General features: G+C 40.6%; 3 protein-coding genes across 3 annotated transcripts; 1 reads left to right on the top strand and 2 right to left on the bottom strand.

The window, feature by feature from the left end:
* Positions 1 to 7,127: 7,127 nt before the first annotated feature.
* LOC308150733 (beta-1,4 N-acetylgalactosaminyltransferase 1-like) lies at positions 7,128 to 16,167 on the bottom strand (the record flags this gene model as incomplete). Its single annotated transcript, XM_080523533.1, has 8 exons — positions 7,128 to 7,315; positions 7,571 to 7,805; positions 8,429 to 8,572; positions 11,263 to 11,444; positions 14,124 to 14,210; positions 14,882 to 15,059; positions 15,760 to 15,838; positions 16,028 to 16,167. The coding sequence occupies 8 exons, from the start codon at positions 16,165 to 16,167 to the stop codon at positions 7,128 to 7,130; spliced, it is 1,233 nt and encodes a 410-aa protein (XP_080379659.1).
* Positions 16,168 to 29,340: 13,173 nt separating this feature from the next.
* LOC308150735 (beta-1,4 N-acetylgalactosaminyltransferase 2-like) lies at positions 29,341 to 50,811 on the top strand (the record flags this gene model as incomplete). The annotated part of the gene is made up of 10 exons (XM_080523535.1): positions 29,341 to 29,349; positions 30,285 to 30,832; positions 44,683 to 44,826; positions 44,960 to 45,038; positions 45,606 to 45,783; positions 46,288 to 46,374; positions 48,528 to 48,709; positions 49,488 to 49,631; positions 50,014 to 50,242; positions 50,624 to 50,811. The coding sequence occupies 10 exons, from the start codon at positions 29,341 to 29,343 to the stop codon at positions 50,809 to 50,811; spliced, it is 1,788 nt and encodes a 595-aa protein (XP_080379661.1).
* Positions 50,812 to 50,879: 68 nt separating this feature from the next.
* LOC308150736 (CMP-N-acetylneuraminate-beta-galactosamide-alpha-2,3-sialyltransferase 1-like) lies at positions 50,880 to 58,800 on the bottom strand (the record flags this gene model as incomplete). The annotated part of the gene is made up of 7 exons (XM_080523536.1): positions 50,880 to 50,923; positions 54,063 to 54,141; positions 54,927 to 55,046; positions 55,435 to 55,480; positions 55,680 to 55,862; positions 58,286 to 58,473; positions 58,687 to 58,800. The coding sequence occupies 7 exons, from the start codon at positions 58,798 to 58,800 to the stop codon at positions 50,880 to 50,882; spliced, it is 774 nt and encodes a 257-aa protein (XP_080379662.1).
* Positions 58,801 to 62,111: the final 3,311 nt, after the last annotated feature.

Below are 62,111 nucleotides of genomic sequence, written 5' to 3' on the forward strand. Positions count from 1 at the left end.
AGCTGCACAACAGCGGAGAGAAATGCGCTACAGAGAGTCGTGAGAACAGCACAGAAGATCACCGGCACCCCCCTCCCCTCTCTGGAAGAGCTGTACAACACACGCTGTCTCAGGAAGGCCTCCAAGATCTCCAGGGACCATGTACATGTACATTTCAAGCCTGCAAACTGTGACACTTTAAATAAATGTGAAATAATACTATTGTGCAATATGACAACCCTAGTCGTCTATCTGTACAGTATAGTACAGTGGATAGTGTACATAGCCTTTATTTATGTAAACCAGCTCCTTCCCTTCTTGTGATTTTTTTTTAAAAAGTGTTTTTTTTCCATTTCCTAACACCAGGGGAGCCACCCCTCCTAAATTTCGTTGTTTGGTACCTGTACTGTAGCAATGACAATAAAGTCCATTCATTCATTCATTCATTCATCATTCATTCATCACCCAGTTATGTGGGAACCAATGGGAGCTGAGCTGTGTGTGAGTGTGGCTGCTGTGTGTGTGTGTGTGTGTGTGTGTGTGTGTGTGTGTGTGTGTGTGTGTGTGTGTGTGTGAAAGTGTTGGACCACGTAATAATGAGCAGTCTCTTCCAATGTGGAGGTCCTGGGCAGTAGAACATCAATGTTGTTACCAGAGAGTATTAGTGCAATATAACAATGTTTGTAGTCTAGAGGAAACAGGAACTATTTATACTATTTGAAGGGAACAGGAACTGGAAATACTATTTTATTTACTGTCCCAGTGTCTAGGTGTCATCATTCTCCTCTGAGGTAGCGACACACAGGCATGCAACATCTGGGGCCTCATTTATAGAAAGTACTCAGATCAAATGTTGATCTTACCCGTGTCGTACGTAGAAAACCACGTCCACGTAGTGATTTATACAATTTCAACTTGAGTCAATTTGACCGTGGAAACGATCGTAGCTCTACGTCGAGTATTGACCTTGCGTACGCACATTACCTACTGGTTATGCGAAGTTATTACAGGCATGTGAGCCGCACTGCCTATACTGTAATTCATGCGAAGTGAACGTGACTCGTAATAAAATTAACGATGCTGTTATCAGCCGAGAAAATGAGTTAATTCAAGATTTAAAGGGAACTGATGTTTATGATTGTATTTCAGTCTTCCTATATATTCCTCCGGAGCTGTCAAGGCAACGCCATCTCCCCTTCAACATGCCTAATGCGCTAAATTATACTGGATTTTTCTCTGGTGTCTGGGAGTGAGCAGCCATATTTTCTTACAGTATAAGCATTTGCTGGTTAGTTGTCATCAGCACTCAAGTTGAGGGGGGATGAGGGGGGATGAGGGGGGATGGCATCCCCCCTGAAATAAAAACGGTCAAAATCATCCCCCTTCTAAAACTGCCATCCCCCCTTTCCATCCCATATGTCATTTTGTCAATGAACGTGGTATCACTGCTATTTCAACATTTAGTTGTGCGCATATTGAGTAAAATACTGTGGGTGAGGGGGGGGGCACGCACTGACAATTTTACCAAGTCACTGACACTGAAGTCACTGACGCTGTGGGGATGCTAAAATTGTCCTCCTCATATGATAAAATCCACCACCCCCCCTGATTTTCTTTTACAACTTGAGTACTGGTTGACATGATCAAACGTTACAAATGCAGAAGCCACCCTTCTCTGCCCTCTCCCGCTCACGTGGCTTAATTCAGCCGCTATAATTGAGCCTCTATCACAGGGCGTAAATACAAAGCTCATTCTCAAGTATATTTGGTATTTATAGACTTTAGTACGTACGCAATTTTAAACGAGCACAGCTCGTTTTATAAATAATGCTTACGTCCGTTTAGAAAAATTTGCTTACGTGCAAGTCAAAGATGACGTTCAAGTACTTTTTTTTATAAATGAGGCCCCAGGTGCCAGAGGGCTCCACAAGGAGCTGAACTGCATTGTTTGCCCATCAATCTTGATGATGTAATGTGTGGTTAGTTTCCTTTTACTCTTTGATGTGTCTTTTCATGCAACAGAGCCTGCATAACAGGAACATTCTTGTAAGTAAGAGAGAGATTTTACGTTTAGGTTGTGTGCTGCAACAGAATGACCACATCAAATCCGTAACATAATTACTGAAATTGAATTGGCTACATTCACGTTTGTTTGTTTGTTTGTTTGTTTGTTTGTTTGTTTGCAATACAAGGATCGGAATAATCTGCCGGTCCCATAGCCACTGTCGTAATTGATTTAATCTAATCTACCCCAACCAATCATGTCCCACAACTCCTCCCGTCAGTGCTTGTCTATACCACACATTGTTCATTCTGAGCCACTCCTCGCAGTCGTGAGATTCATTCTCCATGGCCGAGTTTCAGTCATCCAGATTCAGAATTAAATTTAATTGTCATTGGCAGAGGACAAGTACAGAGTCAACGAAACGCATTCGGCATCCAGCCAGATGCAAGTGCAATAATGCAAACGCCATAAAGATATACAGATATACCACTTTAGTTAGGCCTATTCCTTTTCACTATTCCAGTGAATATAAATCCGATATATCAAAAGAGTTTGGCATCTCTTAGTTCTAATATTAACTCAATCGAGTACCGAAAATGGGTTTATTAAAGTTATTTTTGTGGGATTTGAACTGTTTTTTTGTTGTTGTTTTTTTCTAGTGTAGTTTTAGCAATATGAATAGCATTGCAGCCACATAAGGTAGATATCCAAAATTAACTGACATAACAATTCTTCGCTTTGAACAACTTTGCTACCATACAAACAGTTATGCTAACAAACTTCAGGCTGCACTCTGGACTAATCACTGTTTCAGTATCATACTGCAACGCCTGATGATGACAAGCAGACCATACATAACCAGAAACCCTAAGACCCCTTTCCCTCCAATACTATCTGCCCCTCATATGAGTTGTGCTCGTATTAATAAATAAATAATAAATAATAAGAATACATTTGCATTTATTTATCGTCATTCATGCCAATCAGAATGACGTCATATTGACTAAACACATTTATGACAGGTCATCAATTCAAACGAGCTCAACTTTCTACTAGGCTGTAGTCTACTAGACACACCAACAGTTAAGACCGCATATATGGCCACATATACATCGACACAGTTTGTCACAGCACCTTTATTGAGCAAGACATCACAGATGATGGTGGGCGTATTGTATTTTGCCCCAAATTCCTGACTGATCAGTCGATACAGCTGCCATACCACGACCTGACCAGCAGATAGCATCGTGGAGCTGCTGTATCGACTGCATCGATAGAGCGACACTTTTTCCGACACAATTGTGTTGAATGTGTCAATGCGTCGGAAAGCTTCGTTTGAAAGCGCAGTAATATTGTTCACAGTTGGATTGTGGAGAACTAATCTAAAAGCCACAGGTGTGCTGCATCAACCACCTACAGCCTCCTTCCTTTCTGCTGTCCATATTCTGCTTGTTGTGTTGCAGGATGGCAGTGGGGAGAGGAGACCTGATTTGAAACACTATATTTATTTTTTATTTATTTTTTACACTTGGCTGTTGGCTCTTGTAAAAGAGATGTTTAATCTCAATGAGTTTTAAATGAAATAATAATAAAAAATGGTATCATGTTGCATGTATCAAGATTCAAGAGAGTGACAGAAATTCTCCTTCGCCAGGCATTATCAAGTGTATGTATCAAGAATACATTTCCACATTAAAAACACACATAAGTCACACATAATACATTAATACATACAATAAAAACAGACAGACAAGGCAGTGTTTATCAAATGTAGTGCCTATTTAAAAAGTCCAGTCATATTCCATTTCATCATATTGTCAATATTGATCATATTGTACTCTGTGCAGCACGCGAATTTGCGAAACCTAGGATGGTAGGGGAAGGCAGGGCAATACCGCTACCTGATTGGTTGGCGAAGCACTCGTGATGAGCCCCCTCATTGGCTGGCGAGTCTACCATCTAATTAGCCAGACTCCTTGCTATAAGCTAGCAATATTGGGCTAACGTGTGAACGGGTTGAAATGCGTGTGTCTCACGCCCAGAGAAGTTAGAAGTCATAAGGAAACATGTTTATTGACTGGGCAACACAGTGTAAATACAGTACTAGCCTGACCTTGGTCATGTGAACCAGCTTCATAAAATAAACCAGAAACACTCATTCTGCAGTCTGCACGTTTTATTCTGATATTAACCAGCTTGTTAACATTCAATTTGTCACATTGTATACCCACAAACCATATTACTGCATAAGCAACCACACAGGGGAAATACAGTATCAAAGGAGCAGTAATGTCACAAAAATACATTTCAGAACTTTAGACTTGAACTCTCTTAGATTATATTCAAGCCGATCTTCAGCTACTGGCAAACATTTCCACGTTCAGCTGAGGAACTTGGCTGAACTGTCAATGACATCTGGACACAAGTGGACAGAGGTGGTCAGTGGAACACTTTTTTGGAGACGCATAATACAAGTTTAAACAGCAATGTTTCTCGCTGTCCACTTGCAATCTAATCTCAAAAACACATTCTAAGTGTAACAGGCTCATTGTTCCCCACCCTTCTAACATGTCTAACATTTTAAATGTTGTATCAATTAAGGTAGACTACTGAAGGAGAAGTGAGAGAGGGAAAAGACGAGCGAGAGAGGGAAAAGAGGCAGCCATGAAAATTAAGTGGTGTCATTTTTGTGGAAAGCAGGATGACTTGGGGATACCGGAGCATCTTGAGGTTAGGCTTAGTTTGGACGGTTAAGTTTAGGCACAGGTATCGAATGGTTAGGGTTAGGTGTCCGTTGTGTTGATCGGATCTAGCCTCTACCCATATCAACAGCCATTTTACAGTCCAAACACAGGTGTAACTGATCAAATGAACTATGGTCCAGACGGTTTATTTAGTGGGTGTATGTCTGTTCCAGCCATTTCAGTGAGCCAGCATGTGGGCCCTGCCCCACTCAAATTTTAAAGGGGACCTATTATGCAAAATGCACTTTTACAGTTATGTACCTACATATTTGTCTTTGTTGGGCCTACTAACACACAAACTAGGAAATAAAACTATCCTTAGATTTTTTGGTAATCTGAATATTTAGAAAACAAGCCTTCCAAACAATCACATTTTAAAGTGTGATATTGTGATGGTTGATTTACTAACCTTACATTTAATGTGTTTAAACAGCAACTTGTCCCTGAGGGGTACTGGCATAATATCTGCTCATATACTCCACTGGAGCGGGGGGAGGTTTCACGGCCTCTTTAAAGCTCCAACTCAGCACCAGGGAGGAGGTAGAGACATACTATGGTTTGTGGGTATACAATGTGACAAATTGAATGTTAACAAGCTGGTTAATATCAGAATAAAACGTGCAGACTGCAGAATGAGTGTTTCTGGTTTATTTTATGAAGCTGGTTCACATGACCAAGGTCATGCTAGTACTGTATTTACACTGTGTTGCCCAGTCAATAAACATGTTTCCTTATGACTTCTAACATCTCTGGGCGTGAGACACACACATTTCAACCCGTTCACACGCCGCATTTCAGCTATATTATATTATTATATTATATATTATATATATATATATTTATTTATATTATATATATATTATATATATATATATATATATATATATATATATATAATATTATTATTATTATATATATATATATTATATATATATTATATATATATATATATATATATATATATATATATTATTATATTATATTATTATAGCAATATTGCTAGCTTAGCATTATAACGTTTACGTTAGCCCAATATTGCTAGCTTATAGCAAGGAGTCTGGCTAATTCGATGGTAGACTCGCCAGCCAATGAGGGGGCTCATCACGAGTGCTTCGCCAACCAATCAGGTAGCGGTATTGCCCTACCTTCCCCTACCATCCTAGGTTTCGCAAATTCGCGTACAGCACTACTGATTCTACTGGAGTACGACCGGTTCCGCGGTACGACTACCATGTGACCAGACGCCCCCGATTTCCGGGGGCAGCCCCCGGTTTGGATGACCTGTCCCCGGCAACAAACTGTCCCCGGAAAAGTCCCCGTTTCAAGCATTTCATATTTTTTTTATTTTTTTTTTATCTTGGCTTGTATTGTCACCAAACCTGCTGCCAAGGGTCCTACACATGGGGTCCTCCACCCCTTTATAACGTCAATGTATGCATATTACCCGTTAATGGACGATCGTTACATTCAATAGAAAGCATTTCAGCCCCGATTGTTCCCCATTAACGAGTTAATATTTAACACCTGACCTATGCTCTGTGCTGCAGTCCTGGAATTGGAATAGTTCAATCTAATCAGACTAGTGGAGAAGAGCTTATGGGGTGCCCTGGTGGCTATTATTATTAATAAGATAATACAATGAAATATATGCAGTGGGTGTATAAAGTTGTTTTAAATTATTAATAAAAATACAATATACAGAATTTTGACAACATCATTAGTCTTATGTTAGGCTTAAACATTATGTTAGGCTTAAAGTATGAGTAGGGTAGTGGAGATAAAAATGGGCATAAAAAGCACAATAGTGTGTACAAATTCACCAGAATGCAGGAAATTAAGTGTTAAATCCTCTTAAATCCAGACCCCCCGCTTGGTTGATGGTTGGCTCGTCAACCTGAACAGTTCTAAGAATTACTTTTAATACCACTTACAGTACACTGACACTAATGTTGAGAGGCACATTCCAGTTGTTACACTTGAGTATTCTTGCTTGAATGTGTATACATTGGTCAAAATAAGGTCAAAATAAATGAAACAGCAATTGTCCCCGTTTCTGTATTTCATCATGATAAAATGTATACATTTTTCCTAAAAAGTTGGAAATGTCCCCAGATTGCATCTGAGAAATCTGGTCACCTTAGACTACCATCACTTTATTACTTTATTCTAGTTTATTATTACTTACTTTATTTACTTTATTCTATTATTGGGATTTTGTATCCTGCTGCAATGCCAATATTGAAGGACGTAAGCCAAAGCATTTTACTCTTGTTTACCTGTACATTGGATTCTGCTGACGTGGACAGAACTATATCATGTTTGGGCAGTAAAACAAAAAGAAAAAAGAGAAATTCCTCATACCACTTATGAATATATTTCCTGGGACACTAGACTTATATCTATCCATAACGAATACATTTCAGATGGTTCTTGAAGAAGTGAAGGCCCAGTTTGAATTTTTCATCATCCTTATTTTGGTGACGGAAGGTAGAGTACAGCTTGTTTCCTGCGTTCTTGGGCTGATGTGCGATGTTGACATGACTACAGGTGGCCACCAGGAGGCTGCCCAGGCCGTCCATGAAGAACTCTGAAACAGAGGGAGGGAGGGAGGGATGAGGAGAAAGAAGAAGGATGGATGAGTATACTAATTGATAATTCCCAATAACTGAATAATACCTGAAGCATTCATAATTGGGTTAAAACAACAACTTGTTCAGGGTCATCCAAAAATGTATTTTATTTATTTAAAAAGGGAGGCCTGCTGTTGCTTATGTAATAGATAATGAGGATAAACAAATAAATATGATATTATATAATATTATAATATATAATCATATTTCACCCGAGTGTGCCACTCTCTTCAGCAGGGGGTCGAAGCCAATTCTCCTTATAGCGTCTGTGCGACCCAGGAGGAAGTTGACCACCCCATCGGTGAAAGAGCATTGTGGGAAACCAGGAAGGCTTTGGAAATCGATGCCTGACTTCCTATTCAGACAGCCGCCATCTCCCCCGTCGCCTTCCTCGTAGACCAGGGAGAAGTGTTGCCGAGAAGTGCCGCTGCCCACGGCCGCGCCCACCTGCTCACAAACAGAGAGAGGTAACAGATTGAGTTGGTGAAAAGGTCAATGCTTGCTAGACAGACTGGGTTTGAATCCAGGTTTAGTTTTTTTTTGTCATGGTATTGTTGTAAAAACCATTACCATTTTTGTTGAAAACAATAAGTGTCTCATGTTTGCATGTTTGTTTTAAGCACCAGTAAGACCAGTAACACCAGTCAAGACCAGTAGAGACCAGTAAAGACCAGTAGAGTCCAGTAAAGACCAGTAACACCAGTCAAGACCAGTAGAGACCAGTAGAGACAAGTAAAGACCAGTAAAGACCAGTAGAGACCAGTAAAGACCAGTAACACCAGTCAAGACCAGTAAAGACCAGTAACACCAGTAAAGACCAGTAAAGACCAGTAGAGACCAATAAGGACAGATAAAGACCGGTAGAGACCAGTAAAGACCAGTAAAGGCTATTAAAGACCTGTAGAGTCCAGTAGGGACCAGTAGAGTCCTGTAAAGACCAGGAGAGACCAGTAAAGACCAGGAGAGTCCAGTAAAGACCAGTAGAGTCCAGTAAAGACTAGTAGATTCCAGTAAAGACCAGTAACACCAGTAAAGACCAGTAAAGACCAGTAAAGACCAGTTCTTCTCACCACGTCCAGTTCAGGCATCGCCTCCATCACCTCCACCAGACTCTCGATCTTGGTCTGCGCTGTAAACAGGAAGTCATCATCCACCCACAGCAGGTACTTTGTGGTTACCTGGGAGACGCCCAGGGTCCTGCCAGCGAACCAGCCCTGAAGACAAAAGCCAAACAGTTTATATAAATATAATAATAATAATAATAATAATAATAATAATAATAATAATAATAATAACAACCTGGTTTTATATAGCGCCTTTCTCAAACCCAAGGACGCTTTACAGATTGCACTGACAGAAAGTCAGACAGACAGAACAGAAAAATCCCCCAAAGAAAACAAAAAGATAGTGACAGAGACAAAACTAGACTAGGGGCCAAAGGCCTTGGTGAACAGATCCGTTTTGAGGGCTGATTTGAAGGTGTCCAGGGTAGGGGCATTGCGGATCTGTAGTATTATTATAATGCTAATACTAAATAGTATTATTAGGGGACTAATACTACCTAATATTGGCCAAATGGGGGTGCTATAGTGTTAGAAATGGCCAACTTTGTCCTAGTGCTGTGTCAATGCCATGTACTGTAATACCATGTAAGCACACCAGAGACACCAGGAAACAGTTTACATAAATAGTTATTATCATTATTGTAATACCAATAATAATTTGGATTTTTAGGGGACTAATACTACCTAATATTGGCCTAATGGGGGTGCTATAGCAAGTTTTAGAAATTGCCTTTCTTTGAAAGGCCTATGTTCTAGTATTACATACTATATTATACATATACCATGTAAGCATAGATACTTTTACTTGTGAATTTTGGGTTAATATGAATGTGGATTCTGCAGACTATTTTTAATAGTAAATTAATAAGTGGAATTGACCTCAACCGTCATAGAGGTAGGCTGCAGGATTTGACGATGAGCCACAAGAGAGACAGAATTTGCTCATCGGACTCCCTGCTTGTCCAGGCTCTCAGTCCCTTCTCATTTGATCCAGAGGTATGATCTTGTATTCTTAATTACATATCATTGTGAGGCTAGTTGCCACTACAATGTACTTTTCCACCACTACGTATTAGTAGGCTGGTGTGCAACAATGCTGGTTCCCACCGCTGAGGTACAGTGGATGGTGGATTGATGTGGTGCATGCAACTGACAAAGGTAACACGGTAATAATATACAGTATTGTAGGATTGCCCTTAAGGTCCTTAAGGCATCCGAGGTAATTTTTCATATTTGTGGTGTCTTCATGGATGTGTGCTCTGCTCTTATAGGTCGGCCAGAACACTAGCTGCTGTTTTGCCTTTAATCACTGAATCCCAGTTTTGCCTCTAATCTTTTAGTGTAGTAGCTTAAACTTGTTCCCTTTTAATATATTTATAGTTCTGTCACACCAAATGGTACCTGCGTATGCTAACCTTGTGCTCCCTAGCTTATTAGGTTTTTAGATCTCTGTGTAAAGCGCCATTCTGTTGTGAGGGTTAAAGTGTTTAGGTCCTACCCATCACCAATTGTATGCGTGAGCGTGATGATCTTAGTTGCACTGGGTGATTACCCCTTTTTGCACTGTTTGCTTGCTGTGTTTCAGAGTATGTATACGTGTGATGTGGTTAGTTGCACAAGTGGATAGCCCCCAGCTTGTATAGCTAGTATACCTCCCCCCAGTTGGCCGTAGCCCAGTATTTGAGTTTATTGTAATAAAGTAGTTAGCATTTTGCCAAGTGTTTGCTGGAACCCAGTTACTGTACGTCAAAGCCAACCACTCCAATGGCATTCTATATTTTGTGTCAATGTGTCATTGTCTTGCTAAGGTTGGTCCCCCAACCGCACCCTCCTGTTACTCAGGTAAAGGTACCATATAATTTAATATATGGGTCATAAAAAACTGGTCTTTGGGGATGGTTTCACCACAACTCCAACATCATTCTAACAATGAGGACACTGTTTTGATAGAATTGCCACAGCAATGTACCAGCTTGTAAAAAAAATCGCATTGGAATAAGGAGTCTGCTAAATGCCAAACATTTTAATGTAAATGTTTTTTGGGAGTTGTTGGATAGAATAGACGTTGTTGAAATAGACTGTCATTGTGGTCAACATCCACTTGAAAAATGCTCTATGCTTCTAACTGCTAAAACAGTTTTGAAAAGTTGAATACTGTTTCAAGTTGATTATTATCAACAGGGTCTCAACACTATAAATGAAGAAGACATTTTGTCAAGCAACTAAGAACACGAATACTACTACTAATTATTATTATTATTAGGGGTCTAAGATGTGACCACTACCCCCAAATGTAATATTATCCTGATTGCCCTAATGGGGGTGCTACAACAAGTGTTAGAAATGGCCAACTTTGAAAGGCTATATATCCCACATCCTATAACATAGAGTCACCGAATTTGGTCCATAGGTCCCTCATGATGAACAAAAAGGACCATCAAGATCTACCATTTAGTGAAAAAAACAAAGGCTTTTACAGATATTGACCTATCTGCGCCAAACTTGGTATGTAGTATCAATAGAGTGATGTGCGTTCCATTTTGTTTACTATTTGAATAAACAACATGGTCGCTCTTAATTATGAATTGTCCAGGGGGGCGTGGCCTCTCACATAAATTGTGAATTAGGCCCTGTTAATTGCTGCTTGCAGATTGCATTATTATTATTATTATTATTATTATTATATATATTATTATTGTTATGATTGTGTGTTACTTCTGAAACTAACAATTAAACAATTAACACAGTTTTTTCCACATCTTATCTGTGATGTTGTGTTGTGTTCAATGAAACACTCAAATAAACGATTAAACAACAAACTACATTACTGTGGTTTGTACCTGTGCCGGGGGCATGATGTACTGCTCTATATTGGATCCGTTGACTTTCTGAGGCTTCAGGCTGTCGTCAGCGATGATGATCTTCATGTCTGGGTAGAAGGTCCTGATGCTGCTGATGAGGCGTTGGAGCTCGCTGTACCGCAGGAACGTCTTGGTCACGATGGTCACCTGGGAGTTGACGTCTACAGGGACAGATTATCACTCTGGTTAGATGCTGTAGTGATGTCTACAGGGACAGATTATCACTCTGGTTAGACGCTGTAGTGATGTCTACAGGGACAGATTATCACTCTGGTTAGACGCTGTAGTGACGTCTACAGGGACAGATTATCACTCTGGTTAGACGCTGTAGTGATGTCTACAGGGACAGATTATCACTCTGGTTAGATGCTGTAGTGACGTCTACAGGGACAGATTATCACTCTGGTTAGACGCTGTAGTGACGTCTACAGGGACAGATTATCACTCTGGTTAGACGCTGTAGTGATGTCTACAGGGACAGATTATCACTCTGGTTAGATGCTGTAGTGATGTCTACAGGGACAGATTATCACTCTGGTTAGATGCTGTAGTGATGTCTACAGGGACAGATTATCACTCTGGTTAGACGCTGTAGTGATGTCTACAGAGACAGATTATCACTCTGGTTAGATGCTGTAGTGATGTCTACAGGGACAGATTATCACTCTGGTTAGACGCTGTAGTGATGTCTACAGGGACAGATTATCACTCTGGTTAGATGCTGTAGTGATGTCTACAGGGACAGATTATCACTGTGGTTAGATGCTGTAGTGATGTCTACAGGGACAGATTATCACTCTGGTTAGATGCTGTAGTGACGTCTACAGGGACAGATTATCACTCTGGTTAGACGCTGTAGTGATGTCTACAGGGACAGATTATCACTGTGGTTAGATGCTGTAGTGATGTCTACAGGGACAGATTATCACTCTGGTTAGATGCTGTAGTGACGTCTACAGGGACAGATTATCACTCTGGTTAGATGCTGTAGTGATGTCTACAGGGACAGATTATCATTCTGGTTAGATGCTGTAGTGACGTCTACAGGGACAGATTATCACTCTGGTTAGACGCTGTAGTGACGTCTACAGGGACAGATTATAACTCTGGTTAGATGCTGTAGTGATGTCTACAGGGACAGATTATCATTCTGGTTAGACGCTGTAGTGACGTCTACAGGGACAGATTATCACTCTGGTTAGATGCTGTAGTGACGTCTACAGGGACAGATTATCACTCTGGTTAGATGCTGTAGTGACGTCTACAGGGACAGATTATCACTCTGGTTAGACGCTGTAGTGATGTCTACAGGGACAGATTATCACTCTGGTTAGACGCTGTAGTGATGTCAAACACATCACATTGGAAGGTGGAGATCCTGTTTGATTTAAAGGTAGATATTTTGCCAATAGTTTGTTTTGTCCTCCCTTCAATCCTATCATGTGGTAACAGGTTACAATTAGGATACAGGTCTGTTGAAATTGTTGTTGTGACTGTCCAGGAACATTTTGTCTTAAATAAAACAAAACACATTTTGTTCACCAAAAAAAAGCTGCCAGTAATCCTATATTTGTGTTAATTTACTTAGCAAAAATTACATTGCATACAGAGCTCTTGGTAAAAGCAGTCACACCAAGATACAAAGACTGAAACAAAATCAACATGTCTAGTACACACTGTGATGGAAAAAGACTGCATCAATAGTTTGCAAATTCAGCTAGGATACTGTAATTAAGTTCAGCTAAGATACTGTATTTAAGTTCAGCTAAGATACTGTACTCAAGCGGTCCATTTAGTGATATGGCCCGCTTAGGGGAGGGGGTGGCATCTACATATGATTCAGAGTTCAGTGGGGCAGATGGGAGGAGGTGATAATATGGAGGCTCAGGCTGGGTGTTAAGTCCACATGTGTTCTTGTTGTGTTTCCTTCCACTTCTATGTTCTCCTCTGTCATTCTCCATCCAGGTGTTGTCAATTGGCCAATCATTCCCTCATTCATCATCCCTCTCCTGTCCAATCAGAAGGCTGCTCATCATCCAATCAGAGGGCTGCCTGTCTGTTTAAATGTTCCTCATTGTGTCTCCTTGTTAGTTGACTGTTTGGTTGTGTTTTGTTTGTTAGTTTGTCAACTCTTAGTTTCTTAGGTTGTTTGTGTTATTTTGTGCGTATCTTTTCAATGTAGTTGTTTGTTTAGAGTAAGATTAAGTTTGGTTGTTTGTTTATTTGATTTAGTATTTGACTACAGTTTTTCTATTTGTATTGTCACACACTAGCCATAGGAAACAGGCGTAGGTGAGATACCCTTGGGTATACATTACATCACGTAGGCTCATCTATGTTAAATACATTAGGCAAAGGAGCGGCTGTCATTATGTAGAATTGTAATCACTGGTAGGGTCTCACTTTATTATTTTGTTTCTTTGGGTTGACACCGCTCATAGTCTACCTGTTGTCCTATGGCTTGTGTTTTTGTACACCACCATTTGTTTATTAAATCATTGCACTTTAGTTCGTTCGTGTTGTGCCTTTCTTTAGTTATTTTCCCTCCCACATCTAAGTGGCAACTTACTTACACCCTTTATGTTACGGCTCCCCCCTACACCCCCTAGACGTAGAGCCATAAGATCTGGGGTTCGTAACACTGGGGCACATGGGGTTAAACATCAATGACACCTTGAGAATAATTGGGAAACATCTGACTGGAGAGTGTGATCATTGCTAACAGAGGGAGACAGTTGAACATGTTTTTTGCTTTTGTTTTGCTTCCTTAGAGGGACAGGTCCTTGCGTACCGGGTGGCAAAGGTAACAGCCCCTTCTATCCACCAGTAAAACAATCTACCTTTTCCCATGTCATATAAAACAGGAATCGATGGTCGCTGGATGACTATGGGGAAGACTGCCTCGTGCTGTTCATATGTGAAGTGAGCTGGGGAGAGGAGAGGAGAGATGAGAAGTCTAATCATGTACAGAAGGATATATTTTAAGTACATTCAAACAGGCCCCTTGTTTCTTTTTACATTTACATTCATTTAGCAGACGCTCTTACCCAGAGTGACTAAAACAACAAAGTGCATTTGTCTAGCCTAGGAAGTGAAACAACTACATATCACAATCATCAGCAGTATGACCTTCTATAGGAAACAACTACATATCACAATCATCAGCAGTATGACCTTCTATAGGAAACAACTACATATCACAATCATCAGCAGTATGACCTTCTATAGGAAACAACTACATATCACAATCATCACCAGTATGACCTTCTATGACCTTCTGATGCCAGTAGCAGATTCATATACAGGTCCGGTATAACCCAGGTTCTAAACCAGGTTCTAACCCAGATCTAACCTAGTTCTATCCTAGGTCTAACCTAGTTCTAGCCCAGTTCTAATCTTGATCTAACCTATATTTAACCCAGATCTTACCCAGGACTATATAACCCACTTCTAACCTAGTTCTAACCCAGGTTTAACCCAGTTCTAACATAGTTATAACCTAGGTCTTACCCAGGACTATACTAATTCTAACCCAGTTCTAACCCAGTTCTAACCCAGGTCTAACTCAGATCTAACCCAGTTCTAACCCAGGTCTTACCCAGGTCTCCGGTGTGTATGTGATACACAGTGCTGGTGTAGGTGAGTCGTTCCAGGAGGTTGTTGAGGTCAGCGAGGCTGGGGGACTGGAGAGTGATCCGACCCTGACCCTGACCCTCCACCTGGCCAGGCTCAGGGGCCTCTACAGCCAGGACACCGCTGGACACACGAACACTCACCTGCAGGTACAGAACAGGGCTCACACCATAGACCGCTTATATTCCCTGGATGTGACCCACCATAGACATCTTATATTCCCTGGATGAGACCCACCATAGACACCTTATATTCCCTGGATGAGACCCACCATAGACATCTTATATTCCCTGGATGAGACCCACCATAGACATCTTATACTTCCTGGATGAGACCCACCATAGACAGTAATAGTGAAGCACTGTACTATAAGGGTCAATCATAGACATAATTTCAGTAAAAGCATTTATGTATCATTCATTCATTCAATGTATTTTCAGTATCCATGTTGAAAAACCTTTACTGAAAACAGGTTTTAAGATTCCGAACCATCACCAACTAACGTTTTGTTTTTACACCCGGTAGCGACGATTGACGAAGACCCTTGAAGCCCCTTGAGTTTCCACCCACCTGGTAATTTGTTGTTGTTGTTGTTGTTGTTGCATGCAGAGCTAAACCTGAAATGATGTTGAAAATAAAGTTACCTGAATAACAAGTTTGTTCATTTCCTTTGAAGGAAATGCCATTGATAACTAGTTTAGGAAGTAACGATGACTAGTTGTGTGTGTGTGTGTGTGTGTGTGTGTGTGTGTGTGTGTGTGTGTATATGTGTGTGTGTGTGTGTGTGTGTGTGTGTGTGTGTGTGTGTGTGAGACCTGGTATGAGGCTCTTCTGGAGAGGGACCACAGTGTATCCCTGGATGGGGTACTGTAAAGGGGAGTTAGACGGAGCGAAGAGCAGCCTGTTCAGACTGGACTTGGTCCTACAAGAGACAGACATGGTATATTTGGTATATTTTAATTCAAATATTTGTACACAACCACAACCACAACCACAACCACACACACACACACACACACACACACACACACACACACACACACCATAATAAATGCCATCCTGCGCTCATAACAAGTCTCTACAGTTACACTATAAATGCCATCTCTCCCACCTGAGGAGGTGTTTCCTGTACTCCTCTGCTCTCCGTTGGACGAGGTCCTCATACTGGTCTTTGGGAAGGTGATCTCTCAGTATGTACGAGCCTGCTGGACAGGAGCACGGTGACGGTGGTGTGGAGCTGGTGGATGGCATGGCGCTGGAAATACACAGGAATGAGCTAAACAGCATGACATACAGTGCCCTACATAAGTATTGGAAAGAGTTTATTTTTAGATCTATACTCCAACAGTTTGGATTTGAAATCAAACAATTACTATGAGGTTAAAGTAAAAAAAAAAAAAGATCTGCGCAAGATTTATAATTATAGCATACCACCTCGTTTGTGAACCTTGGCCATGCCAAAACTCAGAGGCTAACCAACAGCTACTTCCCTCAGGCGATCAGGCTCATAAACAAGCCTACTGTAGACTATTGACATATATATATATATGTATACGGACTACCTAAACCACAGCCACTTTACTACTTGTCATGTATTGTGTAAATTGTACTAATACTCATGTAATGTGACGTAACAATAAAACTTGATGATATTATGTAATTACTGATTAATTATATTACTGCTGACAGTAGCATAATGAGTGTACAGAAATATATTTTCAGCTCAACTACCAGCAAATGCCTCCAAATTCATTGGTAGGTGCTTCATCATACAGTAAGTATGATGTACAGAGGTAAAAGAAGACACAATGCTTCCTCTTTCCAGTACTTATGAAGGGCACTGTAGGTTTACCGTCACAGTATACAGTAGCTACTAAAGTAGTACTACGCTTTGCTCATTAACTCCTCTATATGCATATATAAGAACTATACACTCTTTAAAGGAAACAGGTTCTAGAAATAAAATGAGATTTAATGACAGGGTTTTTCCACAGGGAGAGCCAAACCCTTAGGATGGTAAGGATTATGTAAACACACTCATATTGACGTCATCCACCTGAGACGATGAGTAACTGATGTGTCCCCCTCTGTCTTCCTCTGGTGGAACTCCTGATTTAGGTAATACATCCAGTAGTACATCATCCCCAGTGGTGAGAGAAGACACAGGAGAAGGACCACCTGCCTGCAGCGTCGATCCATCTGTTGGGAACGAAAGCAATCGTTTTCAGCTAACTTCAATCATTAGGCTACTGTAATGCTGTAGAGTAGACTTAGTCTGATACAGGCTAAAGACGCAGTTTCTTTGCTCAACCCTTTAGGTATTTAGCATTCTTCATTCACCAGATGTACCCGATCGATGGATAGGCCTACATTGTGTTGCAGCATCCTTTGAAGTTTAAAGGCCGTGGTCAAATAATAGTAGGTAGGCCTATGCCTACTCAAGTATTTATTTATAGTACATGGATTTCCACATCCCTTTCACCCAAAACATAATAATATTTATTATTTAATTATTTATTAATACTATAAACATATGAGCTATGTTGAACACAATGAATGTTACTGTCTTGACAGCATAATGTCTGCATTCAATCTTAAAGGTAAAGCGAGGTAAAGCGTGTGCTCGGCAGTATTTATTTAAGTGTTTAAATATATCCATGCACCATGAACAGAGACTATGGATGATGAATTGTGCCACAATGAACTACAATACACACATCGAAAATGCAATACACACATCGAAATTCAATACCTGTGTAACACTAAATACAATACAAAAATACGGAATATTTGTGCCAAACTTAAATCAATACAGCCGTATTGTATTTTGAGATGAGTACATTGCATTTCGAGATGTGTACATTGCATTTCGGCACGATTGTGGCATGATTCATCCTCTATAAGAGACAATGTGTTTTGCTATTTGAAACGTATCATGTGATTTCCCCCACCTCTTCTTTGGGCGCAACAATAAAACAGGGAATAACAAGTTGTTATTGTTATGTGCTCACAAACCCTCTCTCTTATGCCATTGTGAAATTACACCTCAATAGTGTGGAACCCGTTTGAAATCAGCGGGATGCTTTGTCATTGCTATAACTTCCCAATGTTCGTGTTTTCGCTTTGTTATTCACGCTTTAGTATTGTGTGTGGATTGATGGCAAAAAGCATTTCATAATTGTTAAATTGCGTCTATAACACAACAAAATGTGGAAAAGGCGCAGGGGTCAGAATACTTTTCGAAGCCACTGTATTTGTGGATAGGCTACGTTTAAGTGTAATAGTTCCAGTCGTTTATATTTTATTTTGTCGTTAAATCGTTTCCTTGATCGATATCGTTAACCTTTTTATGTTTCTAATTCGACTAATTCGACTAGGTCACGCATTAACGCATTATTGTCTTGATATTAAAAACCTTACGAAAAACACAATTCTACAAGTCTGATATATAGGACATGCAGGGAGACATTTCAAACCCCAACATCATGAAACAAACACGACAATGTCAATTAACCATCATATCTTCATTGAAGCATTAACCTGTCGTCGCCTGTGATTAAAAATATTGGTCCGGATGAGAAAAAAGGGATAGAAAACGGGTCTTCAGTAACTAAACAGTTGTTAATCAGTGTAGTTCAAGTTACATTTACCCGTTATAGTGCCTCCCACACAGGTGTATGCTCTCTAATACAATACCAAATTCAACCATCTGGTTAACTCTTTATGTCTTTCTAATTTGTCTTTCTAACTTTTTTTTGTCTTTCTTCGTAAGAAATAACTTGCTTAGCCTGGCCTTTTAATATGAATACAATAAATACATTACATTACGAGACAAATAGCCTATTGTTTTAATGTTCCAAAACGATACAAGCTGGATATACTGTATAGCCAATTGACATTTCAAGACCCAATATCATGAAAAAACAAGCACAATCATCATATCAATTTACCATTTCAAATATCATAATTTAACTAAACTGCAAGTGAGGGGTATTACCTGTGGCCGCCTGCGATGAAAAATGTTTGAATGAAAAAGGAATGGAGCGCAGATGATACCAGCTTAAAGCAGGTATTACCAGCTTAAAGCAGGTATTAGCATAAAGCAGGTATTACCTGGGCGGTTAGTGTTATGCAGGTGGGTGTATTTCGGGAGTGGTATTTTCCCCATCTTTTCAGGATGAATGAATAAATGTATCCAAAAGCATCGGATAAATTCATGCATGGCAAAATACAGATAGGCCTATGTGAACAATATATACATATGTTTAAATTCCAAGTGTTTTCCCTCAACTACAGCAGTCACTGCATCAGGAGCTTTACTGAAGTCTACTTGAGCAGGGTCAACTGCGAAAGATAAACGGAAGGATTTTAGGCCTACAGTATATTCTGACAATTGGCCAAAAGGTGCGTTCTCTTCTTTGCACCCTATTAAGATGTTTTAATGATATTAGTAGGCTATGTAAATACTAGGTAGTACTTCCATGTCAGTTGACTAGGTAACATGAAAATCAGATGCAAAGTAGGTTTTAAGAGGAAACACATTGTAAGAGGAAAGGCTTTTGATCCCACCATCTGACCGTTTACCATAAACTAAACAAACTAAACCAAGTATGAACTCTAACGGCCTATATTTATGAAGATAGATATGGGTCAAAACTCGTGAGGTTGTAGATTCGTGCAGTACAAGGTGCAGTACAAATAAAAGTGCAAAGAGTGCAATGTCGGGAAGGCAGGCTCACCTCAGGTCAAAGGCCAGGGAGAAAGCGGCTCTGATGTGGAGGGGGAGACTATTCCAGAGCATAGGGGCGGCCTTAGAGAACTTGGGTCAAAAGTAATTTGAGCACTTTCAGCAACCCTGAAACTGAGAGAGCAGGGGGGGTGGACATGCAGTGAGTGATTGATTGCAGTGCTTCACCAATCACAAGACACAGTGGCGTAACAAGTCTGCACTGGGCCCTAATGCACTGGGCCCTAATGCACTGGGCCCTAATGCAAGATGGCCAGAGTGGGCCCGAGGGAGCGTGATTTTTTCTGCAATTTGTTTTGCGCAATTCATGCTTACAACAAGTTTTCGTATTTGTCAAGTATTTTTTGCCAAAATAAATAATAGCCTCGTAAAGGGTGCACTTTCCATGAGAGAGAGAGAGAGAGAGAGAGAGAGAGAGAGAGAGAGAGAGAGAGAGAGAGAGAGAGAGAGAGAGAGAGAGAGAGAGAGAGAGAGAGGGGGGGGGGGGTCATATAAATCCATCCTTATTGAACCTCTACTGAAACAATGATTAGTCCATAGTCCAGCCTGAATTACTGTTTGTTAGCATAACTGTTTGTATGGTAGCAAAGTTGTTCAAAGGGCAGAATTGTTCTGTCAGTTAATTTTGGATATCTACCTCACGTGGCTGCAATGCTATTCATATTGCTAAAACTACACTAGAAAAAAAATGAAAAAAATCCCACAAAAATAACTTTAATAAACCCCTGTTCGGTGCTCGATTGAGTTAACATTAGAACTAAGAGATGCAAAAATTGAATATATAAATCTGATATATCGGATTTATATTCACTGGAATAGTGAAAAGGAATAGGCCTAACTAAAGTGTTATATCTGTACATATATCTTTATGGCTTTTGCACTATTGCACTTGCATCTGTCTGGATGCCGAATGCGTTTCGTTGTCTCTGTACTTGTCCTCTGCCAATGACAATTAAATTTAATCAGAATCTGAATAAGGATGACTGAAACTCGGTCATGGAGAAGTGGATTTCTGTCTATTTGTCATTACTTCATCCCAGTGAATCTCACGACTGCGAGGAGTGGCTCAGAATGAACAATGTGTGGTAGACCAGCACTGACGGGAGGAGTTGTGGGACATGATTGGTTGGGGTAGATTAGATTAAATCAATTACGACAGTGGCTATGGGACCGGCAGATTATTCCGATCCTTGTATTGCAAACAAACAAACAAAAAAACAAACAAAAAAAGGCCAAGCTACAAGTGAATGTAGCCAATTCATTTTCAGTAATTATGTTACGGATTTGATTTGGTCATTCTGTTGCTGCACACAACCTGAACGTAAAATCTCTGTTCAAGACTGTCCATACTCACAAGAATGTTCCTGTTACGCAGGCTGCATTCTTTGCACCTAGTGAAGTGCACATTTTGGTGCACATTTTGTGAGAAATGACAATTGATGGCAAACAATCCAGTTCAGCCCGTTGTGGAGCCCAGGGGCGGATTTAGGATCGTAGGAGATCCGGGGCTTAGCCCAGAGGGAGAATATAATGTGCGCGCGGAGCGCGCTGGAAAATGTTGCCTTCAACCTTCAACTTACCACCACCTTAAAGCGGACAAAAGGCACTGGAGAACACATATACATTCACACCCTTTAATGAAGCAAACTAATTGTGGTGGTTCTGGGCACAGAGGGAGGTCAGCACACGTAGCTCCCCCTGTCAGTCACCATCATTTATATTTGTATAGAATTACATAATTGATGGGCTGAGGCTAGTTATGTTACAGTATGTATATCAGGGCAGACTCTGTGCTCACCACATATTGTATTTAGAGTCTTGTCCTGTGTTATATGACGATATATTACATGTATTGTTGGCCTGTGTATAGTACTGTGAAATCAAATCCCCCCTGGGACATTAAACAAACTTAGTTAGTTAGCGTTACATCTTAGGATAGATTTGAGTCATGTTCTGTATACATACATACTACCATAAGGGCATACTTAATGTGGTTACTCCATGTTTACTAGCTGTAACATTAACGTTACATCATTCTTTTTCACTTGTTACTCAGTCAACCAGAGTGCAGATATCAAATTTTTTTGCAAGTCAGGCACTGATTGAGATCACTTCTTCTTCAGGGCAGGGTAGGCTACGCAGTATGCAGGCTAATGTCGCGCAGCTGCTGCCTCTCTGTTGGACTCCGGTACTGCACGTTACTCACAAGAGTTTTTTTTTTTTTTTTAAAGTAAAACATTCGGGGCTTTTCAGAAAACATCCGGGGCTTGAGCCCCAGTAGCCACCCCCTCGCGCCGCCCCTGGTGGAGCCCTCTGGCACCTGAGGCTGCATGCCTGTGTGTCGCTACCTTAGAGGAGAAGGATGACACCTAGACACTGGGACAGTAAATAAAATGGGGAGCAGGTACACACACACACACACACACACACACACACAGTACAATAATGAATCTCATATATCTCACTGGTGGCCTGCTCCTCTCCTCACCCGCCTCAAGGCGTGAGTAGCCGAGTACCTGCAGGGGAGACTCAGCACCATGAACAGCGCCCATTCCAGCCCCTGGGCATTGGAGATGCAGGGAAACCCCACAGCTATGCACAGCTGCCCTGCATCTCCCAATGGACCTATCGCTAAGCCACACTCCTTTTGAAAACTCGGACAAACAAACAACGCTTCACTGACAGTGACAGACTGACCGACCGTGACTGAATGACATTCAATGACTTACAATGGCGGGAGTTGGCACATTTCTGATTTCTGATTTACCACAGCAAGTAATAGACTTTTTTTTTTTTTTTTTAAAGATGACAAGAATATTTAGTCCTGTGCCTCCTCACAGGAGACAGCAACAGAGGAAGTGAGCGGCTGAGCCAGACGCACGCTGCGGTGAGAGCAGGACTAAAGGCCGATTTAAGCTTCTGCGTCGAATTTACGCGCGTAGCCTGCGTAGACTACGTAAGGGGTCTCGCACTTTACACTTCTGCGTAGTTCGCTCTGCAATTACACCGTCACATCGCTAGGTGGCCGTGTGTTTTCTATGCCCCTGTGCTGTGCCTCTTCCGGTTAGGAACTCAACGGAACTCAAAGCTCAAAGCGGCATAATAGCGATCTTTTTGTTGTTATGCTTGTTGTAAATAAAAGTTCTATGATGCATTGAAATGACATTAAACTAAGATAATACGATGGTTATCATAATTTTTCAAATCTTTATTAATAAGTAATTACAGAAAATGTAAATGACATTTCTGTCATGGCTTCCGCATTTTGGCCAACGAGAGAGTCGGAATCTTGTCGGAATCATGTGCTACCAAGCGGACCAATCACAGAGCTTATGGTTGCGTAGAAACTGACGTGTTCTTAAATTTTTGGAGATGTGCACGTCAACCCTCTCCGTAGGCAACGCAAGGCCACGCGGGACTACGCAAGGCTACAGCGTCGATTTTACGCAGAAGTTTAAATCGGCCTTAACTACGGCACTGTATCCATGTTTAATGTGATTAAGTGTTCTGCTCTGCTGCCAGGCCGAGGGCCAGTGACGGTGGGAGAGACCCCCGGCAGCACAGGAGACAGACCCAGCAGAGACGGGGTCAAACATTAGCCACCGGGCCACCCCGGGCTAGACGCCAACCTGATGGCGTAGAGATCCTAGAGGAGGAATCTTTGTTGGTTCATGCTTCCCCCCCCCCTCCTGAGTTTGAGTAATGGCGAGAACCCCTAAGTTGGCTTTATTCCCCTTGTTCTCTTTTCTCTTTAATTAAATCCCTAAGTGGCTAACGGCCCCTCCTGTTTTGTGTCGTCTCTGGCTCATGTGCTTTTCCCTGGTCTTTTTATTCAAAAAGGCCTTTGACTGTTGAACCCGTGTTCATTCTTGTGATTTATTAAAACATTTAAAATGTTTACTATGTTTTCAACTTATTAGGTTTTTAGGTTGTTTTGTTTTTAACTCATTATGTCGTTTTTCTCTCTGTAGCACTGAGATTCTTTTGAATTAAAAGTGCAATACAAATAAAATGCATTATTATTATTATTATTATTTACAGTTTTTCTCTATCGCTTTAACACTAACATCGGAGTCTCAAACACAATGACCAAGACCTGAAACTGGTGTATTTTATCTCACACCAATTTTTCACAATGACAAACACATTTCTTGCTTGTCACTCATTTTGCAGCTCTAAACCACACAGGTAACAAAACACTAAATACAATTCTCTAACGTGCTATACATGCCATATAGGTGAAAAATCCATTACATCAGCCCTATAACACCGGTTTTACCTGATGGTGTACCCATCATGGCTGTAAATCAACCCATACTTATTGATTGATTGAGAATGTTTATTTTGGTCCCCTATACAATTCACAATACAGATATAAGAAGATGTGCATAGTCACAATTTATAACATCAGGACCAAAAAGGTGTAGGCTGAAGCCGTGGCTTATTGCGCTTACCCTTGTTACATGTATGCATGTCCCCCCATGAATGCATAATCAAAACATTGAAACTTTTGTAAACAAAAATGTCACTTACGCATGTCAACAAAAAGTTCAAAAAAAATACCAAACAAAAACTATATTTAAACCTCTGTTTTATACTTGTTAATCATCTTATTTTTAAATATTTTTTTAAATCCTTTTAATGTACTACACATTTTCATTTCCTTTTCAAAAGTATGCCATAAATTAACTCCTTTAACTGTTATACATCTTTGTTTTGCATTTGTTCTAATCTTTGTTTTCATAAACATACATATTCCTCTGAGTTCATAATTACTCTGTCTAACTTGAAATAGTCTCTGGATACAGTCTGGAAGCATCTTATTTTTTACTTTATACATTACTTTATACATTACCATTTTGAAGTCCACCAATTCTTTAAATTTGAGATCATAGGTGTTTATGAATAATTTGTTAGTTGGTTCTTGATAGGCAGCTCTGTTTATAATTCGTATAGCTCTTTTCTGTAGTAAATACATTGGATTTGTGATTGTTTTGTATGTGTTTCCCCACACTTCCACACAGTAGGTTATGTATGGAACTATTAGAGAACGGTACAATATGTGTAATGAATTTGGATTAAGTATGTCTTTCGTTTTATGCAGTATTGCAATAGACTTTGATATTTTAGTCTTTAAGTAGTTTATGTGTGTTTTCCAACATAGTTTGTGGTCTATAACAACTCCCCAAAATGTGTTTTCATAAACTCTTTCAATTTCAACATTATCTATCTTGATTTGTACTTGACTATTAATTTTTCGATTTCCAAATATCATAAGTTTAGTTTTTTCTAAGTTCAATGACAACTTGTTTGTGTCAAACCATCGTTTTATAGTTTTTAGTTCCGTTTCCACTGTATCCAGAAGCTGCTCCAAATCTTTGCCAGAACAAAATAAATGTGTATCATCTGCAAACAAAACAAAATGTAACAACTTGGACACATTGCAAATATCATTGATGTATAAAATAAACAGCTTTGGACCCAGCACTGAACCTTGTGGGACCCCACATGTGACCCTTAGCAGTTCAGATTTATCATTGTTTATTTGTACATACTGGTGTCTATTATCAAGATAGTTTCTAATCCATAAATTTGCTATCCCTCTAATTCCATATCTATCAAGTTTTCTTATTCATAATCTATGATCAATAGTATCAAATGCTTTCTTTAGATCTATGAATATCCCTACAGTATAATCTTTACTTTCAATTTTTGTGGATATTTTTTCTTATAGTACAGTACCTGGAGGGCTTGGCAATCACTTCATGTAAGCATGATTCATTTGAGGCATTCATTGATGCATTCGAAATTCCAACGCTTCTTGTCTAGCAACTATGAGGGCTGTAAGCAAATCATTCTATGCTTTCACTCCATACAGTTCTACAGCACCATTCTTCTAGTGCAGGGGTGCTCACACTTTTTAGGCTTGTGAGCTACTTTTCAAATTACCAGCTCAACAAGATCTACCAACCAAATAAAACATATTGCCATTGCTGCGAACACAAAAATGTACTGTAATAATAACAAATTAAGGCCATGCTACACTGTTTCAAAATCAAAGAAGAGATTTATTAAACTATATAACAAATATTCACACTGGTAGTCCATTAACATTAACATTAACTCAGGAGCTCTGAGTGGTTTACACCAGACTGGCCAGTGCCAAGCCAGGTGCCATCGACGTCTCCGGGCGGCGGAGTGTGTGTGTGTGAGTGTGTCTGTCTGTCTGTCTGTGTCTGTCTGTCTGTCTGTGTGTGTGTGTGTGTGTGTGTGTGTGTGTGTGTGTGTCTGTCTGTCTGTCTGTGTGTGCATGTGTGTGTGCTTGTGTCTGTCTGTCTGTCTGTGTGTGTGTGTGTGTGTGTGTGTGTGTGTGTGTGTGTGTGTGTGTGTGTGTGTGTGTGCTTGTCTGTGTGTGTGTGTGTGTGTGTGTGTGTGTGTGTGTGTGTGTGTTGTGAGGCGGCGCGGGGCTGAGTGATGCCCTCTCCTGTGTGGTCCAGACGGGAGGCGTCCCCGGCTACTTTTCACTAGTTAATGGAAAAAATACATTGATAGAAGTGTTTGTGTTTAATCATAACTGGTGCAAAACATGAAGGTTTTTAGCTTAGATTTAAATATTTTAAGGGTTTGGGCCTTTAATTGATTAATCAGCTGTGCACTGTGTGTTCCAACGGTTTACCGCACAGCTGATTAATCAATTAAACCAATAGAGTGAGACAGGATATGTTCATACCAGTTGCCTTTCAGGAAGTAGTGAGATCGTGCACCTAGCCTATTGTTAGGGGAGTCTTGACTGACGACTGATGCCTCCTACTGGCGAAATTGAGTATTATGATCCGGGACTAATTACTAATGGTTGTCACCTGTTGTATGTTCGTATGTGGCTATTTAGGTGTGTCCCATTTCCCTGTTCCCTTGTCAGTCGATCACTCGTGTTATGTGTTTGAGAACCCTTGGAAGCCTTTAACCTTCCTCTTCTGTTTGTTTCATTTTCCAACTGTGCTACTTTCGGTCAAAATTGACCGGTGTGTTTTGCACAGTGATATCTCTAGAACCCCTTATCCAATGTTGATGGTTGACATCTCATTTGAACAGTCAAAGCAAGTAGAATCAAGGGGTGGCAGACATAATGACACCAGGGGTTAATTTCATATTATAATTTTGCAGCAAGTTCAAAGATAGTGTTTACTGTACATTACTGTATATTATAAAAAAAAATGCCTGCCATGTAGGCTGTGTGTACTGGAGATGGAAATGATTTAGTTAGTGTTGTAGCTGAGATTCTTCCCGTTCCATTGTTGTATGGGATGTATTGATTTATAGATTTTTCTATTTTATTATTACCCATTAATTTCCTATGGCGGTCAATTCTGCCCGGAAACATCATAGGTGTGACACGGTTCAATAAATCCCCCAAAATGCAATGCAATTCAATGCAATCAAGTGTATATGCTCAGGGGCCTAGGGTGGAGGATAACATAAGGTCTTGAGGCAATGGGATGAAAAACACAATATTTATGATTACAAACAAAGTCATTCGGTTAGATTTGACCGTCAACAGAAGAGGAAGGTTAAGAATACTGGCTGTTCATGTATTACACTTACATTCATGGGCGTCAGCAGCTTTTTGAATGTGGGGGGGACACTTATTTTTCGGGGGGTCTGGGGGTCCTCCCCCCGAAATTTTTTAAATAGTAGATTCAATTTCCTGCATTCTGGTGCGTTTTACACCCAAAATAATCTCCCTCTTTCTTTGTTTTTCCTTGGAGCATGGCATGGTCTGCAATTACTGACTACTATTATGTTTTGGTTTAACTCACAGAGGCCTGACACTGACACTTGGCACTTTTTAGGTACTTTATTAAATATGAAGATTCAAAAAGAATCAAAGAGTGAATTAGAAAAGAATGAGGTAACTCAATACAACCTGTTAAAGACTTGCTTTTACTCCATTCTTTCCCCAAAATTTCAAAGATTCCCCTTTTTTGTCCTTTCATTAAATGTTCCATATCTCCTCCTATAATCATATTTCTCCTCTATTATCTGTACTATGCATACAGCAGGATTTCTACAATTAGAACATAAGACATCATACAAAGGCTCCAAAAGTGTGACCTCTTTTGTCATTTGCAGACACAAATGACTGGCAAATCTTCTTTAAGTCAAGTTTGTCAAGATGCTCTTGGTGGATGTGGCAAACAGCCACATGTTCAAGCGCCTTTGAGCATTGAGCACTTGTTCATATTGTTTTTCTCTAATAGAACATTTGACATAGAAATACAATCATCAATACAAAAAATACAATCACAAGCATTTTAGAAATAGAAAAATAAATGGAACAGGTGTTTTCTTCTTCTTTTTTAACCCTAGCTCAAGCAATCAGATGCAAAATTGATTCTTTGGGTGGGTGCAATGGCCAAATTAAATAGTGCAAATGCTCAGGGCAATGAACACGGGCAGGAGATGCAATAATGACAGGACAGGTAAGCACTGTGAGGTGTTTGTCGCCATTCTGTGCTTTTGATGACATTTCGCCTGTGTCTGTTCTGCATTTAAACATGTCTAACCGCACTAGTAATGCCTAACAAAACTGCTAGTGCCATATAGCTGATCTAGCTCGTATTTGGTTGCTAGTAGGCTATGCTAATTCTATTGCTAATACAGAGAATGTCTCATAAGGTGCTAACATTCTTATCAGAAAAGCTGGCTGTGTTTGACCTTGGGAGAACGCAATGTTGCTGTTTGGCCACTCACGGGAAAACTTGGATGACTTTGACTTACTTTTCTCTTCTTAGAAAAAAAAAATCCTTATATCCATCTTGGTGGATGATCTAAATATCGTCTTGCCTCAGTCTGAATGTTTTGAATCTGCGTGCGTGTCCGATGCTGCTGCTGCTGCCGTGTTAAAAACAGAAGTAAAACGCGGAGTGGATTTCTGGATATGGGCAATCCCCTACTCATAAAGTGGAACGGATTTGATTGTGAAGCAATGAAAATAACGCTGACCAGTCATGCAACATATTTTTGATGGCAAATGTGGGGGGGTCCAAACGACCTTGTTTCAAAGGTGGGGGGGACACGTCCCCCCCCAAATATATGGTGGTGACGCCCATGCTTACATTGTATTATAAAACGTACGGGAAGCCAATTCAAGATCCTCCTGATCACCTTTAAGGCCCTCCATGGCCAACTGGGTTGCCATGGCATGGCACCCTCCTATATCTCCGATCTTTTAATACAATACATTGCGCCTAGGTCTCTTAGATCGTCTGACCAACGGCTTTTAATTGTCCCACGGTACAGGCTCAAAACAAAGGGTGGCCGTGCTTTTACTGTTGTAGCTCCAACATTATGGAATCGCCTCCCCCTCACTGTCAGGTTAACTGGGTCTGTACCACTTTTTAAAAAACGTTTAAAACCCCACTTATATAGGATGGCATTTTTATAAGTTGTTTTATCTTTTTACTTCTGATATTTGCATTGATTTGATAATTTGATCATTCGTTAATTTGATCATTTGATCATTTGTTTTATTGCTTGTGTGAAATGCTTGTTTACTTTTTTTATGAATTACGCTGGCTGTTTATTTGCTGTGTTATGCAATATTCTACCAAATGTACTGTGAAGCACTTTGTGACTGCTGTCTTAATAAGTGCTATACAAATAAATAAAAGTAAAGTATGTATCAGGTACCTTTGACGTTTTCTTTAGTCATTGTATTTACACTTGGAGCCTGATTGCTCAACTTCTTTTTTGTCGTCTGCAGCAAATATTAGTTCAGTTATTAGTTGCCCACCTTGCCGAGCCTTACTGCTCCACCTTTATTTTACTCACGCCCCATCTCCTTACTTTGAACTACACCCCACCTGGATCCAACACACATGTACTCTTTGAACTTTAATAGTATCGTAACAGTATATGTAAACTTTTTTTTTTGTGATGGCTGGCAAAAAGTTTGATAACATTGTCCATGTCAATCGACTTAGGTCTTTTAGCTTCAATGCTGAGAACACCCAGGTTGTTGTCTGCTGTCTGTCGTCATCGTGAGTAATAAGTAGTCAGTATTACAACTTGTTCCATGTAAATACTAGGCCCTCATAATGTTGTGTAAGACTGAAAGATAATATGTCACAATATACCGTGAGGTCCAGGTGGGGCAGGATGTGCATGTGCATTCAACTTCTACGCAAGGAAAAGAACTCAGGTTTTATTAGTGGAGACTGTGATCAATATAAAACTGCCAAATATGAACTCAGGTCTGCAATCAGGAAAGCCAAATCAAATTATGCCACAAAACTGGAACAGCAGATTGCATCAAGCGACACTAGAACAATCTGGAAAAAAATAAAATCCATGACCAACTACAACAAAAGTCCCCCCCCTACATCTGACATTAACACTGACCTCCCGGACAAACTCAATGGGCCGGTTTCAGAGACAAGGCTTAAGCCTAGTCCTGGACTAAATCACACTTTCAATGTAAAATCTCCATTGAAGATGTTTTTTAGTCTAGGATTAGGCTTAAGCCTTGTCTGTGAAACCGGCCCAATGAGTTCTATGGGAGGTTTGAAATGTCCCCAATTCCATCCTACTCCCCCCCCCACCCCCCCCATTTCACATCCAGGAGGCAGAGGTGAGGGCCGTGTTCCGTAAAACGAACAAAAGGAAAGCAGCAGGCCCAGACAGGATCAGTTCTGCTGTCCTGAATGTCTGTGCTGAACAACTGGCTCCAATCTTCACAATAATTTTCAACACCTCCCTCCGCCAATGCACAGTTCCTCAGTGCTTCAAAGACTCCATCATAATCCCTGTACCAAAATCAACCAAGATCTCCAGCCTCAACGACTACAGGCCAATCGCTCTGACATCTGTGGCCATGAAGGCGTATGAGCGCATCGTCCTCTCCTACCTAAAAACCCACACCACCCCCCTGATGGACACTTATCAATTTGCCTATCGTGCCAACAGATCTGTTGAGGATGCTGTCAATCTATCCCTCCATCACACACTACATCTGGAATCACCCAACACCTACGCCCGCATCCTATTCATTGACTTTAGCTCAGCCTTCAATACAATAGACCCGGTCAATCTCTTCAACAAACTGGTGGTCATGAACATTGACCCCTGCATCTGCCACTGGATACGGAGCTTCCTGTGGAAAAGACGACAGTGGGTCAAGATGAACAGCCTTTAATCTCGACCCCTGACCCTCAGCACAGGCGCCGCCCAGGGCTGCGTCCTCTCACCCTGGCTCTTCTCCCTCTACACCAACCACCTGATATCTCTCCACAGCTCAGTCACCTTTATGAAATATGCGGATGACACTACCATAATCGGACTCATAACAAATAATAATGAAGACCATTACCGCGAGCAGATAGCCCAAGCAGTCACTTGGTGCCTCAACAACAACCTCCAGCTCAACTCATCAAAAACACAAGAAATCATCGTAGACTTCAGGCACAGCCCCCCCCCCAAAAAAAACATCAACATCCTTGGAGAACCCATAACCATAACGGACTCCTTCAAATTCCTTGGCACTCACATCAGCAACTCCCTCAAATGGAACACCAACACAGACTTCATCACAAAAAAAGCCCACCAACGACTATTCTTTCTTAGACAGCTCAAAAAATTCAAAGTAAAACAAAAACTCCTCCTTCAGTTCTACACCGCCATCATTGAGAGCATACTCACCTCATCTATCACAGTTTGGTACGGCAGCTCGGACAGTAAATCAAAAAAGAAACTACAGCAAATAGTAAGGAAATCATCCAAGATCATCGGCACCCCTCTCCCATCAGTTGAATCACTGTATCTCAAACGCACCACAAATAGAGCACATAAAATTATCTCTGACCCCTCCCACCCTAGGTGGTGGGCCGAACGCGTTTATCGCGAAGTTGATCTTTTTCCATCTACAGAGTAAACGATCTCTTACATACGATATTAAGTAATTCTCTTAAGTCTATAACAATTTGTTGGCAGCTGTATTTATGTCGGAGATTTTCACAAACTTATTTTTTAATCATCTGTCTGCTCAGGGACATCGCTGGTCGCTCTAGTTGATAAACCAATCAGAATTCGAGTACGGCTTCATTAGGACCCCGAAATGTAAACACTGGCTGGATGTTAACCCTAGCATCCGCGGGAAAATAACGAGATGTGATGAATGATGGAGTGTTGTATGCATTTAACAAACCCAACAGACAATATTATAGCATTTTCAGATGCAAGTTGGACCAAATTTGTACATTGTTCTCTACAGTGGGTGAATCTTCACACTGCAGAAAGCCAAATTGCAGGAAGGGCTGTAAAAAAATATAACCTAGTAGTAGACAGTTACATTCCAGATGTGCCAGCTAATATTGGCTACCATAGGCATAGACAATGCTATGCAGTATGCCAACATACGAAACATTGAAAGAGCCCGCAAGAGAAGGGAAAAATCAGTACAGGAGACTGCAGGTGTGTTTTATAGCAATATAAGTTATTTATAAGAACAATATGATATAAACAAGCTAAGATTAATATGACATGATATGACATGAACATTATTAACAATATGATATAAACAAGCTAAGATATGACATGAACATTATTAACAATATGATATAAACAAGCTAAGATATGACATGAACAAGATATGAACAAGGTATCAATGGGTCAGGGTCAGCCCTGTCAGGTCAGGTCCAGAAGATGTGCAGTGCAGTCTAGGGCTGAGCATCTGGGGTTACCTGGGGAAACAGATTAGGAGAGTTGTAAATAAACTAGGCTATAACTTTGGAAGCATTACTATTACAATGCATAGAGTATCATATGCCTCTCTCTCTCTCTCTCTCTCTCTCTCTCTCTCTCTCTCTCTCTCTCTCTCCCTTCCCCCCCCCCCCCCTTACAATGTAGTAGAAGCAGAAGGTCAAACTGAAAATGATACACCACCAAAGCCTAGACTTCTCCGCTCAAAGACTACCACTACGTTCAGCCTAAATAAAAAACCACATGTTCTTCCCGCCCAGTGCATAATATGCAGACGGGACAAATATTTCACACTTCACCACAGCCGGAAGAGAGTCAAGGAGAATCTTCAACTGTGTGAAACACTGACAGCTGGTAAGCTGCTTGCTGAAGGCACGTGAAGATGAAAATCTGCTCATCCAAATAGGCGGGATGGATCTTGTTGCCTCAGAGGCAATGTACCATTTCCGATGTTACCGCAACTACACACAATTTATGTACCTAAAGAAAAATGTGACACCACATGTAGTCCAAGATGAAGTTGCCACAGCTGGATCATCATCATCATCATCATCATCATCAGATGAAGACAGCACAAACAACGACACAAAAACTGAAACAGATGACACAAATCAGACAAGACTGTTGTTCCATGCAGCCATGACACTGAAAGATGTGATAGTGGATGCATGCAAAAGAAACCCCAAACTCACCTGGCCACCAACAGCACAACAACAGACTCTGTCAGCTGCCTCAAATCTCAAATAAGGTCTTCAATTTCATGGCCTGGACCACAGGCATGTCAACCGATCCCTCCCTCTACTGATGACAAAAGAGTGAATATAAGTGAAGAGGCGACTCAGAAGGTTATATCTACTTGCCAGGATGTCATGAACCTAACAATGAAAGGGAGATGGCTCATGCCCAAACATTGTTCGTTAGCCATGGCCGTTAGACACATGACAGGATCAGCTCAGCTGATCAGTGTATTGAATGGTCTTGGTCATTGTTCCTCAAATTCTCAGGTGTTAGAACACGACACAGCTTTAGCACAGCTACAGTTACAAAGAGGTGTCACATACATCCCTCAAAACATCCAAGTAAAGCTGCAAGCAACTCTGGTTTGGGACAATAATGATTTTGGAGAGGAAACACTATCTGGCAAGGGGACTACACACAACACTAATGGCATAATTATTTAAAAAATGATTCCATGTGTTGCACCTACCCCTACTCCTGATCATCAGTATCTACTTAAAACAAGGAAGAGGTCTCTTGATCCACCCCCGACTAATCTTGAGACGTACACCAGAGGAAAGCGGAGAGGCCCACAACTTTTTGGAAAAGATGTTAATCTAGATTTAGATAACCACATGCTTACCAGGAAAGCAGCACAAACCTCAGACAGTGCCTACTTCTTAATGAAGACTGCAGTCCATGGCAAAGTCCTTCCTGGATGGACTGGTTTTAACACACTCATTCACGGAGGTCCAGTTCCAACACCAACAAACACTGGGTACCTTCCAGTGATTGATGCAAGTCCTACAGAACTGGGAACTGTAGAAACCATCCTTAAGAGGTCGACAGAAATTGCAGACAAATTAGAACTTCAGGAGATAGCTCTAGTCTTTGACCAAGCCATCTATGCTAAAGCTCAAGAGATACGATGGAGTAGTGAAAGATACAAGGAAAGGCTTACAGTTAGAATGGGGGAGTTTCACACATGGGTGAGTATCCAATCTTTTCAGCTATAGCCATCTTTTACATGTGTTGCTGTACCATGTCTCACATTTCTCTTGTGTGTGTGTGTGTGTGTGTGTGTGTGTGTGTGTGTGTGTGTGTGTGTGTGTGTGTGTGTGTGTCTTTCTCTCTCTTCCCTATTGCATTGTCTGCACTTTTTTTACAGTGGTGTTATATTGAGTGATATTTGATATTGTTTGTATTTAAAATTTTAATAAATAATTGTAATTATTCCTATGACTGCCGAGCTTTTTGTTATACAACTACTTAACAGTATTGAGTATGGGTATTGTTTGCTCAGCACAGCAGCCATGTCTCATCACCGTGGAGTACAGTGAGTGAGTACACTGGTTCACACTTGCATTGGTATACTTGCTGTCCATGTCACTTACTCCGCTCTATAGGGGGTTTTACAAATGGTATATTCAACAGACTGCCAGCATGTTGATCGGCGGTGTCGGACCGATTGTGTTGGGCCGGTCTGAGCCACATGGCAGGGCCTAATGTTTGTCCCAGTCCAGCCCTGCATTCATGTGAAGGAGAAGAACTACACTGGCCCCCCGCTGGTGTATTGAGCTTCCCACGGCTGTCAGAACTGCAGAGTCACCCATCTTCCGTCAGAGACTGAAGACCCATCTCTTCAGGTTACACCTTAACTGCTCCTCCTGAGACATCCACTACCCCCAGCACTGCGTCTCCTGGGACACCCGCTTTTCCCGCTTTTCCTGCTTTTCCCTGACATGGAGACCCTGGATCCTCCTCTTGGTCATAAAAATAATAACCATCACATCCATGGGCTAGACATGGACACATTGGTGTCACATATTTTCTTTTGTCTTTTTATAATGTTTTGTATTGAGATCTAAAGCAGAGGTTCTCAAACCTCTCCTCGGGGACCCCCAGCCGCTCCACATATTTGATCTGTTCCACCACCTGATGGTTTGTACTTGATTAGTTGAATCAGGTGTGCTGGTCGTGGAACAGATCAAATATGTGGAGCGGCTGTGGGTCCCCGAGGAGAGGTTAAAGAATAGATTGTGTATGCATAAGTGTGGGGTTTGCTATGTATTAGTCACACAAACATACACATATATATATATAGTATCACTATACAGGCTGCTCAGTGAAGCAAATGAAAAAAAGCCAGCTCAGTGTAGCAAATCGTGATGTTAGAATTATAAGGTTCTATCTCCATTTTTGTCAAATTTTTGTTTTTTACATAATCTGATCCATTAGGTGTTTATTAATGCCTGTGTGTGGTGTTATTTTTTAAATGTTGACATTTTTTAGTTAGTAATTCATAAAATACAAAGGTTCCATCTCACAAAACATAATGGAATGTAAAAACGTTGACGCTCAATATCTCTGAACGACCCTAAACGGAGATAGAACTCTTGCTTACTGCATTTCATATCACACCGAGTCAAGCCTTGTGATTGTCAAAATAATTTGCCACTAGAGTTGAAAAAGATGATTATCTTATGATCAGTATATATACCTAGCATTTAGGCCATATAAAAGATGTTAAAAACATCTTAATAGGGTGCAAAGAAGAAAACGGACCTTTTGGCCAATTTACGGTTTTCAAAATAAACGGTATCCTTTGAAATTAATAAAATAAGCACTACAAGCTCCGGTAAGTTTTCAGAGTACCACAAAAAAGTAAAGTTTATCTTTGGCAGTTGACAGACATGGGCTGCTCAATATACTGTAGTAAAGCTACTGATTCAGTGACCTTACTGTAGCCTGCTGTAGTTGAGGCAAAACACTTGGAATTTAAACATATTTATATATTGTTCAGATATTTTTATTTTGCAATTCATGAATTTATCCCATGCTTTTGGATACAATTATGTATTAATCCTGAAAAGATGGGGGGAATACCGAGTGTTAAAAACACCCACCTGCAAAGGCGTAACGCGAACGCCCTGGATTTTCCATCTGCGCTCATTCCTTTTTCATTCAAACGTTTTTCATCGCAGGCGGCCACAGGTAATACCTCTCACATGCAGTTTAGTTAAATCATGATATTTGAAAAGGTAAATTGATATGATGATTGTGAGAATCAGCTTGTTTTTTCATGATATTGAGTCTTGAAATGTCACCTTTGGCTATATATCCAGCTTGTATCGTTTTGGAACTTTAAAACAATAGGCTATTTGTCTCGTGATGTAATGCATTATTGTATTGATATTAAAACTAAAAGACGAGGCTAAGTAAGTTATTTAAATTAGAAAGACAAAAATATGGTGGTGTTTTGTGTTCAGTTTGGCATTGTATTAGAGAGCATACACCTGTGTGGGAGGCAAATCGGTAAAAAAAAAAAAAAAAAAGAAGAATAGTTTTCTATCGCTGTTGTTTTTTCTCATCCGGACCAATATTTTTAGGTTAGTTTAACAGGTTAATGCTTTAGGTAAATTATGATATTTATGTTTTAATTTCATTTAATTTATATTTATTAATCTAATTCGATTTAGCCTAGTCTTGACTCATTTGAATATCAAGACAATAATGCAATGCATTGAACCAGAATGATGTTTTGTGTTTAGTTTAACACTGTACTAGGGAACTGAAATTAATTCCAACGACTTTAAAGAAAATGTTTGTGAGTATAGGCGGTTAATTGTATTTCCTGGATAATTAACGACATAATTGCAGCCACAGACAGCCGTCTTGCCAGTGGAGAGCGGAGATAGATAGATATCGATAGAGGAAACGATTTAACGACAATTAAAATATAAACGACTCGTATAGGCCTACACTCAAACATAGCCTATGCACAAAGTGGCTTCGAAAACTATTCTGAACCCTGCACATGTTGTTGTGATATAGACTCAATTTAACAATTATAAAATTGTGCTTTATGTCTTTTGTTTTCCAATCCACATACAATACCTCATAATAACAAAGCGAAAACACGAACATTGGGAAGTTAGAGCATAACTACAATGGCAAGAGAGGAAACACTTGTTTCCCAGTTTTGAAAGGTTATTTTATTTTTATTTATTTCACCTTTATTTCACCAGGCAGGCCAATAAGAACTCATTCTTATTTGCATTGGCGGCCTGGCAAAAGACAAAAGCCTCTTGGGGGGAGGGGGGAGGGGCTGAACACACGACAGGCAGCGGCACACATCCAAGCATTTCCAGCACAGTTAAACGATAGAAACATACATACATACATACATCACACCTCCTCCACTTACAGTCACAGCATCAAGTTAAAGGGACAGCGTCACACATCCACATAAACCCGCACACATTAAGCACAGCAGAAAGCACACTAACAGCATTAAAGAATTAGCAATATACAGTATGCAAATTTGGACAGACACAGGAAGTCAAACAGGCATGCATGGGACAGACAGTAAGCAGCCAAACAGGTTTGGAAAAACCACTAGAGGGTTGAAAAACAGTTGCATGTGTCAGTGAGAATGTCCATGCTAGAGTCCTTAAAAGCTTTTGATTGATTGAAAACTTTATTAGAAGATTTGCAGAAGTAGGTACATGAAAGTACATATTACATACAAGGTCAACTAACAGGATAAAAACCCAAGAAAGCCACTGGCTTATTTCAATTGGGGTCCTTGATTCTCAATTCATCGTTACATGTAAGACAGACAAAAAAGCTAGTACTATCTACAAGATAATACAGACAAATAACTATTACTATCTACAAGATAAACACACATCCATCATGGGAAGAACAATACAACAAAACATAAGGTATGTACAGCGGGTAGGACAGGTGGGGACATACACCACAGGTGGGGGCGGGGGACAAAACACAAAGTATGTACAGTGGGTAGTTCGGGTCTTTTAATCTGATTTTTGATTTAGAGGGTCCAGTTACGGATTGCAGCCTCCTGTAAATGTTTTTTGAGAGTGGTTTTGAAGGTGGGCAGTGTTTTGCACTCCTTTAAGATTATAGGAAGGGCGTTCCACATTTTTACTGCATAGTTTGCAAACGAGTTTAACCCCTTGTTTGTGGTCCAAAGCTGATTTGGAAATGGAATGTTGGAGTGTCCAGTTTGAGTGTTTTCTGTAAATTGTTCCAGTCATTGGCTGCAGCAGCCCTGAAAGAAGATTTACCTTGTGCAGTGTTTGTTTTGGGAATTTCTAGGAGAATATGGTGAGTAGACCGGGTGTTGTGGGCAGCAGATGAAATTTGCAGCAAGTGACACAGGTAGGGGGGGGAACAGACCAAGGATGGTTTTGTAGATGAGCATGAGCCAGTGGATATTGTGACGGCTGACGGGTGTGCAGGGATGGCCAGTTAACATGAGTATAGAGTGCAGTGGTGTGTTTTGAAAGGGCCATTAGTGGTAAACCGAACAGCAGAGTGGTAGAGAACATCCAGCTTTTGGAGTGCGCCCTTGCATGCTGTCCTGTATACGACATCCCCATAGTCTAACATGGGAAGGATTGTCATTTGGACAAGAGTTATTTTAGCGAGTGAGTGAAGTGAGTGAGTGAAGGTGGAACGCATTCTATACAGAAAACCGAGTTTAGATTTGACCTTAGATTGTAACCTGTTTATGTGGTGTGAGAAGCATAGTAAGTAAGTAAGTAACGTTTATTTATACAACAACAAGAGCCGCACGAGAGCCGCCCAACAACAAGAGCCGCCCAAAGTGCTTAACAGATCAAATATAAAGATAAAAAACAAGATAAAAGAGATACAATAGGATAGGGTGCTGTCTAGCCAGATACCTAGTAGTATTTGTATTCAGTGACCTGGTCTAGGACAGCCCTATGGGCAGAGATCTGTGCCACTAGAAACTGATTTTGAATTACTGACATTTGAATTTGAATTGCTCACTTGAATTGCTAACTTGAAAAACCCCTAAACCCCCCTGTCTAACTGGCTCTTCTGTGCCGGTGCCCCTAACTGGTACACGAACACGCCACCCCCCGGGATGAGTGTGAGTCCTGTAACGTGGGTGAGAGACACCCAGACCGCAGCGCACCCGTTCTCCTTGCCTGTCTCCCGGCTCTGACTTAAATGTCCTGCAGAGTCTCTGACAGAGGCTGTGTTCGGAATGGTATACTAGCATACTGCATACTAGCATACTCAATGAGTATATACTGCATACTGCCTACTAAATTCATAATAAGTATGCGAAAACCAGCCGACCGTTTACACAGTATGCATACTGCCTCCCAGAATGCATTTCGCCGGGAGCGGGGGATTTAAACCTCCATTGGCTAAAAGATGTAATTTTGGCTTTACAAGTGTTAACATGTCATTTTATGAATTTTTAATATGTTTTCAGGCGAGAAAGTAACCACATATATTCCCAAAATGTGTCCAGTTTATCAAAATAACCCGTTTATATATCTGATCTGACGGTTTTTTTCGTCTTCTGTTCCTAGCTACATTACGGCTGCGTTCGTAAATTCGCCCTGGAAATTTGATCAGCACTCTTGTCCAATCAAATTATCTGGTCCTTTTATGACGTTGAACCCAGTGTGCGCTCCGGCGCTCTCAGAGCGAATTTACGAACGCACCCTGCGTTGCTTACATATGTTGCTTACTTACGGAGTTCGACAGAAACATTGTAACATAATTACAACAAGTTGTAAAATGATTTGGGGGGGCAATATCTTTAGCTAGCTCAAGTAACTAGCTTACTATATTGTTGTCTTAACAGTTGGTAAAATAACATGACTAAAATAAATATATATGAGCAATAACATATCGTGGGCTTGCTGCAGCAAGAACTACAACCAACTTGTCCATCTGAAGCTACTCTGCTGGGATCATTCGTGATTGGGCTACAAGCAGTCAAATACTAGGTGAACATGTGTGTAAGACACAAATAAACTTGGATTTCATGCATTTCAAGTGGCATATTTGTAATCATGACGTAGCCTTGTCTAAGAATGCATTTCACCATGTTAATTCCCAGTATAGTGAAAATACCACCGCTCATTCGTGATCAGACTTAGCTGGGGTGCTGCAGCTGAAGAGTATCAAATAGAGTGCAAAAAAGCAGCATCTGCACACTCAAATCTGTGCAAAAAACTATGTTTATTGCAAGCTTTCGGTCCCCAGGCTATCGGACAATGTAAACAACAGCTGTATGACAAGTTTGTATGACGCAGTTTGACGAGGCTGAAAGCGCACAGGATTGCCAGATGGGATTTGCAATTTACAGCCTAAACTTTCTATAACCTCAAAATCCATTAGCCCATTCGGCGGTAACCCGCCCCATCTGGCAACCCTGGACGCGAAATGCATTTTGGGGAATCAGTACTCCAGAAGTGTACAGTCGTAATACACTTAAATTGTCCTGGAAATATTGCTCGCATACTAAATTTCTCGCATACTCAAATCTCGCATACTGTACAGTGTGAACGCTCTCGCCTACTCAAATCTACGTCATATCTAGTATGAGTAGTATGCTAGTACGCTATTCCGAACACAGCCTCTGACAGAGTTCACCGGCAAGGCTACAGGTGCAGCCAATTACTAATTGGGTGAGCTTCCCTAGGCAATCACATTACACTACTATGGAGGACGAATTGTGCCACAATGAAATAGAATACACACATCGAAAATGCAATACACACATCGAAATGCAATACATGTGTATCGAAAAGCAAATGCGAAAATACGGAATATTTGTGCCGACAATTCTCTTACAGCCACTCCCCCCCCAGCCGCAAAATAAACCAACCAACCAACCAGCCAGAATGTTATCATGTGCCTATCTTGCCAAAACTCGCATCGGAAATGCAATGCACTCATCTCGAAATGTAATGCACACATCTCGAAATACAATACGGCCTTATTGATTTCATTTTGGCACAAATATTCCGTATTTTTGCCATTTGCATTTCTATAGCCTACACATGTAGGCCTATTGCATTTCGATGTGTGTATTGTATTTCACGATTCGTCCTCCATATTAAACTGCAAAGGATGCTGCAACCCAATAGGCCTATCATCGATCTGGTACAATCAAAATCAATCAGTGCAAAAGAATGTATGTGAAAACACTAACTGTAGAGTAGCCTACAAAGTCATTGGTCCATGTTGGGAAGTTATAGCCATGACAAAACACTGTGCTTATTTCAAATGGGTTCCTCTCCGTGCGCACAGCCTGCAGCCACCGGGCAGAGGAAGGCAAGCCGGTGTGCCGGTTGTCTTAAGTTAGGTAACAGAGAAACTGCCCTGAATGATTATATCAGACTCAATCCCACAGCATTAACTTATTACTCATTCAATTTATTGAAATACAATCTAGTTTACAAGAGAGGCCTGGTTAATGAGGAATGAATGAAGAATGCTAAATACATAAAGGGTTGAGCAAAGAAACTGTGTGTTTAGACTGTGTATCAGACCAGGGGAGGCTGGTTCATTAGGGGCAATTGGACAATGCCCCACCAAAGGGAGAAGAGAGAGATTTTTTTTCTATGACTTCTAGACAGTGTTGCTTCTGAATATCATAGTCCAATCAGCTAGTGTTCTGTGGAGTATATCATAGTCCAATCAGCTAGTGTTCTGTGGAGTATGTTCCAATCAGCTTCAAGTCCCGCCCCTTTCAGGGCAACTTTCAGTCTACTCGAAATTGCACTAGGCTGTTCTCGTAGACTTGCATGTAAAATCTATTTTGGTAACTTCAGGCCATTCGGTCATTTGTCTATGGGGTTTTGGGACATGCACAAAGAATCGTACGTGCTTACGTCATGTCATACAGCCGGCGTCACGTTCGTTCACCTGCTTCACCATGGCTAGTAATGTTCTGAACAACTCGGTTGAATCTTTAAAAGAAACACCGTTCAGCCGTTGTAGCAACCAGGAGAAATTAACAGTAAAGGAATTAGGACCACCCAGACCAAATTTAATTATAAAGCAAGTTTATACAAAGGCAGGGAAAATTGGAAAATCGTATAACCGAGGATTTACGAGGGGTTGGTATGAGAAGAAAACATGGCTAGCGGGATGTGAAGTAACAAATGCGTTGTTCTGCTTTCCACTACCGGACTTTGTAAACAAATGGAACAAATGGATTAGAAGGAGGCATCTTTTGTTCCCAACTTGATATTGCAACTGGACCTATTACCGAAGTCAAACTTGTGTAAGTAAGTGAATCATCTGTCCTTCAGTCATGATAGGAAAACCAAATCGATGCTGGGAGAAGGAATGGCAGACTGTATTCTGATTGTATCTTCTATGCTCTTTGTATGTTTCTATGCTCTTTGTATGTTTCTATGCTCTTTGTATGTGTCTTGGTGTAGGAGAAACGTAGGACCACGTTGGAAACAAGTGTTTCGGTACACGTTGACGTGTAGAAACTGTAGAGAGAAAATTGTAGAAATTGTAGAGAAAACTGGGGGGGTAGAGGTGATGAAGAGGTCTGTACAGGGGGGGTAGAGGTGATGAAGAGGTCTGTACAGGGGGGTAGAGGTGATGAAGAGGTCTGTACAGGGGGGGTAGAGGGGATGAAGAGGTCTGTAGAGGGGGGGTAGAGGTGATGAAGAGGTCTGTAGAGGAGGGTAGAGGGGATGGAGAGGTCTGTAGAGGAGGGTAGAGGGGATGAAGAGGTCTGTACAGGGGGGGTAGAGGTGATGAAGAGGTCTGTACAGGGGGGGTAGAGGTGATGAAGAGGTCTGTACAGGGGGGGTAGAGGTGATGAAGAGGTCTGTACAGGGGGGTAGAGGTGATGAAGAGGTCTGTACAGGGGGGGTAGAGGTGATGAAGAGGTCTGTACAGGGGGGTAGAGGTGATGAAGAGGTCTGTACAGGGGGGTAGAGGGGATGGAGAGGTCTGTAGAGGAGGGTAGAGGGGATGGAGAGGTCTGTACAGGGGGGTAGAGGGGATGGAGAGGTCTGTAGAGGAGGGTAGAGGGGATGGAGAGGTATGTAGAGGAGGGTAGAGGGGATGGAGAGGTCTGTACAGGGGGGGTAGAGGGGATGAAGAGGTCTGTACAGGGGGGTAGAGGGGATGAAGAGGTCTGTAGAGGAGGGTAGAGGGGATGAAGAGGTATGTAGAGGAGGGTAGAGGGGATGAAGAGGTCTGTACAGGGGGTAGAGGGGATGGAGAGGTCTGTACAGGGGGTAGAGGGGATGGAGAGGTCTGTACAGGGGGGTAGAGGGGATGGAGAGGTCTGTACAGGGGGTAGAGGGGATGGAGAGGTCTGTACAGGGGGTAGAGGGGATGAAGAGGTCTGTACAGGGGGGTAGAGGGGATGGGGAGGTCTGTAGAGGTGGGTAGAGGGGATGGAGAGGTCTGTAGAGGTGGGTAGAGGGGATGAAGAGGTCTGTAGAGGTGGGTAGAGGGGATGAAGAGGTCTGTACAGGGGGGTAGAGGGGATGAAGAGGTCTGTACAGGGGGGTAGAGGGGATGAAGAGCTCTGTACAGGGGGGTAGAGGGGATGGCGAGGTCTGTACAGGGGGGTAGAGCTATTCTCATGCTAAAATTGACTGTAAATCCAGATTTTAAAGTTGATATTCTTCCCCGTGGAGCATGCCCCCATAACCTGTGCCCCACCCAAACATTTTAGCACCAGCCGCCACTGTATCAGACTAAAGTCTACAGCGTTACGATTGAAGTTACCTAAAACCTGTTGCATTGCTTTCGTTCCTGACAGATGGATCGACGCAGCAGGCTGGTGGTCCTTCTCCTGTGTCTTCTCTCACCACTGGGGATTATGTACTACTGGATGTATTACACAAGTCAGGTGTTCCCCCAAAGGAAGACAGAGGAGGACACATCAGTTACTCATCGTCTCAGGTGGATAATGTCAATATGAGTGTGTTTACATAATCCTTACCATCCTAAGGATTTGCCTGTCCCTGTGGAAAAACCCTGTCATTAAATCTCATTTTGTTTCTAGAACCTGTTTCCTTTAAAGAGTGTATAGTTCTTATATATGCATATATAGAGGAGTTATTGAGCAAAGCGTAGTACTACTTTAGTAGCTACTGTATACTGTGACGGTAAACCTACAGTGCCCTTCATAAGTACTGGAAAGAGGAAGCATTGTGTCTTCTTTTACCTCTGTACATCATACTTACTGTATGATGAAGCACCTACCAATGAATTTGGAGGCATTTGCTGGTAGTTGAGCTGAAAAGATATTTCTGTACGCTCATTATGCTACTGTCAGCAGTAATATAATTAATCAGTAATTACATAATATCATCAAGTTTTATTGTTACGTCACATTACATGAGTATTAGTACAATTTACACATTACATGACAAGTAGTAAAGTGGCTGTGGTTTAGGTAGTCCGTATACATATATATATATATGTCAATAGTCTACAGTAGGCTTGTTTATGAGCCTGATCGCCTGAGGGAAGTAGCTGTTGGTTAGCCTCTGAGTTTTGGCATGGCCAAGGTTCACAAACGAGGTGGTATGCTATAATTATAAATCTTGCGCAGATCTTTTTTTTTTTTTACTTTAACCTCATAGTAATTGTTTGATTTCAAATCCAAACTGTTGGAGTATAGATCTAAAAATAAACTCTTTCCAATACTTATGTAGGGCACTGTATGTCATGCTGTTTAGCTCATTCCTGTGTATTTCCAGCGCCATGCCATCCACCAGCTCCACACCACCGTCCCCTTGCTCCTGTCCAGCAGGCTCGTACATACTGAGAGATCACCTTCCCAAAGGCCAGTATGAGGACCTCGTCCAACGGAGAGCAGAGGAGTACAGGAAACACCTCCTCAGGTGGGAGAGATGGCATTTAGAGTGTAACTGTAGAGACTTGTTATGAGCGCAGGATGGCATTTATTATGGTGTGTGTGTGTGTATAAATATTTGAATTAAAATCTACCAAATATACCATGTCTGTCTCTTGTAGGACCAAGTCCAGTCTGAACAGGCTGCTCTTCGCTCCGTCTAACTCCCCTTTACAGTACCCCATCCAGGGATTCACTGTGGTCCCTCTCCAGAAGAGCCTCATACCAGGTCACACACACACACACACACACACACACACACACCACTAGTCATCGTTACTTCCTAAACTAGTTATCAATGGCATTTCCTTCAAAGGAAATGAATAAACTTGTTATTCAGGTAACTTTATTTTCAACATCATTTCAGGTTTAGCTCTGCATGCAACAACAACAACAACAACAACAAATTACCAGGTTGGTTGGAAACTCAAGGGCCTTCAAGGGTCTTCGTCGCTACCGGGTGTAAAAACAACACGTTAGTTGGTGATGGTTCGGAATCTTAAAACCTGTTTTCAGTAAAGGTTTTTCAACAAAGGATACTGAAAATACATTGAATGAATGAATGATACATAAATGCTTTTACTGAAATTATGTCTATGATTGACCCTTATAGTACAGTGCTTCGCTATTACTGTCTATGGTGGGTCTCATCCAGGAAGTATAAGATGTCTATGGTGGGTCTCATCCAGGGAATATAAGATGTCTATGGTGGGTCTCATCCAGGGAATATAAGCGGTCTATGGTGTGAGCCCTGTTCTGTACCTGCAGGTGAGTGTTCGTGTGTCCTGCGGTGTCCTGGCTGTAGAGGCCCCTGAGCCTGGCCAGGTGGAGGGTCAGGGTCAGGGTCGGATCACTCTCCAGTCCCCCAGCCTCGCTGACCTCAACAACCTCCTGGAACGACTCACCTACACCAGCACTGTGTACCACATACACACTGGAGACCTGGGTAAGACCTGGGTTAGAACTGGGTTAGATCTGAGTTAGACCTGGGTTAGAATTAGTATAGTCCTGGGTAAGACCTAGGTTAGAACTATGTTAGAACTGGGTTAAACCTGGGTTAGAACTAGGTTAGACGTGGGTTATATAGTCCTGGGTAAGATCTGGGTTAAATCTAGGTTAGATCAAGATTAGAACTGGGCTAGAACTAGGTTAGACCTAGGTTAGAACTAGGTTAGATCTGGGTTAGAACCTGGGTTATACCGGACCTGTATATGAATCTGCTACCGGCATCAGAAGGTCATAGAAGGTCATACTGGTGATGATTGTGATATGTAGTTGTTTCACTTCCTAGTCTAGACAAATGCACTTTGTTGTTTTAGTCACTCTGGATAAGAGCGTCTGCTAAATGAATGTAAATGTAAAAAGAAACAAGGGGCCTGTTTGAATGTACTTAAAATATATCCTTCTGTACATGATTAGACTTGTCATCTCTCCTCTCCTCTCTCCCCAGCTCACTTCACATATGAACAGCACGAGGCAGTCTTCCCCATAGTCATCCAGCGACCATCGATTCCTGTTTTATATGACATGGGAAAAGGTAGATTGTTTTACTGGTGGATAGAAGGGGCTGTTACCTTTGCCACCCGGTACGCAAGGACCTGTCCCTCTAAGGAAGCAAAACAAAAGCAAAAAACATGTTCAATTGTCTCTTTCTGTTAGCAATGATCACACTCTCCAGTCAGATGTTTCCCAATTATTCTCAAGGTGTCATTGATGTTTAACCCCATGTGCCCCAGTGTTACGAACCCCAGATCTTATGGCTCTACGTCTAGGGGGTGTAGGGGGGAGCCGTAACATAAAGGGTGTAAGTAAGTTGCCACTTGTAGATGTGGGAGGGAAAATAACTAAAGAAAGGCACAACACGAACGAACTAAAGTGCAATGATTTAATAAACAAATGGTGGTGTACAAAAACACAAGCCATAGGACAACAGGCAGACTATGAGCGGTGTCAACCCAAAGAAACAAAAGAATAAAGTGAGACCCTACCAGTGATTACAATTCTACATAATGACAGCCGCTCCTTTGCCTAATGTATTTAACATAGATGAGCCTACGTGATGTAATGTATACCCAAGGGTATCTCACCTACGCCTGTTTCCTATGGCTAGTGTGTGACAATACAAATAGAAAATAAACTGTAGTCAAATACTAAATCATCTAAACAAACAACTAAATGGAAAATGGAAAAGATACGCACGAAATAACACAAACAACCTAAGAAACTAAGAGTTGACAAACTAACAAACAAAACACAACCAAACAGTCAACTAACAAGGAGACACAATGAGGAACATTTAAACAGACAGGCAGCCCTCTGATTGGATGATGGCCAGCCTTCTGATTGGACAGGAGTGGGATGATGAATGAGGGAATGATTGGCCAATTGACAACACCTGGATGGAGAATGACAGAGGAGAACATAGAAGTGGAAGGAAACACAACAAGAACACATGTGGATGTAACACCCAGCCTGAGCCTCCATAGTATCGCCTCCTCCCATCTGCCCCACTGAACTCTGAATCATACGTAGATGCCACCCCCTCCCCTAAGCGGGCTATATCACTAAATGGACCGCTTAAATACAGTATCTTAGCTGAACTTAAATACAGTATCTTAGCTGAACTTAATTACAGTATCCTAGCTGAATTTGCAAACTATTGATGCAGTCTTTTTCCATCACAGTGTGTACTAGACATGTTGATTTTGTTTCAGTCTTTGTATCTTGGTGTGACTGCTTTTACCAAGAGCTCTGTATGCAATGTTAATAGTAATTTTTGCTAAGTAAATTAACACAAATATAGGATTACTGGCAGCTTTTTTTTGGTGAACAAAATGTGTTTTGTTTTATTTAAGACAAAATGTTCCTGGACAGTCACAACAACAATTTCAACAGACCTGTATCCTAGTATCCTAATTGTAACCTGTTACCACATGATAGGATTGAAGGGAGGACAAAACAAACTATTGGCAAAATATCTACCTTTAAATCACATTGGAAGGATCTCCACCTTCCAATGTGATGTGTTTGACATCACTACAGCGTCTAACCAGAGTGATAATCTGTCCCTGTAGACATCACTACAGCGTCTAACCAGTGTGATAATCTGTCCCTGTAGACATCACTACAGCATCTAACCAGAGTGATAATCTGTCCCTGTAGACATCACTACAGCATCTAACCAGAGTGATAATCTGTCCCTGTAGACATCACTACAGCATCTAACCAGAGTGATAATCTGTCCCTGTAGACATCACTACAGCATCTAACCAGAGTGATAATCTGTGCCTGTAGACATCACTACAGCGTCTAACCAGAGTGATAATCTGTCCCTGTAGACATCACTACAGCGTCTAACCAGTGTGATAATCTGTCCCTGTAGACGTCACTACAGCGTCTAACCAGAGTGATAATCTGTCCCTGTAGACATCACTACAGCATCTAACCAGAGTGATAATCTGTCCCTGTAGACGTCACTACAGCATCTAACCAGAGTGATAATCTGTCCCTGTAGACATCACTACAGCATCTAACCAGTGTGATAATCTGTCCCTGTAGACATCACTACAGCATCTAACCAGAGTGATAATCTGTCCCTGTAGACATCACTACAGCGTCTAACCAGAGTGATAATCTGTCCCTGTAGACATCACTACAGCATCTAACCAGAGTGATAATCTGTCCCGGTAGACGTCAACTCCCAGGTGACCATCGTGACCAAGACGTTCCTGCGGTACAGCGAGCTCCAACGCCTCATCAGCAGCATCAGGACCTTCTACCCAGTCATGAAGATCATCATCGCTGACGACAGCCTGAAGCCTCAGAAAGTCAACAGATCCAATATAGAGCAGTACATCATGCCCCCGGCACAGGTACAAACCACAGTAATGTAGTTTGTTGTTTACAGTTTTTCTCTATCGCTTAAACACATTTTCTCAAAGCATTTTCTCTTAACTGTTAACACAAATCCAAAAACGTACACACAAAACCCTAAAGTCCACAAATCTATTGCAAAAGCAAACACTGCATTCAAAATAATGTCATGTCTTCTCAAAATAAAATGTTTGCATGTCATTTGATTTATTCCAAGCTGGAACATTTGGTGAACATGTGGTTACTGCACGTCAAATCAAACAACTCCATCAGCACTCAAAACACTGTCCTCATTGTCTAACGGTGCAGAACTATCACCCATCAGACCAGTTTTGTATGATCCATTTCCGTGTTTATGAAACGTGTCATATTTCATACATGCTGGAAACATCTGCAAAGTTTCCTTACAGGCCAGTATCTTTACCTGGATAGAATAGAAGCTGTTGAAATGATGACTCATAGTCAAATCCTGCAGCCTACCTCTATGACGGTTGAGGTCAATTCCACTTATTAATTTACTATTAAAAATAGGCAGAATCCACATTCATATTAACCCAAAATTCACTAGTAATATGATCTATGCTTACATGGTATTACATGGCATTGACACAGGACTAGGAACGTTTCAAAGTTGGCAATTTCAACCCTTGCTTTCGCACCCCCATTCGGACAATATTAGGTAGTATTAGTCCCCTAATAATACAAATTAATATTAGTATTAGCATTATAATAATAACTATTTATATTAACTGTTTCCTGGTTGGCTGTTGTCTTCAGGGCTGGTTTGCTGGCAGGACCCTGGGCGTCTCCCAGGTAACCACAAAGTACCTGCTGTGGGTGGATGATGACTTCCTGTTTACAGCGCAGACCAAGATCGAGAGTCTGGTGGAGGTGATGGAGGCGATGCCTGAACTGGACGTGGTGAGAAGAACTGGTCTTTACTGGACTCTACTGGTCTTTACTGGACTCTCCTGGTCTTTACAGGACTCTACTGGTCTCTACTGGACTCTACAGGTCTTTAACAGCCTTTACTGGTCTTTACTGGTCTCTACCGGTCTTTATCTGTCCTTATTGGTCTCTACTGGTCTTGATTGGTGTTACTGGTCTTCACTGGACTCTACTGGTCTTAATCGGTCTTTACTGGTCTTTACTAGTCTGTACTAACAAACATGAGACACAGTGTCAACAATGGTTTCTACTACAATACCATGACAAAAATAAACCTGGATTCAAACCCAGTCTGTCTTGCAAGCATTGACCTTTTCACCAACTCAATCGGTTACCTCTCTCTGTGTGTGAGCAGGTGGGCGCGTCTGTGGCCGGCAACACCTTCCACTTCTCCCTGGTCTACGAGGAAGGCGACGGGGAAGATGGCGGCTGTCTGAATAGGAAGTCAAAGATCAAATACCAAAGCCTTCCTGGTTTCCCACAATGTTCTTTCACCGACGGGGTGGTCAACTTCCTCCTGGGTCGCACAGACGCTATAAGGAGAGTTGGCTTCGACCCCCTGCTGAAGAGAGTGGCACACTCGGGTGAATATTACTATATATTATTTTTATTTGTTTATCCTCATTATCTATTAAGCAACAGCTGGGCTGCTCTTCCTGGGGTCCACACAATCATCTAGTTTAGTTGCACTCTCTTCCCAACGGTTTATTTAAAGTCACCAAGGTTTTATGAAAGGGGCAATCTGGGAATCAAAGAGCAGTATCAATTAAACATTTTAATATATGGATATAGCAATCCCAGATTGTCCCTTTTAAATATATATATTTTTTGGTTGACCGTGAACAAGTTGTTGTTTTAACCCCATTACGAATGCTTCAGGTATTATTCAGTTGTTGGGAATTATCGCTACAGTATACTCATCCATCCTTCTTCTTTCTCCTCATCCCTCCCTCCCTCTGTTTCAGAGTTCTTCATGGATGGCCTGGGCAGCCTCCTGGTGGCCACCTGTAGTCATGTCAACATCGCACATCAGCCCAAGAAGGCAGGAAACAAGCTGTACTCTAACTTCCGTTACCAGAAGAAGGATGATGGTGAATTCAAACTGGGCCTTCACTTCTTCAAGAACCATCTGAAATGTATTCGTTATGGATAGATATAAGTCTAGTGTCCCAGGAAATATATTCATATGTGGCATGAGGAATTTCTCTGGTTATTTTAGTTTTACTCCCCAAACATTCTGTCCACGTCAGCCAACTGTCCTGAATCTGAATCAGAATCAGAATAGCTTTTATTACTCCTTTTTACACATGTACTGGGAATGTCCTGGGGTGGAGGCATTTTGGAAACTAATATCTTCCACTTTATCTAATCTATTGGGGATCCATATACCTTGTTGTCCGAGATTGTTGATTTTGAATGATACTTCATCATTGGATCTGTCAGCCTCCATGTCTCGTGTTTTATTTGCTGGTCTTACCGCAGCCAAAAAGATGTTAGCATTACGATGGAACCCTCCACATACTCTTACGCGTAAACAATGGCTGCTGTCTTTCCTGGACATACTATACATGGAACAATCTATAGCCAGAATACATGGAGCTAAAGAAAGGACAATTCAAACATGGACCTCTGCAATAGATAAAAGAGGTGTAAAAATGTCTGTGAAAAAGATAAAAGAGCTGATGGAGTCAGTGTCAGACTGTGTTTGTAGGATGTGTTGTATGTGAATGTAACCTGTAATTGATGTACTATTATGATTTTATGATATACCAAATATAGTGTAATGAAGAACTATGGGGGGGGGGGTGGTGGAAGGGATGTTATCGCCATGGGGGGGGGGGTAAGATAAGGAAAAAATAATAATGATCAGGACAGACACTTATTTTGTTTGGTGTTATAATTGTTTTTTTCATATGTACTGTTTTGTAATAAATAATTACAAAACAGTTTTGTAATAAATAATTTATTACCAAAAAAAGAATAGCTTTTATTACATCCAATGTACAGGTACACAAGAGTAAAACTCTTTGGCATAGGTCCTTCAACATTGGCATTGCAGCAGGATACACAATCACAATAAGAGAATAAAGTAAACATCTTGTTACAGCTACAATACTGGGACCATTCGTGAGACTACAGGCAGTCAAATACTAGGCAAACAAGTGTATGTGTGTGTGTAACACACAAATAAATGAATAAAGCATTTCAAGTGGCATCTTTGTAATCATCACAACGTAGACATGTCTAAGAATGCATTTCACCATGTAAATTCCCAAAATATTGAAAATACCACCGCTCATCCGTGATCATACTTAAGCCTGGTACACACATATAAAGATTTTCTAAATCTTAACAGATTTCTTTATCTGATAGAGACCCCACACATGTAAATAAAAAATCATGGATTTAACAGTTTTGATCGTATTGTGTGTGGTGTGCTCCGATATTCCCTAACCCTAACCCTAACACCACATACATAAAGATCTGTCCTACAACAGTCTAGAGTTTTGTCCCCCAAGCCAGAAATCTCGCGTGATCAGGGTAGTAGTACGCTGACTGACCTGTATGAGGCAGCCATGTGCAACAGGGCAAATAGACTTGGGAGAAAGGCAAAAGACTCTGGAGTTGTCAGTTTTGACCACAGACAAGAAGACTTTTGATAGTAAATAAAATTATAAATAAATGTATATAAATGTATATAATTTAATAATAATATAATAATAAAAATATATATTATTTAATAATAATAATTTAATTATTATTATTATATATAATAATGTATTTATATTAAATATAAATGTAATAATTAATCAAATTAATAAGATAACCGGGTGTTTAGGATAATCTTTAAGGCCGATTTAAAGTTCTGCGTCGAATTTACTGCGTAGCTTACGTAAGGGCTCTCGCACTTTACACTTCTGCGTAGGCCGCGCTGCAATTACACCGTCACATCGCTAGGTGGCAGTGTGTTTTCTATGCCCCTGTGCTGTGCCTCTTCCGGTTAGGAACGCAATGGAGCTCAAAGCTCAAAGCAGCATAATAGCGACCTTTTTGTTGTTATGCTTGTTGTAAATAAAAGTTCTATGATGCATTGAAATGACATTAAACTAAGATAATACGATGGTTATCATAATTTTTCAAATCTTTATTAATAAGTAATTACAGAAAAAGTAAATGACATTTCTATCATGGCTTCCGCATTTTGGCTGACGAGAGAGTCGGAATCTTGTCTGAATCATGTGCTACCAAGCGGACCAATCACAGAGCTGACGCTACTTAGATTTTTTGAGAGGAGCGCGTCAAGGCTACGCACGGTCACGCGGGACTACGTAAGCTTACGTGTAGCCTACGGCGTCGACTTTACGCAGAACTTTAAATCGGCCTTTAGAGCCATCCGATAATCGGGTGTTTGCTGTCCTTGGTCGGAAGGGGGGAAATTGGGCCAAAATCGGTCAGATTATCTTTATGTGTGTACCAGGCTTTAGCTAAGGTGCTGCAGCTGAAGAGTATCAAATAGAGTCAAAGCAGCATCATGCAGCTATGTAAACAATAGCTGCATGACGACTTTGTATGACGCAGTTTGACGAGCCTGAATAGACGCGCAATGCATTTTCAATTATGTATGAAAATTATCCTCACGCCGCATAATCAGAAATATAGGCGAATCTAATATACCATCCGAGCATTTCTCGCGTGCACAAATTTCACATCCTATGCAGTGTGAACGCACTACATACTCAAATCTACGTCATACATAGTATGAATAGTACGCTAGTATGCTATTCCGAACACAGCCACACCCAAAAAATACATCAAAAGAGGGAGTTATTTGGAGAAATAGAACTAATTATATTCACCTGATACACAGTAATTCTAGTTTTACACAAAGTCATAAATGAGTATAATACTGATCATAACAAAATCACCCAACAATGTCTAATCATAACATAATAATTGAACCGTGTATGACTGAACAAAATCGTCATGACATGGTTATACCGCGAGTGAAATAGATTTTTGATAGATATATTTTTCATTTGTGCTGTGATATGTCACATATTACCTGAAACGTTAAACACTTAGAGCCTGCACAGATTGAGTATTGATTGAGTATTAGTCACCCAATAGTGCTTTTTGTAAGGATATTTTTTTTATTAATATTGTCTTTTTGCCAGCTATTCCTGAACATTAGACCAAAAGTCAGACACATGGGGAGTGGACAATACTAAAGCAGATGTTCTGCTGCATTGGTTTCCTCACAACAAAATCTACATAGTGGCGATTGTTCAATGCCATGCCAAAAGCAGCTTCATCACGATCCTTTGAATATCTGGATTTTTTGCCTATTAAAGAGCTGCATTATTACAGCATGCTCATAATTTCTACTATGATCTGAAGCCATACGTATCAACTTGGTTGGTAGTGGATCCCAGTAGTGGTTCCAGTTTCCAAATCTGTCTGCCCCAAATCCATAAACATTCACCTGAAAAGAAAAAAAACAAGTGACTTACCGTAAATCCTCTAATATTGTCCCGGGCCTTTATTTACTGAGGCGCAGAGAGCACCAGGCCTTTGTTGGAGGCAGGCTTATATTAGAGGGAGGCCTTTATTTCTTAAAATGAAACTCTCATGTACATAATCCCTTCATTTCCTGACATTGCACAAACCAAACACAAAGCAAATGCATTAACTTCACAGTTAAGTTATCGTAATAACAATCAGATTACCAGTCAACTGGAATACCACAGGTATTAACAAAATATAACATAAATGTGCCCAATGCCATATAAAAACTAAACAAAACAAATGGCAGACTGGCCAGTTTACAGCACAGTCAATAAGAATCAGATTCAGGGTCAATATCAGCAAATTATGGGGCACTGCATCTCTCACAGTGAAAATATGCATCCTACACAGGAAAGCCATTTATAATCTATACATAAACCTATAAAACCATAATCCATTCATAATCTCTACATAAACCATGTGTTGATCCAATTGGCTGATGCCTTCCCACCCTAGTTGACTACATGGCACCCTTCATGATGTCACAAATGTAATAAATGGGAAAGATGGCCGGTGCCTTCTCTAGTCATATACTGTATCTCTACGGATGATGCTCATCATTAGACAGTCACAATTAGTCATTGTTCTATTCCCAGTGCAGGTTGTATACAAGTTACCTTAGCTGGGCTGTTACCTGAGCTGAGCTGTACATAAACATATTACTAGCAAAACATTCTTACTTTTATGGAAAGGAAGGCTTACCTCATCACATATGTGTATGGCAAGTATCAGTGCCATGAATCCAGTGGATGGATATCGGCCATGTTTTTTAAGCCAAATCTCACGAACATATTTCATGAAAGTTGGATGCAGGACCATTACCTTCATGAATTATAAATTACATTAGCTATCTCAATCAGTGCAGTTATTCCACAGAAGCTATAGACTGTACACCCTAAAAGGTGGTTGTGTGCACAACATTAGAATGATGGACACACAATGCATCAAAATGGAGATAACAACATATTTAGTCCTGTTGATATTTTGTCAGGGAGAAAGTACCGTAGTAGAGAATCACTCTGCAGTTAAAGTAATGTAATTCATTTCTATTGGCAAAATAAACTTTTAACCTCAATTTATGGACCATATAGTATTTTATTCATCTGAGACATTGCTAACTCATTTAATTAAGAGGAGGTCATATTTTCTCATTCATTTGACATCTTCAACTCTAGAGAAACCATACAGCAACTATTTCTTATTGACTCACCAAGTCCTTGTTGGCTTTGATCGTTGATTTAATTGGTACATATGTGCTGTTGAATACAACAAAAACACTTCAGTTGATCATTTTGATGTGATGTCCTTTTTGTGTAATCATGGCTTTTAGTGTAAACCTGTCATAATGTTCTAAAAGAGCATTTAAAGATCTTCAAAACATGTAATTAACAATAGGCTATCAGTAAATGAACTTCTGAACTAGTCAGAGAAAGTTAGAAGTCCATGGTCACTCACCGCCTGACAGGAGAGCCTGTGGTTAAGGCACCGAGGAGCCACTGGAGGTCCAGAGTCTTGAAAGGGAACAAAACCAGATGAGTGGTGTTGTCCAGGTCCACAGCACTCTCTGGGTACATGATGTGGTGAGTGGTTCTGGTCCCCACATCCTCTTCAAAGCCTTTGGTAGATGCCTTGTTAATTCTGGGTGACACATTGAATAGGCAGAAGTTTACCCTCTATCGCCACAGCGGGGCATGTTGTAATATTGCAATTACTCAAGTAACAGCATATGCTTGTTTTTGGAGTCAATAAGCAAATGCCTTGTGTCATTATGTTGAAAAATTATATGATTCTCTGATATGTCCTTGCCTCTATAATAATAATAATAATAATAACAACAACAACAACAACAATAATAATAATAACAACAACAATAATAACAACAATAACAATAATAATAACAATAATAATAGTAATAATAATAATAACAATAACAATAATAATAATAATAATAATAATAATAATAATAATAATATAATTTTGGTTTGATTTCCTATACTAACTTTCCAGAGCTATTAGATCAAGTACATTTCCTCTCTCCACTGATCACTTCACTGTGCATCAAAGTTGTTTCTAAGGTCTTTGCACATTGATGGGTTTTTTTTCGTATAGGCGTATGCGTATTTTAAAATCCGTCATCCGAAGAAAAACATCACGCACAGAGACCTTGCACACTGACGTCCGGTGCGTATTATATTAGGCTATATTGACGTTGCGAAATTTCGCAATATGCTAAAATGGAGTCATCAAGCAGTGAGGATGATTTTGCGCTCCTGTCACTTCTTGAGAATAGAAAAAGAAACAACAGTGGTCACTAATAGGTGGAACCCGGAACCCGGACGCCGTCCAATCCGGACCCAGACCTATAACCGATAAATTATTGAGAATTATTAAATTTTGATGGAGCGTTTCTATCTTATTCTGCGCAGCTTTTCTAGCCTTTACAGCACTGGTTTACCGGCACTAGTCAACCAATGGAATCTGTGCATTCTGATAAGCATTGTTGGCTCGAGTCAGTGAGATGAGATAGCCTACACACAGGGGGTGACGCGACGACGAGAGACTACTCGAGAAATAAATGAGAGATACGTCATGGCGTGCTCCAAAAAAAGAAAGGTAGACAGCAAAACAGAGCTTTTAATGAAGAATGGACAGAGTCGTCCATGTTCATTCTTCCCACGGGCAGTTCAAAACCCGTGTTTGATATGTTCGGAGACCGTGGTGATTATTAAATGCGGCAATGTGAAGCCCCACTACGAAACAAAACACAAATCGTTTGAGCAAACATAACCACTCAAATCTTTTTTACGTCCGTTTAAAAAAAAAAAAAAAAAAAAAAAACTCATGTTGTGTCAATCACGCTTGCACACCTAATCCGAAATATTCGTCTGTCATATTTTTTTTCGTAACAGGTTCTATTTTCTGCGTTTTTCGCGGCCGTCAAAAGCCTTTTGAGAGTTGTTTTTGACCACTCCGGCATGGTGGAGCGACACATCGTCGCAAATTAGAACTGCAGGACAGTTGGATTAATGCTTACGGAAGTACATGTCTCAAGTATGATCTCAGCGGTTAGTTAAACAACATACAGATGATAATTCACACAATATAATACCACGAAAGCGTACAGCACTAAACAATAACATTCATTAGGGCAGCATCATACTCAAACTCAGGCAGAAGGGCAAGGTCCGAGCAGGTGCACGGTGCACACACTGTCACAGACTGCCAATGCATCATAGGTATAATTCAGTATGGTTATAAGTGTTTCTTTTTCTATTCTCAAGTAGTGACAGTCAGGCGCACAAAATCATCCTCACAGCTTGATGACTCCATTCTGCATATTGCGAAATTTCGCAAAGTCAATATAACAAAAAAAATGCATCGGACTCTAATAAAATGCATCGGAGGTCAGTAAGCAAGGTCTATGTGCGTAACGTTTTTTTCGGATAACGGATTTAAAAATACAACAGAATCCTAACACATAGCCTACATTCACTGCCCAACAACGTGGTAATGAATGTTCCCTTAAAGTTGCTTGGATTTTGGATTTTAAAACATCTTGGATAAAAAAGCATTTAGGCTACTGACGGAGGGTTTTGTGAAATAAATCAAATGCAAATTTTTAAAAAGCTCTCTGTTAGCCTATGAATTTGTACATTTAAATGCAGCCCTTATTTTACTTCTATAGAGTACTTATTATGTATAATCCCTCCAGTTCAATGTGAAAATGTAATATTGTTAATATAACAATATATAAACTCCTCAAAAAAAGTTTGGAAACGTGAGGGGTTTATGTTGATATATATGAATTGTACTGTACATTATTTATTTGATTTGACAATCAGTTGTTGACTACATTGTATGTTGTTGTCTACGTTGATTACTATTGTTGATACAACTGGCTACTTATATATTTCGGATTAGGTGTGCAAGCGTGATTGACACAAAGTGAGTTCTAATTGTCTTTTAAAACGGACGTAAAAACGCATCAATGTGCAAACACCTTAAGATGTCACTCAATAACTTACTTGACAAACAGACTGATGCAGCACACCTATCAGTACCTTATGATGACGTCATTAAGGTCAATGTGGGCTCCGTAGTGGGACCGCATGAGATTCCCAGAGTTCCCCACCACAGCACAGGTCCTACATCGGCCAGGTCCTGCATCCATGTACATCTCCTTGTCAGGGGTGATCCGAAACAGGTCCTCCACAGCTTTGCTGAAGTTTCCTCTATCAGTCTGCAACGTCTGATGATGACAGACAAACCATACATGAGCAGAAACTCTAAAACTGAACGTTTCACTCCAATTCTATCTGCCCCTTGTATAAGTTGTGCTCGTAATAACCCAATGACCAAAACAATTAAAGTGCTTTGAAAAAGTTGAGGTGACAACGCACAGTAATGTTGTTCACAGTTGGATTGTGGAGAACTAATCTTCAGTAACACAGAAAGTATTTACCTTCCACCACTTAATGGTATCCAAAGGAAGTTCCTTGTTTACTCTTGTTAGAAACGGATTAAGGGATTGGTTGAGATGCTTCACAAACCAGGGATCATTCTCTGGCTCTGTCATACATTTGTGACAGCTACAAGGACGATTGGAGTGGGAGGACGTCATTACTTTAGAGGAGCCTGGTATGACAGTCTTGTCCAGCAGGCGATGCGCACGAAGATGTAAAAATGCCTTGGAAGATGTCTGACCTTGCAGAAAAAACAACGCAATAATAGTGGTAGTGCAAAGTAGAAGTATGAGAACCCTGCTTAGTCTGTAGTTGACGAAAAGCATTTTGTAAATATATTTTTACTTAAGGGTAGCCGGGCACTGATTGGATTTCATCAGCAACTGATGATTTTCAGCAACTGTGAATAAAATAATGATACATTAGTTATGTATTTAAATAATAAATACAAAGACATATATTTTATAATAAAGAATTTTGCGAAATATCATATTTGACATTCAAATACCAGACTGCTGTGTTTTTTGAGTATTTTTAATTAATTTAATTAATTAATTTATTTTAATTTTGCATTGGTTAAGGGCTAAGCCCTTTGTATAGCAAACAAAGCTTTTGGTGTTAAGTGGGAGCTAAAGCAAAACATTATTATTGCATTCCAAGCTTCCTTCATTGTTTTCAAGGGAAAATCACAGTATACCCACTAGAAAAAAACTAGACTACACCACTGGATCTTATCAATCATAAATATTTTTTAAAGTGTGCATTTACCTGTAGTCTAAAGCAGTCCGCGTTTGACCAAATGGAAAAAGAAAACCGCGCTGGAAAAATCTTTGGAAGGTAGGGCAGACGGGAAATGGCACTATAGGGCCAACAGAAACTTGTAAACGTGTTAATCATTGTAGTATATGGTTAGTCTGATTGTAGATGGAAGTCAATTGTTGTTTATTGCGCAAGCTTTGGATCATAGCCCTTCTTCAGGCATAAAGCAGACAACACATGACCGAAAGCTTGCGCAATAAACAACGTTTTTTGCTGTTTTGAGTGTGCAGATGCAGTTTTTTTGCACTCTATTGATACTCTTCAGTTCCAGCAGCTCAACTAAGTCTGAGTAGGCCAAAGCCAATCACAGAAGCCAGGTATAGGCTACCTGTGTATGCGCATTAAGCTGTGTAGCCTATTAATGAATGGTATACGGTTTGCATATTCACTATTTATCAAACGACTACTAATAGTATAATAGGGCTTGATTATTTGAAATTGGCGGCTCAACATTGTCATTTTGAATCCCGGTTAACCGGAAGCCTGTTGGCTTCAATTTCTAGTTATTGTGCTGTTGGCCTTGAGTGTTCCTGCGTAAATCCTGTTGAGATGCAGGTGAATGTTGTCTATATGCTGTTGGTAAGTGTGGTGTTATGTATTAACAACATTAAGACTTCAGTTCCCAGCATGCACCAGCAGAGTTAAGCATGTGCAGTCGTGCATATAGGCTACTTGGTTTGGATAATATGGTTTACTGTTGAATATGGTTTACTGTTGGAGCCTACCGGCAAGTTGATATCGTTATTTAAAAAGAAGACTTAAACCCTTGCCTGGTTTGTTATACAATAAAACTACAAACATAACAGTAGGGTTGCCACCTTTCAAGTTAAACATCGTTTCAATAAAGCCTTATGATATATTGGAGGAATCACGCAATGCGGGTGGATCGAAAATACGGAACAGCGTCCCGTATTGGTTCAAAACGGGACGCATCTTTTAACTATCAGATACGGGTCGATTCCGTATTTTAAGAGACGGGTGTCAACCCTAGCTGTTTGCATTATGTTTATGTGCGCGGTAAAATGTTGTGTGTGTGTGCGCTGGGGAGGAGGGGGTGGCCTTTCTACATGTCCAGGCCCAGGGGCCCATTTGTTCATAATCCGTCTATGAGTAGGGCAGATAACATAAGATGGACACAGTGCTAGGGGATGGGTGAGGCAAGTAAACATAGAACACACACAGACGGTTAGCTACAAGGGAGTGAGAATAGTGAAAAACAATGACAAGGTCATAGTGTAATGATTATTTGGAGGACCAAGTCTATATAAATTAATAATAACAGTAACAAGGAAAAATAAATAAATATATATATTATTATTTTTAACCATAACCCTAACCCTTAATGTAATTATAAATACATGTATATGTTTATTTATTCTTTTACGCATTCATTTCTGTATATATTTATTTCCTTCCCCTATTCATTCCCAAGTAATTGATTTCGGTAGCCTATTTATACATTTATTCTTTCTTTTATTCCCTCATTCCCGCAACTATGTGCATAAATGTATATGTATATATATATATATACATACACACACACACACACACACACACACACACACACACACACCCACCCACACACACACACACACACACACACACACACACACACACACACACACACACACACACACACACACACACACACACACACACACACACACACACACACACACACACACAGAAGCAATCTTTGGCCACTTTTGAGCCATAACTGAACCATATGTCACATTTGAGTGTGTATTGATATGCACGCAAACTCAAGTTCACCATTTCAATAACTGGACACTTTATTACACGTCACATCCAATATGGGATGGTGAGCCAACACCGCTCCCTGCAGGCTACAATCGGTACATTTCCCTTTTTCTAAAGAAGATGTCATGTGGTTCGTTGGAATAAACATAAACATCTAATGATCTAATAACAAAACAAAAATCAATAATAAAATATGTACCTGCAGGCCTACTAGTGAGAATTCTTAAAATTAACTTTTGGTCGTACAAATAAACATTTGTTAAACAAACCTCTATTATATCACATCATACAAATAAACATAGCCTAAACAAAGGTCTGGATATTATTTCACATGTTTCCCCTACTCCTGTCAAACTCCTGTCAAACACATAGGTCAGTAAGCAAGGTCTATGTGCGTAACGGTTTTTTCGGATAACGGATTTAAAAATACGACAGACAGACACACTCAGTGACCGTATGGAAATGGGTGAGATAACCAGCCTTGAATGAACTTGATCCGGTTCTCCTATCGAGATTGACAGACCGAGAAGCAACGTTTTCATGCAATGAATTTAATACACCAAGACAAGGTCATGCGCGCAACGGGAGAGAGAGACGCATTTTCAGGCTTAATAACTCTGCATCCCCGGTGTTTACAGTCAAAATAAAATGTGTTCCCATTGATTAGTGGAATTCATTATCATAATTAATTCATAAATGTATGAAAAGTTTTTCTCCGCTGGAAATTATTGGCGGCTGGTCCATGAATTATTATAGGCTATATCTGTTCCCGCCTAGCAATTATTTTAAGCTCAAACAGATCAAGCTCAAACCTAATATTTCATGGAGCAGTCGCCAATTATTT

Source organism: Nansenia antarctica (assembly GCF_963989245.1).
Source record: "Nansenia antarctica genome assembly, chromosome: 2".
Lineage (NCBI taxonomy): Eukaryota > Metazoa > Chordata > Actinopteri > Argentiniformes > Microstomatidae > Nansenia > Nansenia antarctica.